At 42.5% G+C, this 72,089-nt stretch overlaps 2 protein-coding genes across 2 annotated transcripts; both read left to right on the top strand.

Annotated features, from left to right (window-relative positions):
* The first annotated feature begins 1,184 nt into the window (after positions 1-1,184).
* On the top strand, positions 1,185-1,860 carry HSPB3 (heat shock protein family B (small) member 3). The gene has a single exon (XM_039220803.1). It carries the CDS (start codon positions 1,287-1,289, stop codon positions 1,737-1,739), a length of 453 nt encoding a protein of 150 aa, XP_039076734.1. The 5' UTR covers positions 1,185-1,286; the 3' UTR covers positions 1,740-1,860.
* A 35,103-nt stretch (positions 1,861-36,963) lies between these two features.
* On the top strand, positions 36,964-67,523 carry SNX18 (sorting nexin 18). The gene is made up of 2 exons (XM_039220801.1): positions 36,964-38,771; positions 63,837-67,523. The coding sequence occupies exons 1-2, from the start codon at positions 37,151-37,153 to the stop codon at positions 64,088-64,090; spliced, it is 1,875 nt and encodes a 624-aa protein (XP_039076732.1). The 5' UTR covers positions 36,964-37,150; the 3' UTR covers positions 64,091-67,523.
* Positions 67,524-72,089: the final 4,566 nt, after the last annotated feature.

The following is a 72,089-nucleotide window of genomic DNA, read 5'->3' as shown; positions in this document are numbered from 1 at the left end:
CCTGAGTCTACCTGATCCAGAAAATACTAACTCTGAGGAGTAGAAGTTTTCTATATGTTAAACCTGCTTGTGCATTTGTACATTAAGCACACTGTTAGAACAAAAAGCACAAACATGTTCATTGTGAAAAGCCATTTCTCCCTCCAGTCCCTGCCTCCCAATCACTATCACCATCACATGAGGCAGCCACTGCTCCAGCCACATATCTTTCAGAGAGGTTCTATTTATATAAGCAAATACCTACTTATAAAAAAACCATAAATAGTAGCATATTATATGCTATTCTGGACTTTTCTTTTTTACTTAGCATGTCTTGGAGATCCTTCTCTAGCAGTGAGTAAAGAGTTGCCTCATTTTGTTTCAATGTAAGTTGAATATAAAGGGTATGATAGTTAAGAAATTAAGTGTCATTTATTTTTGTCAGTTTAATAGCAAAGCTACAACTAGATTCATCCTTAGCTTTCTGGGCTTAACTATCAAATAGTTCAACATTTTAGCATTTTCCTCTCCCCTGTGGCTTTATTTTCATTACTAAGTTCACCATTCTATGCCCCACTCAACCCCCATCTGAGGTTTGACATCATTATCTAACTTAGTCAACTTATCTCATTTTTGATGAGTCAAATGTAATAAACCCAGATGACTTGGCTCAGCTGTCCTTTCAGGACGAATGATGAAAAGATGAAAGGAAAGAAAATGTGTAGGACAGAGGGCTGAGAGCTTGCTGAATGTCTGAAATTTGAATACGTGTGTGTATCTTAATTCCTAGTCAATTATAGCCACATTCATCCCTCCTAGCTTTGCGCTTGGAGACAAGGGGGACTGCAGTCTTAGCTCATATTATGAGTGCCCATCTCTGGACTACTGTAAGAAGTCACAGTCCCTTAGATCACTGCAGTTCACAAGGACAGGCACTCAGAAATTCTGTAAATGGGTTTCTGATTTTAATTCTCTCTTTCTCTTGAGGTAACCAAAGCAGACCCGTTTGCCAAGGATAGCTGAGAATGTAAGGGCGATCCTTGCCTGGGCAGCTTGAGCCGGCCGTGTGCTAAATGCAACTTCGAACCATATCCTATAAATAGCCGTTCATTGTCAGCGCGGGTGAAAAGACAAGAGTGGGTGTGTGGCGGTAGGATGCAGGCCTAATTAAGGAGTTGCGTCTGCGCAGGGTTCCAAGCGAATAGCTGTTGGGACTGATAATCTCGTCAGTAGGCAACTGAGAGGGTTCGCTCCTGACGGCACATAGACGGAAGCGAAGCTGTTCAGTGCTGGCTTTGACTCCGACCATGGCAAAAATCATCTTGAGGCACCTCATAGAAACTCCAGTGCGCTACGAGGAGGAGTTTGAAGCTCGAGGTTTGGAAGACTGCAGGCTGGATCATGCTTTATACGCGCTACCGGGGCCAACCACGGTGGATGTGAGCAAAGCCAGGGCGGCCCAGGTGCCTCGGGTGGACTCAGTGGCGGAGATACCGACCGAAGAAGGCAAGTCCCGCTTCCAGATCCTGCTGGACGTGGTCCAGTTCCTCCCCGAGGATATCATCATTCAGACCTTCGAAGGCTGGCTACTGATCAAGGCTCAGCACGGAGCCAGAATGGATGAGCATGGTTTTATCTCAAGAAGCTTCACCCGCCAGTATAAACTGCCTGATGGCATTGAGACCAAAGATTTGTCCGCCATCCTCTGTCACGATGGAATTCTGGTGGTGGAAGTGAAGGATCCAGTTGGGACTAACTGACATAAATTCCTGTTCATTTGGCTCCAGGAAGATGGCAGTACAGCCAATGGTACCACCTGGAATGTTTGTATTAACCATATTTGAAATGATTTTTATGAAGATTAAAAGTATAGACATAGTTCCTGGTATGTTGAGGTTGTTTTTGTTATTCTCACTCAGAGAGGAAAATTGTTAATGCTCCTACAGTTCAAAAATGATGCTATTCTTATAAACAGTGACAGTTTAGGAGATGGGTTTGATGCTAGTAAAGACTTGGAATTATTTCCTCCTTACTCCAACAATGCCACAGAATATGCATTTGTAATAATTGATGGCAAACTGATATCTTATCCATTTTATAAAAACGTTAATATTGCTAAAAAAAAAAAAAAAGCTGTGATTCCCTTTACTTGACAAGCTCTTCAGTGAATTGTAATTGAAGTGGAACTTTGTAAATACAGAATTTGAAGGTTAAAATACAGTACTTAGAAATTGGATCTGAACTATATTTATGATTCAGTATAGCTATTACTGCCTTAAACATAATACTAGAATTTTCAGATACAAATTTTATTTTTATAAAGCTCTAAATATGTACCCCATTTTTAAAAAGCTGAACTGAATCCTATTTGAATGTATTTTTGACAACAGCATATGTTCTGTAGATATTTATGCGATAGTACAAAGATACTGTTGACTCCTACTCCTATAAGTTCGTGTATTAAGAAACCACTTTTAAAAGTACAGTTACTGAATTGAAGAGTTTTAATCTGTGTTCTCTGAGGCTATTTAAAATTTTAGATTTCAGAAGATGGCAAAATGTACTACATCTGCTCTCTCTGCATAATCCTTGGCTTTAAATAGCCTGGCAGGTCCGGTAGGTTCCCAGGCCTCAGCTTGCACAGGGGGCTAAGTTTCTACAGCGTACTGCCCAGGGCTGCTTGGGCTAAAGGGAAGGGCTGAGACGTTGTTGGAGGGTAAGGATTTGCTTTAGGAGTACTGCCATCAACAGTTGGTCTCTGTGTCATTCCAAAGATTTGCTGTCTCATTCTGTACATGCTAAATATTTCTCGGGAGGAAGTAGCCGCCTTTACCCCGCACTCACCGTGTGCTAACGGGGAGCCTGTGCACAGTGCTAGGAATAGAAGAGGCTGGGTGTGGAAAAAGCCAGGGTGGACCCAGGCCACTGACAGCACCCCTGTGCTCCTCCACAGCGCGTGGTGTGCAGTTTGGGTGAAAACAGGAGAGACACGAAGCAACAGAAAAAGAAATCAAACAGTTCTAAGAGTAGCTTTGGAAACAAATGTGATCGGAGAGATCTGTTTACAATATAATTAAACTGAAAGAATTGTGAAGCTATATGTTAATGTTTATCCACTGAGGTCTGTGCATCTAACTCTAAGAAATTTTGTTAGACAAAGTGAGTGTCATGGATCAGCTTTGCCTCATTAAAAAGATAATCGTAATTATTGGGATTACATCTACTAATATGATTAGAGCTGGCATACCATTTGTCCCATATTAGATTCTTTCCCAATGATTGGTAGGATGGTGTGAAAACCAACTAGTGCTTTGAGCAACCAACCAACCAACCAACCAACCAACAAAAAGCCCCTCATTTGCCCTTAACCTTATTCTAGATCAGGTCCTACTTCTGGGAAAATTCAGGAAATAAAATTCTTACCATGAGGAGCCACCTATAGAAACCTTTCCTTTAAAAATAAACAGTGAAGGGGTGCCTGGGTGGCTCAGTCAATAAAGCATCTGACTTCGGCTCAGGTCATGATCTCATGGTTCGTGGGTTCGAGCCCCGTGTCAGGCTCTGTGCTGACAGCCAGCTCAGAGCCTGGAGCCTGTTTCAGATTCTGTGTCTCCCTCTCTCTCTGACCCTCCCCTGCTCATGCTGTCTCTCTCTCTCAGAAATAAATAAAAACATTTGAAAAAAATAAAAAAATAAACAGTGAAATAACCACCTCACCAATTAGTCTTTACTTGTTTCTAAGATAAATTTTAAAGTATTATACAGCCATTTTTTTCATTTGGAAAATATACAAAATACTATAACAAATAAAAACGATTTCTTATTCTTTTATTACCATGAAGTTGCTACGTGAAGTTTCTAGTTCGGTGTTCACCTATGCGTAAATACCTGTATCACTTTTCACAAGATTATATTTCAATGGAGTCTGATATCCCAACGGTCCTGCTTACTGTCTCTTGTCTGCCTCACTTTGTGCCAACCCAAACCCAGCTTTGCCCTCGTTGGCCCCACTCTGAGCCCAAGCAGGCTGACGCAGATGGGCCACATCATTCTTGTTTCCAACTGGGTTCAGCCAATGGGAGTGCTGACAGTAAACCAGAGATAGATTAGTGGGTGGGAGGGGGGAGAGGGCGGGGCATATCCTTCGGTCAGCCTGCCACAGATGAGCTGTAGGGAGTCCTGTGTCCCTCTGTGACTACGCCTCTGGAGAGGTGGCTGCTCCTTCAGGGCTCCCACTTGTGCTGGGCTCAGGTGTCTTAATAGTTTCTTCCTATTGTCCCTTCGGCATTTAGGGTGGTCACGTCTTTTGCTTTTCTTGTTCTGGGTGCTTCACCATCCCCTACTGATGCTCTTTACTTGTCCGCTTTCCCATAAATGGTCCCTTCATTAAAGTTCTTTCAGGTGATGGAATTCTGATTCCTGCCAGAACTCTGACGACTTCCTTTTTTTTAAGTTTATTTATTTTGAGGGTGGGGGGAATGAACAAGCAGGTACGTGAGAGTGGGAGAGAGGCAGAGAGAGGGAGAGAGAGAAATCCAAGCCTATACTTAACCAACTGAGCCACCCAAGGCTCCCCCTGACTGCTTGACTTTTAAAGTGATTTTTTTTAAAGTACGTCACTTGCTTTTACTACCAAACATTAACTGATTTGTAATGGCTATGCACTATTCCAACAGAGATAAACAGTAGTCTAATTTAACCATTCCTTTTTTACTACTGGCCCCAACAGGAAACAGATAGCAATGTCAAAATGGAAATAATTTAAATATGAGTGATTTACTTATAAAGAGATACACTCCAAAGAAGCTGGCAGGATGAAGAAGAGCTGCAAGGGGGCAGTGTATAAGCTGAAGGTAGCAAGGTGGAGCTGTTATATCCCCCGGGTCCAGAGGGGTCCAGAGAGATGGCAGGAGGAAGCAGATCTCAGAAATCAAGACAGTCAGATGGAGGAGACCACTTGCTGTGACTTTCATATGACGGACACCACCAGCCCCAGGTGACCTCTCTGAGGCACCAGAAGAATAATTACTTTCTTCCTGTAATCTCCAACCAGGGCACCCTATTGGCAAGACTTAAGTGGCAGCCAGAGGGCGTGGGCACCCTGTTAATAGAGTTCACATCCTCCCAGGCCAGAGGGCAGGATGGAAAAAAAGGTGGAGAGTGACTCCTGGGGGCAATGGGAAGTGTCCAGCACTCCTGTGAAGTGAATACTGTTGGTATAACCCTCTTAGAAAAACCTGTCCTCCCAAATACAGTCTGAGACAAGGACTGAAGTTTGGTAAGGGCATGCCCAGAATGGTGAAAGTGAGAAGTTAGTGGGGAAAGAGGCAAGGAAAAAAATGGGAAACAAAGTGAGATGATGTGTTGCCATGCTGGCCCCCACTGCACATTGAGCTATGAAGAGGCTCAGCAGGCTCTTGGCATGGATGCTGGCTTAGTACCTGGAACTTCTGTCGAAGATCTTTGGGAAGAAATAAAATCTTAAAGCAAACCACAGGCAAGAAAGAAGAGGGAGTTTGCTTGCCTCGATCCCTACTATTTCTTGTTTCCCCTTTGTCGAGGGTTAGCTCACAGCATGTAGACTCTCCTGCACTTCTGGCATGTATCACCCAACCCCTTAGTGGCTGCTCAGAAAACCAGACCCCCTGTCCCATGGTGTGACATTTCATCCATGCTGGGAGCAGAAGGATAACTCAGCATGATCAGGGCTCACTCAGGGTGAGAAACACAGGCTCGGGGTTTCAACTTGGCCTCCAGCCACCTTAGGAGACTTGGCAATGGCTCTGGTGGCAGCAGCATGGTCTGGGAGGCAGGTGACACCCTCAGAAAAGAGAAGGCAGATGGAAAGGCACACAAGGCTTGTATTCACCATGACTCCAAATCTAGAATTGCAGGAAAGGGGAACCAGGCAAAACACACAGGCCTACAGCATCTATTGTCTCCGTACCCCAGACTGCCTTCAAAATTTAGGGACTGTAATATCACCTTATATTTTGATCTAATTCTGTATTTGCTTAAGTGTGAACATCAGTCCTCTTAAACTTCAGGATTTTTCTTTTCCTGTAGATTGTGGATCAAAGATTTGTTTTTGTTTTAAGCCACCATCTCTTATCCTGGTAGCCCAGAAGTCATTGAAGACTTTAGTTCCCACTGACCTCCCTGAGTCCAAACTGGGATCCTGAACGTATCCTTGCCTTACGTCTCACCTACTTGTGATGGTCTGAAAATTGCTGTCAGTAGTCTTTTAGCACATACAAAAAGTGATTTTACAAAACACAAATGGTATGATGCCTGGGTGGCTCAGTTGGTTAAGCGTCCAACTTCAGCTCAGGCCATGATCTCGTGGTTCATGGATTCAAGCCCTGCGTCGGGCTCCGTGCTGACAGCTCAGAGCCTGGAAACTGCTTTGGATTCTGTCTCCCTCTCTCTCTGCCCCTTCCCCACTTACACGCGCGCACGCATGCACGTGTGTGTGTTCTCTCTCTCTCAAAAATAGATAAACATAAAAAAACCCCACACAAATCATAAACAACCTCAGGGGAAATAAATCAAAACACCTCGTATCATTTCCTCAGTCTTAACAAAAATCTTTGTCACTAGTCACTGCTGTTTTCTGCAGAGATTCTCAAATAATTATTTGGAAAAAAGAATAAAAATGGTGGTTTGGTACGCTATTTTACAGCTCACATATCGCATGTTGAAAATAACCGTTTTAGCAACTGAGTTGGCCAGATGTCCTCCCTAAAATATGAGACAGTATTTTAAATTTGAAAAACATATTCTGCTAAGTAAGTGCTTTCTTCTACATTTCCTCAGCATTGTTTAGTACACAAGAGCATGCATGTATATATGCAATATTCTTATAAAATCCTGTGTGATAATGTCTTCTAACTTCAAGGACAAATACAAGGAAAATCTATTGCAGTAAGACAAAATGGTCTATATGATCCCATTCTTTATAATTTGTTGAGATTTTCTTCATGACCTGATGCATAGTTACTTTTCAAAATGTACCGTATATATGTGAAAATAATTTATATGTGTATTTTCTATTTGGAGTATATATATGTATATGAGTATGTGTGTGTGTATATGTGTATGTACATATATATATTTGCTATTTTGTTGCTCACCTATTCTTTCTGTTTTTGTTGTTTGTGGCAACTAGAAACACACAGATTAGCATTTAAAAATCTTTCAGTATGAAAGGACAGTTTAAAATTAAAAAAAAAATCTGGTCCACTTTTTCCTTTGTATATTTCCAGGTTATGTTGTCATGTGACATTACACTTGTAATTTCTCTCAGTTGGATTATATCCTATATTACTATGTAGGCCCACTCTATCACCATGTAATGCTTTTACTATTAAATTATTTTGTCTGGTAATATAATTTTTTGTTTTATGCTTTGCATGACATCTTTTTTCTTACATATTCAGTGTGCTTTGTTTTAAGTTTGTTTCTTAGAAGCAGTAGCATGTAGCTTGATTTTAAAATTTGATAATCTGTCTAATAGATTAATTTAGCTCAGTTCTTATTGCATGAAATACTTAGATGTATTTTTTATTGTGTGTATTTATCATGATTTTCCTCTGCTTTTTTTTCCTTCTCTGTCTTTGGATTATCAAGTTTTCTAAGCTTACCTCCTTATTTTTTTCTCTTCAACTTTAAGGTGTTAAAATGTAAACATTGTTAGAAGATGTATAGGTTGATATATATGTTTGAAGGAAAATAATAAAATCATAAAAACATAGATATTTTAAATTATTCAATGTTTCTTGGGGCACCTGGGTGCCTCAGTAGGTTAAGAGTCTGACTCTTGGTTTTGGCTCAGGTCATGATCTGATGGTTTGTGGGTAAGAGCCACATACTGTGCTCTGCAATGACAGGGTAAAGCTTGCTTGGGATTCCCTTTCTCTCTGTCTGCCTCTTCCCTGTTTGTGTGCATGCTCTCTCTCTCTCAAAATAAATAAACACTTAAATAAATAAATAATTTAACGTTTCCATCCTTCTCCTGGGTGTTCGAAAAACATTGTGTCCTTACAACCCACTGTGTCCCCCTCCCCATCTTGCTGCCGTTGTTAATTTGAATTTTACCTTTAACTATCTATTGTTAAAATCCCAGCACTAAACTTTTTTTTATGAATTTGTGGGCTACTCTATTGTTTTCCACAGTTTACCTTCTCTTTTCTTTCACTTCTCAAGACACCTTGTTATTTTGCAAGGGTCTGGATGTGGAAAAATCTCATTCTGTATTCCACTGCTTCATTCTGGAATAATATTAGGAGGGTTTAAAATTGTGGATAAACAGTTACTTCACCTCAGCCCTGTTCTGTGCCCCAGGGGACTGCCCTCTGATTTCAGCTGGGGTTTACCCAACGGAAGGCACCAGCAAGAGAGTAGCATGTAGAATGACAGAGATGTGGGGGCGATCATTTCTCTGCCTTTTCCTGTTTTGGTTCCAGGTTCTGGCAGAGGCTCCCACCCTCCAATGTACAGCTGTGATGAGGCAGCCCTTCTCCCCTGGCTCTAGCCCAAAGTGAGCAAGTAGTTCTGTTTCCCTTCCCGATATTCCTTCAGGCTCAACAGGGTAATAATGACTTCTCACTGTTACTGGTCTCTGGGTGCCTACAATTGTACACCATTTTTCATGTGTGGGTTTTTGTTTTTGTTTTGTTTTTTTCCTGATACCAGCAAGCCATTCTGAGACACCAGCTTGGTGTCCTATAATTCAATTCAATTCAATTCTAACACTATCAACCCAGAGAAGGTTTCGATCCCATACGTCAAGGGTTCAGTCCCACAGGACTGCCTTCTTCCCCCCATTGCAGATACCAGTCACAAACTCAGGTCGTCACCTGTACTTCTGACCGACTGACCACAGATTGGAGGGTCCAAGGACCCATTCCCTGGGTTTGGTTTATTTGCTAGAGTGGCTCACATAACTCAGAGAAACATTTTGTTTAGTAGATTACCAGTTTATTATAAAAGGATGCAATGCAGGAAGAGCCAGATGGAAGAGATGCGTAGGGCTGGATACAGGTAAGAAGTGTGGAGCTTCCACGGCCTCTCCAGGTGAGCCACTTTCCCCAAATCTCCAGGTTCACTAACCCAGACACTCTGAACCACATCCTTTTGGGTTTTTATGAGTCTTTATTACATAAGCATGCTTGATTAAATCATTGGTCATGGGTGACTGAATTCAATCTCTAGTCCCTCTCCCCTCCTTAGAAGTTCCTGGGTGGGACTGAAAATTCCAGCCCTCTAAGCACAGAGTTGGCTCTCCTGGCAACAAGCCCCCATCCTTAGGTTACTTAGGGGCTTTCCAAAGTCACCATTACCATAACAAAAGACACTCTGAAGGACTCAGCATTTAGAGAACTCCAAGGGTTTTAGGGACTCTGTGCTCGAAACTGGGATGAAGACCAAATATGTATTTCTTACCAGAAATCATAACATCTTAGTGTCTCAGCATTTTTGCTGTTTCCTCAGCCCTGCCCACATCTCTGTAAATCATCACTTTATTACACATTTTTTAAAAATCCAAGCTGAGTATGCCTTTGGTTTCCCTCTAGGACTCTGAATGATGTCTCTACCTATAATATCCTTCGTATGGAATGAGAAAGGTCTTATTTATTTATTAAAATTTTTTTAAAAATTTTATTTATTTTTGAGAGACAGAGAGAAGCAGAGCGCAAGTGGAGGAGGGGCAGAGAGAGAATGAGACACAGAATCTGAAACATGCTCCAGGCTCTGAGCTGTTAGCACAGAGGCCGACGCGGGGCTTGAACCCACGAACCATGAGATCATGACCTGAGCTGAAGTCAGAAGCTTAACCAACTGAGCCTCTCAGGCACCAAAAAAAGACCTGTTTAAACAAACAAACATGAAGACAACAACAACAAAAACCCAGGAAAACTGAAGGAGACTTTATGAATTAAAAATTATTTGCAATGTTTTGAATTTTATCCAGTCAGTGTTTGAGATCAAAAAGTATGACTTCAGTGTTGCTGAGTCTGGGAAACAACAACAACAACAACAAAACCTTATTAGCTCTTGGTTGTTTCTCTTACTGTTGGTGTTATTAAGGTTCTTGATGTAATTTTAGAAGTGATAGAACAAGAATTAAGTAATCTGTTCTAAGGATACAATAAAACCTTGCACAAAAATGTGTCAGGCATTCTTTAATTTGAAGTCTTGAAAATATAAGTAATTTGTTAAGCAAACTAAAATCTATCCATATTATAAAATCCTATTCTACCAATAAAAATCACCTAGAAAAATACTGGAGTGGAAAAATGCTCACTAAAATTAAGGATGGAAAACAGGTTACAAAAGGTGCACAAAATTCTCACCTTTAATTTCAGTGGGCATATTTTTATGTCAATACAGTTTAGTTAGGACGTGATTTTCATGGCGGTGTTGTACTCCATCGTATGGATATGCCATAACTTACTATATGCAGAGAAGAAAGAATCAAAGGGCACTCTAAAAATGTCAGAAATGACTACATAATTGGGATTTTAGAGTCTTTATATTTCACTATGGAAATATAGAAAACAAACTCTTTAATAATTAGGAAAGAAACAGGGGTGCCTGGGTGGCTCAGTCGGTTGAGCATCCAACTTCGACTCAGGTCATGATCTCACAGTTCGTGGGTTCGAACCCTGCATCGGGCTATGTGCTGACTGCCAGCTCAGAGCTTAGAGCCTGTTTCAGATTCTGTGTCTCCCTCTCTCTCTGACCCTCCCCTGCTCATGCTGTCTCTCTCTCAGAAATAAATAAAACATTAAAAAATAATAATAATAGTTAGGAAAGAAATAGTAGATATAGTTAAAATTTTTCTATAAATGTAACATTTAGCAAATGATCAGCACAGTGTCTTGAAATAAAGTCCTGGTTGTACCTACAAGGGACGTGACAAATACTGGCAGAAAGCAAGTGTTTTACTCATTTGATGAACATATCCTAACTCTATTCTACTGAGTTATTCCAAAGAAACCAGAACTTTCAGGGCCAACAATCTCAAGAGCTTATGATTTTATCAAATGCAATAAGCCTAAATGATTTTCTAAAAATCAAAATTTGAGTGCTCTGCAAATTATTTTCCAATTTGAACCAGAGAGGCAGCCCAGAACTTCAACTAGGCTCAGAGTTTATCAGTGACGACAATCAAATGCGCTGTCTTGGCTGAACAGCAGGCCAGGAAATAATACCACCTTTCTTGCCCACCCTGGTGGACTCGGCTGGATGAGACAGCCACCATCACTTCCCCACTTTCCTCCGTGAAATGCTACACTGGCGTTGCTGCGCTCCTCCAAGCAGCTGTCGAGCACATACCATTCTCCTGGAAAACCGCCCTTCGACAGGGCGGAATTTCCCTGTGCCCTTGTTTTGTCCCCCCACTCCCAGTTCTCCAAGCAACATTCAATGTCTTAGAGAACTCACTGTGGCTTTAATTCTCTGTTTCTGCTGAATGGGATACAATTACTTTCTTGTGAAACTGATTTTTAATTTGCCAGGAAATTCTAAATAAGCTCTTTTGGTGCTAAGTCCATAAGTAACCTTTATCTCTGGAACAAGGAAGAAATAAGTGAACCTCTAAGGATTGTAGCTTCCTGGCAAAAAAAACCCCAAAAAACAAAAAACAAAAAAACAGAGTAATTAGCCAAGTAGACTATGAAGGCAAATAAATGTAGCAAAACCCAAGGGTTTGAGTACCAATTCTGCAGCTTTCTAGGCTGGTAATTTGGGTCAGTTTGCAAAACACCCTTCTGGTTCAGTTTCCTCATCTGTGAAATGGGGATGATTCTAGTACCCAACCATCACGTACGGTCGTTTTGAAGATTAAGTGAGATGAAGATGTAGGGTGACCCACAGGCCTGTTTTGCCCAGGCCTGAAGAGTTTCTTGGGATGCAAGATTTTGAGTGCTAAGTTTGGGGCATTCTGAGCAGACTGGGATGGTTGGTCACCCTATAAAATGTCAGGTACTTTCACAATTCCTGGTGTCAGTAAATGAGAGCCATCATTTCATGTATTACAAGTACCTTTGAGAACAGTCCCATGGACATGTTGTCTACATAGGTTAACTGGACACATCCTGACTTTATCCTTTATAAAGAAACTAAAACGTACCATTAAAAAAATAAAAAGCTTCATCAGTGGCTCAGCGTACTGTCCATTTCTAAGGTCTACTTGGTTGTTCCTAAACTTCTACAAGTCTATTTTTGTTTTCTGCTTACTAAAGCCAAGTCTTAAAAAACTTCACACTGCTCTGTGAATTAGTATGCAAGAACATATTTTTCCAAAGGCACAATGATGGTAAGATAAAAAGCTTTGTCATGATAAGAAATGAATTGTAGCATAATCTTTTTAGTACTATGAATAAAAAGCCATTTAAGGCACATAAGCTTTTGGAGACAATATTCCCATCTGGAACATTTCTAGTTAAGATGGCAGACTGAGCATATTTCTTTGTCTCTCTTACCTGTAAATCCCATTCAGTGGCAAATTTCTTTTGTCCTTATTCACTGGCATTGCAGAGGCCAGGAGGGGGTTTCTCAAGTGTCCTGACTCTAACCAAATTCTGGCTGACCACAAGCAGTTGGGGTCACATTGATAAACCAAGGAAAAGGGATGCAGGGCTTAGTCACTGTCTGGTCTAAATGTGTCCGGTTTTAAGAAATCACTTAGATTTCCAGGTCTCTCCAATGGAGATTCTGAGTCAGGTAGAGGGTGAGGAGCCCTTGAATCTGTAATTGGTTGCTGTGCCTGGAGGTGATGATGGGGCAAATTTGGAAATGGTTCTCTGCCTATGGTTGGGTACTTCTCAGCATTTGATACCCTGGTGCCCTGGAACCAAGGATGCTAAACATTGCCCAGTGCTCGCGCCAACACAACACACAAAAATAAAACACTGAAAACAGGACAACGTGGCATAGAGTTTTAAATAGAACTCTATAGATCACTCAGACACTTCATTGATCACTTGACAAAATTATAGATATCCTAAGGAGCCAGACTGAATATAAGCTGACCTGGTCATTCTCCAGCAGATAACACCCTCTTTGAGGAGATAAGAACTACTTTCATGCAGGTAATTATTTTTAACTGATTTATTCCTGCTATTATTTTCTTCAAAGGTTACACAATGCTATGTCTTAAATATAACACCAGGGAAAGAGGTACACCGTTCCTTCCAGAATGGACATGTTAAAAGAAAAGAAATAAGTATGTATGGAAAGATATGTTTTAACAAGTCTAATTCTTCATTTCCTTCCTCCTCACCGTTCATCAACATGGCATGCACAGTGCTTGTCCTTAGTGTCTATCTCTATTCTCTCTGTGCCAGTTCCCAGACATTTTTAACAAGTTCCTATACCTGTGAGGTTTCATTTGCCCTGGGTTCTATCTTCTCTTATTTTGTTTTTCTTCTTGTATTTTCCTCTTCCGTAAATGCCTTAATTTCCCCCCTGTTTACTTTCTGTCCATCTACTTCCCTATCTTTCGTTTTCTCTGAAGCATTTACTCCCTCCTGGATTTTCACTTAGAGTCACTGAATTGCTCTTACGGGCCAGACGGCTGGTACAAGATGACCAACTGTCTCAGTTCTCTGTACAACTCCCTCTCCCCCAGGCCCAGGTGGACCAGGATGGCTGATCTCCCTACTTAACCAGTAACCTGGGGAAATAATATATTGGTACGAAGTTTAGGGGAGAAGTAACTCTACTAGGTAGTATCCAACTGTGTGGCTACAGTTTTTAAATTATCAAGTGTTGGAAGAAAATGCAAATGTGAATAAAATGTATAGGGGTTGTGACCAATTATTGGTGAGGTTCAGATGACCCGAAGGACCAGAGACGAGTATGTGAGTCAAAGAGACTTTGGAGATCCATGTGAGAGACTGAGTTGGGGCCTGTAGAGGTATGGGCTGTGAGGTGTGTATGTAGCCCAGAGTACTCTGTGCCCTACTCCTGGAGACAACAGGATGCTCTGCACTGAGGAGTTTGAGTTTTGAGTAAAAACCATTGTAGTGATAATGTAGTCTATTCCAGAGTAACTGACAACTCAGGAGGAGAGGCTCAGAGGGCAACATCATGGCTCTCCCTGCTTCCGGGAAGCATTGTCAAGGCTGAATCCCACTGGTCTGGATATCGGAGTCTGGGAATTCCCACTGAGGAGCTAGGTGGAAGTTTTATCAGGGGCTTAGTGGAACCGCAAGGCTTCCTGTGGCTCCTAATTACACAAGTGAGGGGCTACAACGCCTGACCAAAACAAGCTTCACCACATCTTTCTACCATTTAAAGGACTGTTCCTTATTTAATCTTCAGATTGTATTAGATTGTGCCAGTATTCTTGGTAGAAGGCCATACTAAAATGTAGCTAGTCTCTGCTAAGATTTTAACTGATGACTTGAGGTATTATTTTATTTTATTTTTAGGAGCCATATGAAGAATAAGTTGGTCACCCCTTCACTTCCCCTGTGAGAGAGGATTCCTGCTTCCAGGCACACACAATGCCTGTTTGACAAATTAACTTAGACCATTCTGAATACATGATTAATTCTTTTATAATTCATTCATTCTTGTGGAAAGCATAGAACTGTGGGATTATTAACGGATGAAGGAAGTGGAATTCAGGACTCTAAATAGTCTAACACAGTTATGTGGAAAGTCAGACTAAACCATCCTTCCTGGCTTTCATTTGGCAAACTGCTGATTGAACATTTGCTACATACCAAGTGCTATATTTGGTGTTGCAGATAAAACAATGAAAACACTATAATTATTGACCTCAAGGCACTTACATGATGGTTTTTTTTAAAGGTACATACCATATGAACAAAGAGCTTTAATAAGGGTTACAGATGTTAGTGTAGAAGCATTTTCAGATAGGTCAGTTCTACGTGGGCTGAGGGGTATGGCTGTGGTCACTTTATCTAGTGATCTAGATAAAGTGATCTAGTCTACTAGCTCTGGAGGACAAGGATGAGGGTTGTTTTATTGATCCCTATATCTCTACCACCTTGCACAGAGTAGGTGGTTTTAAATGAACAACAGGTGGTGTTGCCATTGAGCATGGTGGGTGTGAGTCAGTGTAAGTAGTGTAGCCCAAGGGCTTGAGGTCCTCCATGATTGGGGTCCGCCTGCCTCCCCTGCTGTGTCTCCCATGCACTGCTCCCCTTCTGTCATGCTGAGGAGTTTGAGTGTTAGCCTGAAGGCAGTGGGGCCCACTGGAGTGGGAGTTTTAAACAGGGCTGTGACATGATTAGCCTGGTGTTTTAGAAAGAGAACTCTGGCTGCAGTGTGAAGGATGGATGAGAAAAGGATGACTTAAGCTAGGAAGGTCATCTAGATCAGTGGTAGCAGTTCAGGTGGGATAATACACATGATAATTGCCTGGTACTTTTTCAGGGCCAACCCCAAACCATTTGAATCAGAATCTCTGGAGATGGGTTCCAGATACCAGAGGTTTCTAAATTGTCCTGGTGATTCCAATGAGAAACCAAGGTTCAGAATCAATAGTAGAAGTTTAGATAATTGCAGAATGAAAAAAGGGGGCATAGATACACTGCTGTTATATGCAGAGGAATCACATAATTAGTTACCGGAGCTGAAGCAATGAAGATAGAGAAGGAATTGAATTACCCACAGGTTGTGGTTGGAGTCATGGAAATTGGGAGATAGGGTGACCAAACTTTCCCATTTACCAAGGAGTATCCTGGTTTTATGCTGAATCAGGTCCCTCATCCCTGGGGAACTGGTCCCCCTACAGGGAGGCATCAACATCCAAGATAGACATTGAAGGGTCAGAGTACGGTCGGGGGAAAGATGATTAATGATAAACACGGGTGACAGCTGCTGAGTGTTGGTAACTAACGCTGACCTAAGGCTCACAGCTGAGGATCAAGTGGACTAAAGACCCCACATTCTAAATTGCTAGGAACACAGCTGTTGAGGCCTTCTACCCTCAACAGGGCCTAAGAGCAACCAGAAAGCAGAACCAGCACCACCTCATACCCTACTGTAAGATGAAGTTGAAAGGGAGAAGGCTCTTGTTGCCTTTTGAAGAAGCACACCACTCATGTAGAACTATTTATTCCCCAAACAAGGGCAAGGGTGGGTCTGGGTTGCTTCTCCTCCTTGAAGTTAAGGGAGGGAGCTATCAAGAGGACTGTTCATAGGTTCGTGGGTATCCAGTCCCTGTCTGGACAGTTATGAGGTGCTAGGCTCACTGTCCAGCTCCTTTGTTACCAGAGTAGAGGATAAGTATATTCAAAGAGATGGCATGAAGTGGGATTTCAGGGACAAGACTGTCCCCACTCAAAGCCCAAGAGATTTGGAAGATGGATCATACATAATCCTGAAGACCTAGCAGTTGGCTGGGGTGAGTAGATCATATTTAGAGTTCTGGTTTTATTTGGGAAAGCACAGCATTGGGTGAAGAGGGGTACATATCAGAGGAATAGGACACCAGGCTTCTAGCTCAGGAGCTGGACATAAAATTGAGAATAAATCTCTTTCATAAGGGGCCTCTAGCATCTTGAGTTGCTGCTTGGGAGCAAATCACTTGTCAGATGACATTGTCAGTCTCCGTCGGTCCATACTGAGCACAAGGACAATGAACTGCATCCCACAGGGCACTTCTCCCTTCCTTATTCCTCCTCCCTGGCCTTTACCAGCAAGGTATGTGATGAAATAACACTGGTAGGTGTGTGTGAGCCAGACCACACCCCACACCCCCACTCTGCTGTAGGGATTAGGACAGGAGGTGGGACAGAAGAGAGCCATTAACTGGATATGAAAGTAAGGGTTTGAAACAAATCACTGAATCTTGTAGAAAGTCATTGTTTTAACAGCTATCAGTAACTTCTAATAACTAAGAGTGATTGAAAAGTTATAGCATTGGGCTAAAATCATTAAGGAAGTCCACATTCTATGGAAGAGGGGATTTTGGCATAGCAGTTATTGCCATTTCATGAACAACCTTATGGAACAGTCCAGGTAGTGAGAAACTGAAGCCTTCTGCCAAAAGTGAAGTGGATCCTCTAGGCACCTCAGATGACCATGGCCCTAGTGGACAGCTTGCCTACAACCTCATGGGAAACCCTGACACAGATCCTGGAGCTTCGAGTCACCTGATCTGCTAAGACTTGGATCTTGCTTCTGTCAAACACAACTCCTGTTGCCTTGAATAAGGAAGGATAAATTTCAGGCTGAAGAGAGATTACTGAGGCTTTGGCAAGCCAGGAAACAAAATAGACTATAGTTGGGTCTGTCTCCTCTGCATGCCTGGGTCTACTTCTTTCACCAATACTGTGATAGAACTGTTCTGCACGACAGGCTGTGCTTCTATAGACAGATTTAAAAATCCTTAGATGCTGTCACTCTCTTTCAGAGGCTTTTAGTTAATAGAATTAACTAACCTATTTATCACTGGAATAGGGAGTAATTTAAAAAACAAATCTACATTAACAGGCTCATTTGGGGAGAGCAGCTGCTCCAAGATTCCAGAGGAGAAGGGGAATTAAAAATCTGATGCGAGTCTAAGACATTCCTATGTTGAAAGTTGCCCAATGTCTAACTCAATTGAAATGAGTGTTTGGAATATATGTGAAATATATAAAGTTTCCAAGTTTCCTTGTACTTTTTTTTCCAGATTTTTTTTTTAGCTCTATAACTTTACGTTTCACAAACTTAATACAGAAATGGCTTGGTAGGCTAAGGTTACAGAACAAACACAGGTCTTGGTCCTGTATCTCACAGATAGATAGTATGTGCTCTTTATTCATATCCTTGAAGATTAAGGTTTAAGTAGTTTTCATCTTGGGGATGTGTTTCATACAGGATGATCTGGATGCCTTTTTCTATATATAATGGGTACAGTTGGGACTGAAACTTTCCATTTCCTCATATGAAAATAATATAAGCAGCTTATTAAACATACCCTAGGCCAGGAAATGCATGGGCATTATAATGGATAATTCTAAGCTCATTATGATCTTAATGAACAGGTTAAGATTCAGGACAATACTGGAACTGATATTTATTAACCCTGATAGCATAAAGTGCATGCTTGATCCATTTCTATGGGATCATTATTTAGTATATGGGATAATTTTAATGCAAATCACTGCTAAATACAGCCATGTTTGTGGAAAAAGAAATTACAGCACAATTTCATGCTAGAAATAATACTATCAAGATCCATCAGTGTTACATGTAAAAATGTCCCCTGTCCCTAGGCATATACACTTATGTCATGATCACCCAAGAAAAGTAGTTGATGACAGTCACCCACAGGCCTAAGGTAGAAATACAGTCTCTTGATGAAATAAACCATCTTGTTATACCTAGCCCTTAAATTATTATACTAAATTTAAGCAAACAGGTGGGGGCTAATTAGATTAAGTGGAATTTAAAACAAAGCAGTCCAGCTAGCTGTTTTGTTGGACTCTGTTTAGCTGTAAATGACATTCAGAATTGTTGCTGGTATTTATCTTGCACTCCTTATAACCTCCCTCATCAAACTGATGTGCCAAATGCTCTGTTAGGTGGAATAAACTCCTTTGGGCCTCTTCTCTGTCAGGAAATCCGTTAGTGGCATTATGGAAATTTTCTTTTTTTATTCAATCCTAATCTGAGTTCACAGCTTGAATTAAGTCCTTGTTGGATTAAGTGCAATTGTGTGACCATGGGGAAGGTATATGACTTTCCTGAGCTTCAGTTACCTCACCTGTGAAATAAGGGTAATGCTGTGTAATTCACAGGTAATACACCTAAAGCACCTGGCACAGAATGGTGCCTGTAGTAGGCACCAAAGGAACAGTGGTCACCATCAAATAAAACAAAGCAGCAGGTTTGATTTGAAATTTATTTCTACTTTAGATGGCTTCACGACAATAAACCTGCAACAGAATGTTAATTCCTTTCATGCCTCCTTAAAGACACAGGAAACAAAGCAGAACACTTAGGGATACAAGACTAGATACTGTCCTCTAGTGGTACACAGGCAAACCACATGAAGGACATTTATTTATTTTTTTTACTTAGGATTCAGACTGAAATTGATCACAGAAATACAATGTAAATCTATAAGGTGAAACATAATTAATATCTGGAAAGGATTTTAACTTTCACAGCATCCTGTACAATAGAAAAGAAAAACCTCCTTGTCTATTATAATACAAATTGTAGTTTAATCGATAACAAAGTCATCGAGCCAGAAACTATTTTCTTTCTCAGTCAAGTGCGAGCCTCTTTGATTCATTTTTGCACTCCTGATTAAGTATTACATAAAGAAATAATTTCAGTAGTTCAGTGGGAAGAATTCACAGAGTTTTTCCACATTCATGTAGTAGTATATAATTTGATTATTTCACAGGATTTCTGATAGTTTAGAAAAAAGTAAACGTGCTATAGAACCTTGTCCAGTGATTCTAAGTATTAGATATCAGTCGCAGAACTTCCCTTAACTTGCTTATCAGAGCTGTTCCCAACCAGCTCTGATGTCTCATCATCTCCATTTCTACCAACACTATTGCCCTTGAAATTCAATCAGGGTAGTATCAGGTAGATAGTGATAAAAGCATAAATTCTGAAGCCCAACTTGTCTAAATTCCAGATTTACCATTTACTGACCCTATGAACTCCATGCTTCAGTTTCTTCATCTATGAAACATCAGTGTTAATACCAGCTACTTCATAGGGTTGTTATAAGGACTGATTAAGCTCATATGTGGAAAGTGATTAGAACACAGCCTGAACTTATTATTAGTGAATAGCTGTTATGTACACATCCTTCTCAGTACTACAGAGATTGCACGAGAAGCTTAAGATATGGGTCCTGCCTCCAAAGAGTTTACAGTCTGCATCAGAAGATCTTGCAGGATTGGTGGTAGGGGGTGTTTTATCCCACTTCTTGGTTTGTAGGACGACTGTTCTTAAATATCCCCCTGGAACTCACAGTCTTGATGTCCGTGGGAGAGATGGAGTGATTTCTCTTTAGTGGAGTGACTTTGAGGGCAACTACATGAGGAAGAGATACATTTCTCCATGCAGTTAAAGGCCAATTGAACCATTACTCAATAGTACATCCTACAATTCAGTTCAGCCAAAAATAAAGGTGATAATGTGGGCTCCACCTGCAAACTTCTTAGTATATAGTTCTTCATTTATGGAGCACTCAGTTTGAAAAGCAGAGAGTTATTTATTGGGGGGACCCCTGGAGACCCCAATAGAACACACTGAATCACAAAAACAACTGAGTGCTAATTTGTATGGTGTGGATTTACCATACAAATGTTCTCAGAAGGAGAGTCTGGAGTAGGCTGGAGCAGCAGGAGAGAGTCTCACAGAAGTAGGACTCAGGCTGGCTCTTAAAGAATGGGATTGAATTTAGATGAGGGAGGGAAGAAAAGGAATCCTATGAGCAGAGTAGTTGTTTTCTAAGACTTAACAGCAGTTTGTACTTCTGTGTAATTGGAAAATGACATAAAATATTGGTTAAAATTAGAAAGTCATATTTCTACTTGATAACTATGTGGTGACACAGCCAAGCTATGGCAACGAAATAGGTGACATAGTTCCTCACCACCTAGTTTTCTGATCACATGTGACCTGTCAGGAAGGTTCTAAGTGTTAGGACACTTACTCCTTACAACAACCCTATGATAGAGATAATATTACTTCTTCCAGCTGAGGATACCAAAGCATAGGGAGTGGCAATTTATCCAATATCTGTAAGAGCTAGAACAGGGGTTTGAACCCAGGCAGTATGATCCTGGACTTCATGATGTCACATCATTCTGCTTTGTGATTTCTCAGTCCAAGAGAGGGGGCTGTGGTGATCCTTCCTTGTGAAGGGGCTCAGAGAGGAGACCAGCCTGATCGAGTGAAGGCTGGGATTCTGGAGGCTGTAACTTGAGCTGAGAGGTAGATGGGACTGGTAAATGGGGAGTTTGAAAAGCCAGGCACAGAAGTTTGTAGGTGGAGATAAAAAGAAAAGATTAATCTCACATGACCCTGCTCAAGGGCAATTCTATATTGCTCATTGTATGAAGTGCAAAGATTTCAAGGGTTTCCATTTGGGGAAATGGACACTGTGTGAACATGAGAAGAGGGGAAAATGAAAACAGAACTTGATCCTTTGTGCCTTGACTGGGCCACAGATGGGCAGGGCATGGAGGCACATGTTCTCATCCAGCCTAGGAAAGATGCAAGGCTGGAGGTATGAATATGGGATTTTATACATATACCTAAGAGCTGAAACCATGAGATGGGAAGCTTCCTGACCGAAAGATGACAAGGATGTAGAAGAGGAACACTGACAGAAGAGGAAATGTGGGAAACCCAGTGCTGTGGATGGTAATGCAATTAAAGAAGTTCTGATCCCCTGAACTATTAAAGAAGTTCTGGTCAGCTAGTTCAAAAAGGTAGCTGAAGATGAGAAGTGGTACAAAGCCAGGAAATTTAACAGTGAGCTTAAAAACAATGAATAAAGGAAATGAAACTTGGCTTCTTCCCATACAACACTGTTCCATCAGGTAAAGAGGGCTGTCTGGTTAATACCAGCCCATGTTATCATAGGTGTCTACTCTTTCCTGTATAAAGTGCATGGTTATGTTATTGAGAAGATATCTGCATCGGTCCAGTCCTCCCCAGGAAAGCAGGAACAATGATGGCTACTTGAAATAGGGGATTTAATGCATGAATATTTAATGCAGGTGATGGAAAAGAGGAGGATAAACAGGGGCCAGTGAGGCAACCCAGGAAGGCACCACTTCTATTCCAAGTCTAGAGGGTCAAGAGGAAGAGGCAGTGTTGCTAGAAGTCAGAGGCCAGTTTTACCCACAGACATTGGTAACAGTGGGCTTGTTGGTGGAGAGCTGGATGATGAAGAGCAGCAGCTGAACAGAGATCGGGAGATACTCTGGTTCTTCTTTTCTTCCCACTCAGCAGTCTTCCACCGCCACCTTCAGTGGTCAAGCCCTGCTGGTCATTAGCTGACTGGGGAGCCAAGGAAATGCAGCCAGCAGAGGTCAGGCCCCAGGATACAGAGCAAAGCAGGCAGCCTGGCAAGAGGGCACATGAGGACAAACATGTCCCAGGCCTGCAAGGTGCTCTTGTAATGTTTGGTCTGACGTGGGGATGATCTCATACAGAGAAGCTAAAGCCCACCTGAGGTGAAGTCACTGTTCCTCTGGACAGTCACCAGAGTCCCGTCACCTGTCTTCCCCTACCAGAATCCAGTTAGACTCATTCTTCAGCCTTAGTTACAGAACAGTCATGGTGTCCAATGGTGGTTCTCATGGCAGGCACATAGTTTCTTCTGCATGTTTAGAGGCCTCTAGAGCCAGAGTGAAGGGTGACAGAGAAAATCCCACTAGCACCTCCCATCCCCTGCCTTTAGAAGCTGTGAGGGGGCTGCCCTGCTCTGAGATGGACAGCAGAATGGTACCCAACCTGGGGGTGCTGGAGGCTTAAGAGCTGTGGTAGGAACAGAGACCTGTATCTCATAAGCTGAAGGGTTTATGTTTCATATGCTTTCTCTTGTGTTCTCTTTCAGTATTGTGGTAAATTAAAAAGACATTTGGACCCCCTTCATGTGGCGCTGGTGTTAAGGAGATGGGTGATAAATGGGGTTGGGTGGTAGATTTCCATCCAAGCTTGTGCCATAGCTCTGGAGTGGCAGTAGGTACCTGGGGCCAGTGTTGGTGGGATGACAGACATGACAGAAGCCCAAGAATAAAATGAAAGCAAGAAGAGAAGCTCCAGGCAGAGGGAAGCAGCTGGCTATGTGCCCTGAGTATATACCCCTAATGCTAAAGCCTAGTGGTTTGTGGGTTTCATAGCTAGTACTTATTGAGCACTGTCCAATGCCATGTACCATTATAAGCACTTTGCCTGTATTAATTAGTTTAATCCTAATAACAACCCTCTGAGGTAGGTGCACATGATAGATGTGGAAATGGAGGCTTAAAGGTTCAGCAACTTACCCTGGGGAAACTATAGAGCCAGAATTTGAATTCAGGCAGGGTGTCTCCAGAGCTTGCGTAATTAACCATTACAGGGGAATCCGAGGCCATTAGAAAGCAGAAGAGAAGATGTCTGAGGGAAGAGAGACAGAGAAGCTTCTGGAAAGGGTAAAATGAAAGCCAAAAGTTTTAGGAGAAGATAGGAATGACTGGAGAGGAGAGAGCCAGTGACTGATTAGGGGAGAGTTTATGTGCCATTCCAGATTGCATCAGTCAAGCATGGAAATCTGTGCGAGGAGATGGAAACCACCATCACACAGGCTGTGTCTAAGGATTCCAATACCTAGATTCCTGGTACATTTGTTGTCTACTGTTTCTGTCGGTTCTTACTCATGGTCTTGTCTCCTCATATTTCTGGCTACCATTGAATGTTGGGATTGTACCTGAAAATAGTGTATAGAAATATTTTGAAGCTGAGACTTCTGTAAATCATCCTCAGAAATGTTTGCTTCTGAGGGGTGCTCAGAATCTGGGATCAGCATAACTTAAGTCCAAGCCTTGAGATTTTGTGAACCACCAAATGATGATAAGCCAAGCCTTGTATGAGCTGGATTTATTTCTCATCTATACTTTCTACTATGGCTGTGGGAAGCTTTTTTGGTCTCAGGCCAAAGCAAAGGATTATTTACCCTGGAGAAAGTGTTATAGAAATAATAAGAGAACAATTAACAGATTGCTATGCATTCCTGAGTTGATTCTGCGTTTCCTCTCTCAGATCTCTGCTTTCTCTGCTCCTATCAGTAACAGTGATTCTGGGCTACTGATTGATGCTGGTGGCATGGCCAAAGGTCAGGGTGGGGAGCACAGTCAGTAAACTGGAGAGACAGAAGTACAAAAATGGCTGAGTGCAGGGGTGCCTGGGTGGCTGGTTAAGCGTCTGACTCCGCCTCAGGTCATGATCTCCTGGTTTGGTTTGTGGGTTTGTGAGTTGGAGCCCCTCCCCCCATCAGGCTCTGTGCTGACAGCTCAAAGCCTGGAGCCCGCTTCAGATTCTGTATTTCCCTCACTCTCTACCCACTCATGCTCTGTCTCTCAAAACTGAATGAATGTTAAAAAAAGATTAAAAAAACAAAAAGAAATGGTTGAGTGGAAATTCAGTGTTAAGCTTTTAGAAAGGCCCTGAACAGTCTAGCCTCACTTATTCAGCTTACAAGCAACAAAATTCATAATGACAGTGCTACAAGCTATGATGTCCTCTCATATCACGAAGAAACGACGAGGATGAAGAAAGGAGGTTTAAGGGGGGCCCTGCTCAGGCACAAAAGGGCCTGTACCACTGGGTTCCCTGACCTTGTTTTTCTTGATATATCTATCTCTTGGCTGCTAATGGGGCTTCCAGGAGCTGATAAGGGCAAACTGAATACCATGACTTAAAAGGGTCATGAGCAGAGATATTCAGGATCTAGGATATGACTTCATCTTATTTCTCAGCTAATAAATTAGCCTGTTACTGTTTCATGAATGCTGGCAGAAGACATCTACTCATACTTCAGAGAAAAAGACTTTAACACTCATGGCACAGCAAGCAGCATCACCACCAGCACATTTGCATTGGTTCCTCTTGCTCAAAGTCCTGCAGGAACAACCCAGAGGGGCCCAGATGGCCACTTGCATATGCAGCAAATTGCATTACAGCAGAGGACACTGAGCTTGGGTAACCCATTGTTTTCTAGCCAGCAGTAAACAGCCTTCCCTTTGTCCCTGAGGGAGTCATTACTTCATTCCTCAAGGTTGCTCGTTGCAAACACATCCTGACAAATGCCTAGATAAAGTGTGGCCAGGGCCTTGGTTTCTTGACATACCAAGCAAGTATGTGCAGAGGTATCCAGGGCTCACAGTAGATTACCTTTCCCACAGAGCTGGTGGAGGGGGATACTTAAAATGCACATAATCCGATAAAAACTATTATTTTCTGTTGTGTTGTCTAAATTTGGGTCACCTGGACTGGGCGAAAGCCCCCAACGGTTGGGATTCTGCTATGTGGTCCCAGTCTGTCTACCTAGCACACTTACTCTACAATTCTCTCCTGAAGCTATTCTCCTCATTTTAATCAGTTGTGCTTATTTTCAGTTATGTTCTTTTGAATGCTCTGCTTATTTACAGTGGAATGATTGCTGGTTTTTGCATTAAGAAATCTGTGTTTAGGTGCAAACTTTACCACTTGTCAAGAGACCAACATACCCATCAGGCCACTCAGGTAGTAAAGTTGGGGCACCATAGTACCTCCTGTTTGTTTAGTGAGGTACACTTCAAGATTACCATTTTGAAAGTCAGATTTCTCCTTATCCCTCCACCTGCACTCTTTATCTCATTTATAGACACCATCTATCCATCCAGAATCTCCATCTTCATGCCTCTGTGTCATTAAGGCTTGCCAGTTTTATCTGCTAAGTATTATTCTTTTCACCCTTTTCCCTCCCTGAAGACACTGTTTACCTTGATCATGTTTCACCTGGAATCATTCAATAGTTCCCTAAGGCTTGTCACCTTCAATGGATCTGTCTTACATCGCCTGATCTCTTTCTGTCCTTCACTGCAAACGCCTCCTATCCTCCTACAGTCTGGTTTCCTTACAGAATGTGTTCCCCTTCACTCCCTCTACACCTCACCTTGTATTATTTTATACCACAATATTCCTGATTTACTGTATTTCTCAGCACCCACCATTGTGTTTCATATATTAGTGCTTTTGATGTTGTCCCTGACTCAAATACTAATCCTCTCTTTGACTAAGCCCTTTTCCTTTAAAAACTCAGGTCTTGTAATAGACATTTACATGATATAAGAAAAGCAAATCAGAAGTATGATATTGGAAAGGATACTGTCATCCAAGAAAACTCAAAAGAAACAACAGAAAAATTACTACCAGCACTAAGAGAATTCCAAAGGTAGCATGGTCAAGATTGTACCCAGGAATGTCTATCAAATGGGGAATGGAACATTTCAATAAATTATGGTACATCCATATAATGTGATATAACTGTGCTGTAAGAAAGAATGAGGACACTATACTCTGACATGGAAGTATTTCTAAGATACATCATTAAATTTAAATAACAAGGTGCAGAGCAATGTGTATAGTGTGCCTCCTTGTGTAATGAAGGGGGAGGGATAAGCATGTTTGTGTAAGGGAACTCTTGAATAACAGCAAAGGACTACAAAAGTTTTTGCTTTTGGACAGGGATAGTGAAGAGGGTTGGAAGTAGAGCATATGGGAGAGTCAGTATGGGAGCAAGACTTAGTGTATACTTTATGTTGTTGAGTTTTAAGTCCTGTGAATTTAATACCTATGCAAAAGACATACACCAAAAACAAAATAAAAAACAAAACCTCAGCCATCACCTCTACTTCTATGTCTCCTCCAGATGAGAGGAAGTCCAGTATGGTGGCCAGGAACAGAGACTTGGCACCAGGCTAACCTGGGTTTCATCCCATAACTGTACTTACCAGCTTTTTGACCTTAGGAAAACCATGTATTCTCTGATTCTCCATTCTTCTCCTTTATAATTTGGTAATGACAATTCTCAAAACAACCCTTCTGGGTGAATATTAAGTGTGATAATGTTTGTAATATAATTAACACAGTGACTAACATAAAATCAGCACCTGGTATTTAAAACATTTTTTTTTACATTTATTTATTTTTGAGAGGAGAGTGAGACAGAGCGTGAGTGGGGAGGTGCAGAGAGAGAAGGAGACACAGAATCTGAAGCAGCCTCCAGGCTCTGAGCAAGCTGTCGGCACAGAGCCTGACGTGGGGCTCGAACCCATGAACTATGAGATCACAACCTGAGCCTAAGTCCGACACTTAACTGACTGAGCCACCCAGGCACCCCGCACCTGGTATTTTATATGTACACACACACACACACACACACACACACACAACTATATACATATATATTTGTCTTTACAAATATGTATATATATATGTCTATACTAACGTATACACTTGCATATATATCTACATACGTGTGCATTTGACTAACATACTATACTGAAATATTCAAATGATCTGTTTGTATCCATTTCTCTTTGCATCAACTCTCCCTGTCCCCACCCTCATACGCTTCTATGATTTATTAATATTTTTATCTCTGGTACTGGCATATGCAAGTGCTCAAGAAGTATTTGTTAAATTGTTGCTAAACTAAGCATGGCCAGTTCTTTAGACTCTCTGAACAGAGGGAAAAAAACCAACAGAAATATCCTGAAAATTTTCAGTCAAATCATACTAATTAGGTTAGTATTATTGTAAGTTTCTTCTCTCCCTACACCTTGCCCCTCCACGAAGATCAGGAAAGTATTTATAGACCATAAGGAGCCAGAGATGGAGATTCCTTTCCTTTCTTATCAGAGGTTCTCGTTAGAAACAGTTGAGGGTTGAATGAAGGACAAATGCTGTGCCCAAATTGCCCTTTTCAGTGCTCTCCCTAGCAAGCAGTGCCTCCAAGTCCTTGCACTTCTAAAACTTCAGATCCAGACTACACTTCAATTTGCTGATCACCTTGGCTTAATATTTACAGAAGCCCAGATTCCAATAAACAGCACACATAGGCAATGCTAACAGCTTTCTTTGGATTCCTCTAAAAGGAAAAATTGCACTTCAGTTAGGCAGGTCTGGACACCCCCTTTCCTCCTAGTAGTAGTTTGGCTTACCATGTAAGCTGGGTCCCCTGAGAGTCCGCTGGGGTAGAGGAAAGCATGACTATCTCACTGAGGTAACATCTCTTGCTCCTGAGAGTTCAGATTTGACAGTCCTCCCAGCAGTGCAAACATCCTTACCTTCTAGACACAGAAAGGACACGGTATTAGGTCTTCTGCCAGCTCCCAAACCGTCCTGCCTCTGCACCAAGGAATGAAGCTTAAGCCTCTTATGTGCTTCCCAGGATAACAATGCTGTTTAAAAAAATATTTCAGGTCGATCATTTTTCTGCATGCCTGATTTAGCCATCAAACTAATCTCCAGATATTTAATATAGAAACACGAATTTATAGAATTTGTATAAATTCATATAGGAAAATAAATTTATAAAGACCCTTTACATATTCTAGTTCATATGTTAAAAGGACTCTTTCCTATGGAATTCATTCACAAGATTGCCTTAAAAGAAAATTGTCCAAGTTCACTTAAAATGTTTTATTGACCTGAACCTTATTTTTTAAATTTATCTGCTATAAAAGCAGTATCTCCGATGCAAGTGTAGTACCCTAGATTAGATGAATCTAATATATGCATTTTCCCCCTTTCAAATTCTTCTTTAGGTATATTTCTGAGTCAGGTTAGAAAACTGATAATGGCATTTAGTGGCTCTGTAGATCTTTAAGGAAATTTTGTCAGTATTGTCTCTACCGTTGAAAAGACATCTGATCCATTCATTTACACCCCCCCCTCCTCTGATTTTTATAAATATGTTCTCTCAGCTGGGCCAATATGCACAGAAAGGGATGGAGAAAATGTTTAGTTCCAAGGAGCCTGTCTTCTCCTATGATGACAGGGGACATTTGAATGACATTTGTCCTTTTATGGGAGCAGAGTTTTTCTCCAAAGGAGGAGCTGGTCCAAAGCTGCTCTGGGGAAAATCAATTATACTACTTGACTGGAAATGGGCATTCCTCCTCCAGATGTGTGTTGTGCTGTGGCCCAGCCTCCCTGAAGGCCTTAAAGCATTTCCAGGAGAAACATGGTTCATGCAACACAGCATCACCCCGCAGGCTCAGGTGTTTTCTCCAGCAAGGATTCAGGCAGGTAAGAAGTAACTTGGATTTTCAAAATGAGTGTTGGAAACTGGAAGCCAATAGAGCAAATGTTGCCTTTAGACACATGTCATTTGACTCACACAATATTTTAAAAATCAGTATATTTTTATATACAAATGCAGATTAGTTGCTTCTTAGAAAAATGAAGCCATATGGCAATATAGGGGCCTGTGTTCTGGCATGTCACCAAGAGGCAGGGGCTGAGTCTTTGTCCTCTTTAGATGAGGTGCACTCTCCTCAGGTCACTATAGGGCCCTGCCTCCCTACCCCTCGGGACCCCTCCACCAGGCCTGTTTACATGACTTGCCTGTCCCATGCAGGCATTTGAATTGATTACTTCTTACTTAACATGTTATTTATATTTCATATTGAAGCATCGATCTCTGATGTTTATTTTTTTAATGCTTATTTATTTATTTTTGAGAGAATGTGTACAAGCAGGGTGTGGGGGGAGATAGGGCAGAGAGAGAGAGAGAGAGAGAGAGAATCCCAAGCAGACTCCATGCTGTCAGCTCAGAGCCCCACACAGGGCTCGAATTCACGAACCATGAGATCATGACCGGATCCGAAATTAAGAGCTGAATGCCTGGGGCACCTGGGTGGTTCAGTTGGTTGGGTGTCTGATTCAGCTCTAGTCATGGTCTCAAGTTTAGTGGGTTCAAGCCCCATGTAGGGCTCTATGCTGACAGGTCCCAGAGCCTGGAGCCTGCTTCAGATTGTGTGTCTCCCTCTCTTTCTGCCCCTCCCCCATTCACCTTGCCTCCCTCTCTCTTTCTCTCTTTCCAAAATAAATATTTTTTTAAAAAAGGAGCTTTTTTCACCCACTGAGTCACCTGGGTGCCCCTCTCTCATGTTTAAATAATAGGTCTGCTCCCTACCCAGCCAATGTAGATTAGACTGCTAGATTACCCTTACAAAAATCTAATTTGTAGTTAGCAATACTTTCCTAAATTGCTATGTTGATTAAGTTGTTAGTGTGATAAATGTTCTATTATGTACATATTATTTCTCTTCCAAGTTATTTCCTTGTCTTAGACATTAGTATGTTTTGATAGGTATCTTTGAGGAGTTGTCATTATATTGTGAAAATCAATATTTAGTAAAATTTCACTTAGGTTTTTTTGTTTTTTTTTTATTCTTTTAGGTTTGCTTATTGATTTACTTCTTTGATTTCTATTTTATTTTTTAATGTGTTATGTTTTTAATGTTTTTATTTATTTTTGAAAGAGCGTGCACCGGGGAGGGGCAGAGAGCGAGGGAAACACAGAATCAGAAACAGGCTCCAGGCTCAGGGAGCTGTCAGAACAGAGCCCAAGGCGGGGCTCCAGAACCAGGAGATCCTGACCCAAGCCTAAATTGGAGGCACAACTGACTGAGCCATCCAGCAGCCCCTACTTCTTTGAATTTTAGATTCTGCTGTAATCTCTGACCTCCAGCAAGATGAATGTGTGGAGTTCTGACATGTTAATGAGATAAAGTCTCATTAGAATTAGAATTAATCAGAGAAAGACACAGCAGCTCCGGAGACAGCCGGCATCATCAGCAATAAGGGAAGTGAGGGTTCTCCCTGAGTACTAGCTTCTTCTTCTGGAGTAACAGGATGTTCCCCCCCCTCGCCCCATCCCTCACCCTCCTAATCTCCTACATTTTAACTTTAAAAATGACTTTTTTTTTTTGAGCTAAAGGAAAAAAAAACCCAGAATATTCTTTCCACTTCCACATCTAGGAACTAAAAATTACCATGTTTATCCTGAAACATATCCTTTAATTCTTCTCCCAAAGTTGGCTAATGTGCACATTTATGTCATATTTCCTATAGTTACTACACGTCTGATTACTTCCAACATGAAATAATTGAGTATCTCCTGTATTCCTGCCATTAGGACAGCCACAGAGAAGCAGGTATGAACCCAGGATAATGCCAGTCTGTAAAAACCATCACCTCAAACTCGGGAGTGTTCACCCTGAAACTCATATAAACGGGGCAGATGGCTAGATTGGTAATGAATATGTAACGCACTGGTATAGATGCACCAAACAGGTATGAACAGAATGCTGTGGGAACTCAAAGGAAGGAAGGAGTTATTCTGCCAAGAGAAGCATCTTGGGGGAAGAGGAACAGGATTTTGAAGGATGACTAGAAGCTGTACCTAGCACATGAAGAAAGGTGGATAGTCCCGACAGAGGAAAGAGCCTATGTGAAAGTCCCAAATCTCAATACACATGCAGCCTATTGAGGAAACGCTGGGAAAGCTAGTATGGCTGAAGTGAACAGTAATACCAGAGCATTTTGGAGGGTGTTTACAATTCATTACAGTAAGAAATGCAGCCTTAAACTTCGGTGGTAGTGGAATGGATGAAGAGGGGCTAAATTCAGGGTACAGGTGGAAGGTGAAGGAGCAGTAGCAGTTGGGGGTGACTGAAGTTTCCTCTGTGGGAGCATCTCTGCATGCTAACAGTATCATCAGAGGAAAGAACCCAAGAGGCAGCATATCTGGGGTCAGCCAATAGGGCTGAGGCACTGGAGTCTGTTGAATGACCTCTTTGGTGAAATCCAAATGCATGTTCTTCATTTTTTTCTGATAGGACATTTTCCCTCTTTTCTTTGAAACTCTTTTTTCTTATTTTCTAAGACATCACCCTCCTACATTTCTTCTTACCTATGCGATTCTTCCTTCTCAGGCTTGCAGAGGAAAAGGAATGACTGAGGGAGGCTATCTGTTGTCTGTCCACTGTTCCTATTCTTGTCTATGCTCTTTCACTCTGGTAATTTCCTATTTCACAGCTCCTCAGTTACCACCTATGGACTAACTTCCTTTTTTTTAATGTTTTTATTTATTTTTGAGAGACAGAGGCAGAGCACGAGTGTGGGAGGGGCAGAGAGAGAGGGAGACACAGAATCTGAAGCAGGCTCCAGGCTCCAAGCTGTCAGCACAAAGCCTGATGTGGGGCTCAAACTCACAAACCACAAAATCATGACCTGAGCCAAAGTCAGATGCTCAATTGACTGAGCCATCCAGGCACCTCAACCTATAGACTAACTTCTAACTCCATGTTTGCCTTCATCTTTCCCTGGTTTACAGGCTTTTGTGCAACTGCCTACTGGATGTTTCCACCAGGGCACATGGACTTCAAACTCAACGTCCCAAGCTGCTCTCACCTTCCGTGGCTCTCATGGACGCCTCATCTCAGCCAATGGCCCTCCATTTACTTGGTTTCTGACTCCTCTCAACTCTAAGTTCCATGTGACCATTTCAGTCTTGGTTACCACTAACACAGTGAGTGGCTCACACATAGCAGACACTCAAATATTGGTATAGTACATGGAGGAGACAGAATGGGCTCTTATGTGCCTGGCTTCTGTCAAACCTCCTGGGAAAAAATGTCATCCTCTACCCTTATCCCTCTTACTTTAGCTTCAGTTAATCAAATTCACTTCCATTTGCTTCAGAAAGCCTTCCCTGGCTACTACCCCACCTCCCAGGTCTGCTAAGTTCCATAATTTCCTGTATACACCTTAACCACAGCACATAGCATATGGTTTCCATGGGTGCCAACTTCACCTACCAGCTCTAGGAGGGATAAAGCAGGATCTTCTTTATACCTATTTGCTTGATGGAAGGAAGCTAGCAAAGAAGGAAGAACAGACTGGCAGATATTCAGTGGGAAATGTTCAGAACATATTTGGAAATGAGTATGAAGCTTAGAAGAGGGCTATGGCAGAGAGAGATCTGAATTATCCATGGTGATGCCACTGGGGTGATTGATTGTTCTCACCCTGGAAGATGTGTGAGGAACAATCTCTTCGAGGTCTATAGGAGCTGAGATGGAAGATAGTCCTCAGTATAAGACACCAAAGAGTATTGGTGGCTGTGGTGAATCGGCAGTAAAAGCTCTTTATAAAGAAGACAAGCTATAATTGCTATGCAGAAGTACTGGCCAGTATAGCCAAATCTTCTGACATTTTTCTCCAAAAGGAGCCAGAAATCCCTATTTTTTAATGAATGAGAAGTCTCCCACATTTTAAATGCTAGCCAAACTAAACATTGGACCAGATTCAGGCAGTGGCTTGGCAATTTGTGGCTTCTGGTCTAAAACATTAAGAAATGTGAACTTACAAACTATGAGATTGCATATATATTGATGATGGGAAGAAAGGCCACAATTCAAAAGGGGGACAGAAAAGATCTACAAGAACATACTCCTCAGCCACTAGCTGAGTTAATCTAGAAAGCACATATTTGAGGAAAGAGGACAATTTATAAAGAGGGCTGTCAGGTAATGAATATTTGATCAGGTCCTTGGTTTGATTTTGGAGTAGGAATGAGCTGTGTGTGAAAGAGGTCCAGTGTTGAAAAATGAGGTATTTTTTTAATAGTAGAAGATAATTTTTTAGAAACTTGGGGTACATCCTCAGCTATATATATCACTACAGAAATGAACATCATAAAATCCAAATGTGAAAATATGTCCAAGTTACCTCAAGAATGAATCACACCATTTAAGAAATTAATTTTAATTGTTAGATGATATTTTAAATTATAGTAAAATTAATTTTACACTCTGAGCATTGTGTGAACTTATGAACATAATATGGACTTATTTCACTAAATAAATCCATATATATATTTTTACTCACATATTTCAGACTAGGAAACTAAGGTTTAGAAAGGTTCATTTGTTCATTTATTCATTCATTTGACAAATATTTATTGGATTTAAAACATTTTTTAATGTTTACTTGGAGAGAGAGAGAGGAGACGATACCGAATGCTGACAAGGAATTCTCATTGAATGCTGACAAGCAATTCTCATCCATTGCTGGTGGTAGTGCAAAATGGTACAGTCACTTTGAGAGTTGGCAGTTTCTTTCAAAAAAAAATTTTTTTAACATTTATTTATTTTTGAGACAAAGAGAGACAGAGCAGGAGCTGGGGAGGAGCAGAGAGAGAGGTAGACACAGTATCTGAAACAGGCTCCAGGCTCTGAGCTGTCAGCACAGAGCCCCATGAGGGCCTTGAACCCACTGACTGAGAGATCATGACCTGAGCTGAAGTCGGAGCCCAACTGACTGAGCCACCCTGGCACCCCAAAAGTTGGCAGTTTCTTACAAAACTAAGCATATTCTCACCATGCAATCCAATAATGGTACTCCATGGCATTTACCCAAAGGAGTTTAAAACTTACATCCACACAGAAACCTGCATGGGGGTATTTATAGCAGCTTATTCATAATTGCCCCATTCTAGGAGCAACCAAGATGTTGTTTAGTTAGATAAATAGTAAATATACTCTGATATCTACAGACAATGGAATATTATTAGGGCTAAGAATAAATGAGCTACCAAGCTATGAAAATATGTGGAGGAAGCTTAAATGCATATTACCAAGTGAAAGAAGCCAATCTAAACAGGCTGCATACTGTATGATTCCAAGTGTATAACACCCTGCAAAAGGCAAAACTGTGGAAACCTTAAAAGGATCAGTGTTTGCCAGAGGTTAGGAGGGGAGAAGAGATGAATAAGCAGAGCACAGAGGATTTTTAGGACAGTGAAACTACTCTGGATGATACTACAATGATAGATGTAGATACATGCCAGTATACATTTGTCCAAGCCCATAGACGATACAACACCAGGAGTGAATCCTAATGTCAACTATGGACTTTGAGTGATAAAGATGTGACAGTGTGGGTTCATCGATGGTAACCAATATACCACTCTGACTGGAGACACTGATAGTGAGGAGGGGGTATAGGGAAAATCTCTTGTACCTCCTGCTCAATTTTGCTATGAACCTAAAACTGCTCTAAAAAAATAAATCTGAGGCACAAATGTGCTGGGCTTGTTCCAGAAATAGCAAAGAAACTGCTGTGGCTTCACTCTAGTTGCAGAGAGGAATGGAAAGAGAAGCAAGGGCCAGGCCACCACCCAAGGCCTCACAGGCCATGGAAGAAGTGTGAAAATATGGTTGTTTGAGCTATTTAGTGTCCCCTAATGATGTGTTTTTACAAAAGCACACAGAAATAGAAATAGTTGATGGTTATAAGAATGTGCAAATTATGAATAATATGCTCCATTTTCTAGAGAAATCTTTTTTAAAAATGTGCTACTACATCTACTTCCCTGAGTGCACAGTTGTAATTTTCTAATACTTGAGCATATTTTCTAAATATCCAAGACCCTAAGGAGTTTTCCCTGCCACTCAGGAGCCATAGAGCCAGGCACAGTGGGTAGCCCGTTCCTGTCCTTCACCAAGCCTGCTGCCTGGCCTCCCACAGACTTCTAGAAACTGAACACTTGTGTGTGCCCTGGAACTAAGAACAACCTCTGACACCCAGTAGTTCCTTACCTACCGTTTCTAAGGAGCAGCCCAACCAGTCTTCAAAAGCCATCACCTCAAATTCCTATAATTTTCACACTGGAAATAGATTTTTAGTCTCTCTGTCTCAAAACCTGAAGCATTGCAAGTTTCATGTTACTTTAGTTAACTCTTTAGCCTAAAAAAGTAACCACCAGATGAATAGTAAGGGTGAAATTAAATGTATTTATCCTAAATATTCTAGGTTAGCTTCTCATAGTTAATAAGGAAAAATCAATTGTATTCTAGATGTCCCGTAAATGTTGACTTCATGTTTCTGACCACGGAAATTGTTGACAATGAAATTCAATGACCTCTGTCGCTTACTGTAAAAAGGATCCTAACTCAGAGCTTTCAACTAAAAATGTTGTAATTCACAATTTGCTTACAGAGTTAAATTAAGGTTTCTGCATTAGGGGTAAACACTGTGGGAGTAATTCTGGTGTACTGGGTTGGTGGTTTTGCGCAAGATGCTTGGAATACCACAGCCCTTCTTCACAGTAATTGTAAACTCTTCTGGCCTGTTTCCCAGATTTGCTTGAAAAGGGTCAGAGGACAGGCTGAAATTAATGACATATGAATGCTGAATCCCAATTAGAGGTGTCTTCAAAGGAATAATTAGGCTAGACTTAATAAGAGGGGGTTATGAGAAGAAAAAGCTTGGGGCAAATTATACACTGAAGGGAAAAGAAGATGTGAAACAAGGCAATTTCAGAGATTGGAGCTGATTAATATTAATATCTACTTATCTTAAAGATAATATAAATACAGTGAGGCAGAGATGAATGGAGAGAGTCACTGATCTCAGATTAGGAGAGGGGTGTGAACATGGGGGTCCTTTCTGGTGCTCTGCCCTGGGATTGTGATTTTAGGACCTCATTCTCTTTATGAAGGAGAACAGGGTTTTTGCTTTCCCAAATAGTAGTAACATCAGCAACAGCAGCAGCAAAAACCCGGCTGTGCCCCCCGTGGTAGCACTTGCCACATATTAATCTCTCTGTGTCATTTTCCTCATCTGTAAAGTAGGGATTACATGATTACCGAATCCCCACAACAACCTTAGGAGGGAGAGAGGTACAATGAGTGACTTGCTCAAGGTCATTAGCTAGGTGATGCCAGAAAGCAAATTGGAATCCAGTATCCTGACTCGGAAGTGTAAGCTCTCATTCCCTGCACTACGCGCGGCTCAGGGAGAAGAAGGACATCTGCAAAATGCCAGCGCTCCCTGCAGACTTATTTTACTGTAAACTCTCCCACACGGATGCCTCTCTTCTCACACCACCCTTAGCCTCTTAATTTGTCAAATACAACACCTTCCTTACTTTGCTCTTGTCGTCCTTCTCCCCTTCTTGCCAGAAGGTTCTAGCGGGTGGAAGATGAAAGGGAGCAGACAGCCCCGGGCACAGGTTTCTTATCTTTCTTCTTCGTACCGTCGATAATATTCATTGAAAATCCTTTACTAGATGTGTGGTTCGGTTATTCTAGAAGCATTCACTGAGCGCTCAGAGTGGGAACGTTTGTCAGGAACGCAAATATTAATTTACTTTCTAGGATACGTTTTTTGTTTTTTTTTTTACCTAGGAGCCTAAATATCTCAGACAAATTCACTTCTTTCTGAGTGGAAACCTTCGCCCTGCGCCTCAGGGCGCGGGGTTGGCCTGAAGGGGGCAGTGGCGGCCGCGGAGTGGGTTCCGCCGGCAGGAGCGGCGGCTCGGCCATCGCTTGCTCTCGCCTGGCGCGCGGCTCTCGGCCGTGGATTAGCGCAGCTGGGGACGTGGGAGGCCGCGGGCTCCGCCCCCGGCCGGCGGCGGCGGCGGCGGCGGCCCAGCGCGGCAGTCGGCGCTGCAAGCCGAGCGACGTGGAGGGCGCGACCGGCGGGCCGGGGCGCGGAGCTGCGCGCTATCTTTTGGCCTCCACTTAGCGCGCCGGGGCGCGAGCGACACCGCGGGTCCCTTGGGCCGGCCCTGGGCTCGCGGCGCCGGGAGTCGGGGGCCGCCGGCCGGGGCGCCGGGACCATGGCGCTGCGCGCCCGGGCGCTGTACGACTTTAGGTCGGAGAACCCGGGCGAGATCTCGCTGCGGGAGCACGAGGTGCTGAGCCTGTGCAGCGAACAGGACATCGAGGGCTGGCTCGAGGGGGTCAACAGCCGCGGCGACCGTGGCCTCTTCCCGGCCTCGTACGTGCAGGTGATCCGCGCCCCCGAGCCTGGCCCGGCGGGCGACGGGGGCCCGGGAGCTCCGGCTCGCTACGCCAACGTGCCGCCCGGCGGCTTCGAGCCCCTGTCCGCGGTGCCTCCCGCCTCCTTCAAGCCGCCGCCCGACGCCTTCCAGCCGCTGCTGCAACCGCAGCAGGCGCCGCCGCAGAGCACCTTCCAGCCGCCGGCCGCGGGCTTCCCGTACGGCGGGGGCGCCCTGCAGCCGTCGCCTCAGCAGCTCTACGGCGGCGGCTACCAGGCCAGCCAGGGCAGCGACGATGACTGGGACGACGAGTGGGACGACAGCTCCACGGTGGCCGACGAGCCTGGCGCGCTGGGCAGCGGCGCGTACCCGGACCTCGACGGCTCGTCGTCCGCGGGCGGCGCGGCCGGCCGCTACCGCCTGTCCACGCGCTCCGACCTGTCGCTGGGCTCCCGCGGCGGCCCTGCGCCCCCGCAGCACCACGCGTCTGGGGCCAAGAGCTCGGCTACCGTAAGCCGCAACCTCAACCGCTTCTCCACCTTCGTCAAGTCGGGCGGCGAGGCCTTCGTGCTGGGCGAAGCATCTGGCTTCGTGAAGGACGGGGACAAGCTGTGCGTGGTGCTGGGGCCCTACGGCCCCGAGTGGCAAGAGAACCCTTACCCCTTCCAGTGCACTATCGACGACCCCACCAAACAGACCAAGTTCAAGGGCATGAAGAGCTACATCTCCTACAAGCTGGTCCCCACGCACACGCAGGTGCCGGTGCACCGGCGCTACAAGCACTTCGACTGGCTGTACGCGCGTCTGGCGGAGAAGTTCCCTGTCATCTCGGTGCCCCACCTGCCCGAGAAGCAGGCCACGGGCCGCTTCGAGGAGGACTTCATCTCCAAGCGCAGGAAGGGCCTGATCTGGTGGATGAACCACATGGCCAGCCACCCGGTGCTGGCGCAGTGCGACGTCTTCCAGCACTTCCTGACGTGCCCCAGCAGCACGGATGAGAAGGCCTGGAAACAGGGCAAGAGGAAGGCCGAGAAGGATGAGATGGTGGGCGCCAACTTCTTCCTGACCCTGAGCACGCCCCCCGCGGCCGCCCTCGACCTGCAGGAGGTGGAGAGCAAGATTGACGGCTTCAAGTGCTTCACCAAGAAGATGGACGACAGCGCGCTGCATCTCAACCACACAGCCAACGAGTTTGCGCGCAAGCAGGTGACGGGCTTCAAGAAGGAGTATCAGAAGGTGGGCCAGTCCTTCCGCGGACTCAGCCAGGCCTTTGAGCTGGACCAGCAGGCCTTCTCCGCCGGCCTGAACCAGGCCATCGCCTTCACCGGAGATGCCTACGATGCCATCGGCGAGCTCTTTGCAGAGCAGCCTAGGCAGGACCTGGACCCCGTCATGGACCTGTTAGCGCTGTATCAGGGGCACCTGGCCAACTTCCCAGACATCATCCACGTTCAGAAAGGTAAAGCCCGGCCATTAGCGCAGGTGTTCTGGAATGTGTTGTTGGGGCTGAAAGGGCCTCTGATTTGGGCAGAAATGCCTGTCTCTGTTTCAGACTATTATCCTATGGGTTGGGAATCAAGCAGAGATGTGAACAGCTGGCCTTTTTTCTGAGTGTATGATGGATTGTGGGCAGGTAGCTGCCTCCTCAAATTATTTCCAGACAGGGAGTGGATACTCCTCAGAGAAAGTTCTGAGGGTACTTTTTAGGACTGTGCTATCATTTTCGAGTTGAATGATTGGGTAATGAGCTTCAGGGATCTGTAATCTTGTACCTAGGGTAGAATTAGAAAAGGACCCAAACCATGTTAGGCATCTGTTTGAACACTGCAGAGTCACTTGGCGACGGGTTTCAGGAAGCATGGAAATAATGGGAGAAGAACAGATATCTGCAAATAAAGTAAGCCCCATTTCTACTTTGCACACCTCTCAATCCCTAGTTTGGTAGACGAATTAGAATCAGTTCTCTGAGGATTCTAGCTGAGGCAGTGTAAGAATGTCTTCTCTCGGCTTTTTGTTTGCAGTTTTTGTAGAATGAGGTAAAAAAAAAAAAAAAGCTCACTCTAATTTCAGGAAGTTTTTAAAAATTTTTTTTTAACATTCATTTTTGAGAGACAGAGTATGAGTGGGGGAGGGGCAGGGAGAAGGGAGAGAGGGAGACACAGAATCGGAAGCAGGCTCCAGGTTCATAGCTGTCAGCACAGAGCCTGACGCAGGGCTTGAACTCATAAACCATGAGATCATGACTTGAGCTGAAGTCAGACGCTTAACCGACTGAGCCACCCAGACGCCCCTAATTTCAGGAAGTTTTAAGAAAATCAGTCTCTTTAAGCTTGGTCATTTTGAGTTTGGAGTCTATTAACTGACAACGTAAAAGAGCATAATTAAGGAAAACGATGTAGGGAAACTACTAAGGATGCACAGCATCCAAGTATTGGGTCTGAGAGCAGTGTTTCTGGTATCCCAGTGAGTTAGCTGCCCAACTGCCAGAGCTTGTTTCATTATTAGTCGTTAGTGTCCCTGATTTTTGTTCAAGCACTAACATTTGTGGATTATTTTAGAAACTAAATTAGGGCCATCAAGCCTGGAGTGAGAGAATGGGGAGGTGTTGGAGTTAGAGAGGTGGTCTTGCCTGTAAATATCTTCTGTTTAGTGTGGCGGTTGTGGCTGGGAGGGAGTTACCTAATCTGGCTTCCTGTGACGATGGAAACCTCCCTGGGTCACGAGGTCTGGCCTTCAGTAAGGAGGTGTTCCCTTTCTTTCCAGGTGTGCTGGTCCAATTAGGAGCAACCCTGATCTTTGACGTATTCTTCCTTGCATTGAACTCAAATTTGCCTCTCCTGTTTGTCTTGCTGTTACCTGGACCCACGGAAAGTTGGTCTATTCCTCATCAACATATTAGCCCTTTACACTTTTGGGGACGGAAGTCTTGCTTCCTTCCCTTCCCTGTCTGCTCTCCTCCACCCTTTCCAAGTGTGTGACTAGTCTCCTTATTCACCAAGGAAAGGGTCCTTCCAAATCCTTGAATGTCCTTGGCCCTGTTAAAATGCAGTATTCTGAAACATCTGCAGTACTGGTTTTGGTAGACAGTTGTTACTTTCCTTGGCAATTTATATTTTGTAGATGCAGTCTTAGATTGAGGTAGCTATTTGAGCAACCATATTGAATCCGTATCTATATTCCTTATGCCTTTTTTTGGTGTGTAAATTGCTGTGAATCCTTGACTTTCAGGCTGGTGCTCGTGAGACGGACTCTTTGAGCCTTTCATGCAAGCTCTTATATTTAATTACCATTGTGTTATATCAACCTGGACCCATGCTGCCTTTTTACATATTTTGTGAGTTTATGTAAATTGTTGATAAATTGTCAAAAGGGTGGAGACGAGTACAGTCATCTGCAGGTAGACACAGTGACTGGCTGCTACAAAGTGGCATAAGTTCAGTCACTGGCTTTACTGTTGTTCAGACCACACACAGCCTCGTCAAGTACCCCGCTGTTGAAGCTTTTAGAAAAGGTATAGTATTTGTTCTGAGGTCTATTTTGACTTTACAGCAGGATTTTATCAAACTATAATTTACTTACTTTTTTAAAATCCCAGAGTTGAAATTGATATCTGTTTCTTTGGATTTGAGAAACTTCTTTCACTAAAGCCAGTACCATTTTATGTTGTTCAAACAGAGTCAAGGGCGCTAAACATAATCCTTAGGAAGTTCAGGAAGAAAATCAATGGTAATAAGTATAGTTTGTTTCTGCCGTAGCCTTGGCGTGTAATGTACAGGGATTGTGTGTCCCTAGATGGCAGGTCTTTAGAATGGACTGCCATTTAAAGCTATAGCACAATGCAGGAGGCTGAAAAGTGTTTGCTTACAAGCAGTTTTTATCAAGGGTGCTAGTGTTGGTGATTTTTAGGAATACAGATGAGACAAATTTCATAAGTCATGCAAAAGGTTTTTGAATATGCTCTGGATGTTCAGAACTTGTGGCTGTAAAAAGCAGCTCAGCCCTCCCCTTCAACCCTTTAACTACACAGTTGCTGTTGGAATGAGTCTTTTTTTTAGTCTGAGCACTTGGGGATTTTGTTTTTGTTTACAGGCAGTTGTTTTTTTGTTTTTTGGTTTTTTTTGTCAAGGTCTCAGAATGTAATCACATCAAAGATCTTTACTGTGACTTTTGAGAGGAGGACCAAAAAAAGAAAAAAAATGATAAAAATCTTTAAGCAATTTAAAGAGTCTTTTGTTTAAGTATGTGGTTCAAAGTTTATATTTCAGCTTAGGGAGAAACTTAAAAATTCAAAATCATTATTTCAACACTTAAGTCCCCATTGTTTACAGGAAGAGAAAAGCAGTTTCAGTACTTCTACATTTTACATGTTCTAATCGTACTAGGTCCACATTCAGATGAGACAGAAATGAATAGAAAGTGCTTTTAAATTACTAACACAGTTAAGGGGAGTTAATTAAGTCCCCCCCACCCCCCCATAATTCCTAGGGGAAAGGTCAGGAACATCAGTCTCTTGACCTTTTTTTTTATCCAGGAGACTGGTGGTCAGCTTTTCCAGTGTTCTAAATCTGTGTTATTCAATGCTGGGTCTGTGAGCCACATATGGCTATTTAAATTTAATTAAAATAAAATAAAATCATATAATTCAGTTCCTTAATCACACTAGCTCTATTTCATCTGCTTTGTAGCTAGTGGCTACCACATCAGACATCAGATACAGAACAGGCCGTTTTCATCACTACTGAAGGTTCTGTTAGTGCTGTGCTAAACAGTGGGCTCTAGTGGAACTATGAGCCTTTTCGAATTTCTCCAGCAAGTTGATGATCTTTGCACGTACTCTTCAGATAGTTTTCTTTTTACTTGGCATCCCGTCCTTTCCACATTAATAAAAACTGGGAGGGGAAGCAAGCCCTGCTAGACTCCTCTCTATAGAACTTCCCAGGCACTCAACCAGTGAGTAATTTCTGCAGTGTGAGGATGTTCATCTGCTTTGCATCCTGCCTTCACCTCCCATTCAGAAAATGTAACTGGTCTCAGAATGGATGTCTGGGATTAGCGAGGAACCAGCTCCAGAAAAAGGGTGGGAAACTCAAAAACTCTTAAGTGTGGTGGACTGGCATTTTTCTGACTATACTTAGTACTGAAACCATTGCTTAAACTTAATAACGGTTTTTGTGTAAGTACTTTCTGCAATACCAAAGAAAGCCATATGCTTTCTTTAGCTAAAAGAGAATTTTAGAATTCTAATTTTTTTCATCAACTAATGGAGTCTTAGATAAACAGACAATTTTGATTAATGGAGTCGAGCTTAGGAAGGAGGCATTTTGCTGTAGCCTGAAGTACGGTAGATGGGAATTCAGAATATGTTTGAATGCTACTCATATTTTGTTCTGTCTTAACAGGAGTCCCTTAAATTCTTTGTTCATAGCCAGCTCATTGATTCCTGGCTAGTCACATGTCTGTCACTGCCGAGCTTTGTAACCCTGTGGTCCGATTTTCTTTTTTTGAAATGGTAGCACTTTATCTCCTCCTCTTTGTCATCCCTGCCGTAGTATGCTCTTATAATGCTGATGTTGGTGAGCTGGGGTAGTACAGAGAATCTCTTCACTGCCCGTTTCTTAGCTTATTCAGTTCTGTTTTCAAAGATATGATTAATCTCTAATATTTACTAAAGCTTAATCTGGATGACAGTGGGTTGTTGTGGTTTAAAAGCTTTAAGCTTATCTCCTGGGGAATATTGTGAAAGGGAAAGTGTGATGAGAAATGTTGGTCTCATCTTTATTTATGAATACGGACTAGATACTGGGAGGGAAGCACTTGAAGAAAAATTTCTTGATTCCCAGGAAAGATACATCACGTAAAAGTGATTTGTTGGTTAAACGTAGTGTGAGTCTAGGAATCAGGGTGGCAGAGCGAGGTTACAAATAGGCAGGCGGTCCTGTTTTCTGTGCTCTTAAATTACATATGCAGGGTCCACATTGCCCGCCGTACACGTTCCAGATGGAGCCTTCTTTTCAACAAAAAAATCGCCCCAGGACCTCAGGAATGGTACACCCATAGTGGGCCTATCAGTCTCATGGGGTAGAGTTTCACCATTGTGCTTCCTTTCTCCACGTGTAGGGTCCGTCTTGGGTCCCTCAGACATTAATTAAAGATAGCTAGAGTCCTGGCAGGGCACCCAAGGTAAGGCTGGGCCACAGTTAGCCCTTCCCTGTCTACTTCCCATTCTCCTGTGGCTAAAAATAGAACAGAGAGGGTGGTGCCAGGAATACAGAGAAAAGTTCTAATAAGTGGGCTGTTTACAAACTCATCCTTATTTTGAAACTTCTGGGCTAGAAATTGACGTCATTCATTTTGTTTTGTTTTGTTTTGTTGTAGCCTGTCTTAATCGAACCCATTTGTCCTCTCTCATACTTCCACCTCCAGCTAATTTTTTTTTTTTTAAATGTTTTATTTATTTCTAGGAGAGAGAGAGACAGCGTGAGCAGGGGAGGGTCAGAGAGAGAGGGAGTCACATACTGAAACAGGCTCCAGGCTCTGAGCTGGCAGTCAGCACAGAGCCCGACGCGGGACCCGAACCCACGAACCGCGAGATCATGACCTAAGCGAAAGTCGGACGCTTAACCGACTAAGCCACCCAGGCGCCCCAACCTCTAGCTAATTTTTAAGGAGACTTCAGTTCTAGCCATAACTTTTGTCTCTGGCTGTATTTTCTTAATAAAAATGAGGTAACCTTTGGGGCTTTTGAAATAGATGACGGAGTTCTTTGATTAAAACGTCATGTGACTGGCCACAGACGTTCGTGGTCATGAAACTACGTGGGGATAGTGCTCATGTCACCCTGTCATTGGTTTCTCAGACTTCTTTTTTGAGCCATGAATCCTTCTTGAAAGTACACTGGGGAGTCCCAGTATGTTAAGCTGTTCACGGCAGAATCAAAAGGAGGCAGGAACCTGTACTCCCACTCGTGTTCTTTAGATAACATTTGGAGTTCTTTGGACTTCCCTCTTAATTGGGAAATGTCATCCAGACAGGTTCCTGTTTGGTCATCTTAGGATTTCCAAACACGAAGGCAGAACCCAACTAGGAAGAAGTTCTGGGAGAAGGTGTCAATTCCCTTATAAACATGACCCTTCATTTAAATATGTTATTTTTCTTCAGGCTGAATAAAAATCTCATGCCGTATTGTCTGAAAGAATTTTAAAATCAAAGTTTGATACCAAGTTAGATTTAATTTGCCATCTAGTTCTGAAACTTTGTGATACCACAAACTGAATGATTATCACAAATAAGCTTGCACAGTCATGCTTAGCTCTTATTTAGAGAGACTGTACTCCAAGGACCTGTACCATTCATTTGTCACCCTTCGTCACAGAGCACAGATTAGAGTCACATCTGCAGGTGGGACAGATGGGACTTTGATCCTCATTATGTTCTTTGGTGGCAGGGAGGTAGTGTGTCGGGTTATTGCCAGCCCTCCAAGACTCCACAGAAGAGATGGGGCTGCCCTGGGTCTGTCAGGGGAGCTTAGCCCCACAAAGGGAGCCCATGTCAGGGCAAGAGCCCCATGTTCAGAGTCTCCTCACTGTGGGCCAGTATGGAATCTGGGGGATTGGTGTGTGGATGTGAGAGGAGATGTGGACAATGATTTTAACCTCTGCATCTCAGTTTTCTCATTGGTAAACTGGGAATGCTTTCTTCTCTAAGGTCATAAGGATGAAATGTTATGGTTCTCAGTAGTTACTCACTAAATGCTTAATTTGAAAAGTAGAAAGGACTTTTAAACTGGGAAGCACTCTTCTTTGAAAGATAGTTCTAGTAATCTTCTCTTCTGGTAGCCTCCTGCCCCCAGAATTGCAGGCAAAAATATAAAACCCCATGGAGTCATTGTTATAGCAGTTAAGTATTGTATTTTAACATGGCTCTCCTGCACTGCAACCAGAAGGAATGGTACCAGAAATAAAGGCAGTGTTATTTGGAGTCACTGGCTTGTGGTTCACATTAAAGAGTGTGTGTAAATTGGTTCCCTATCCAGTAGCTACTGGTATCCCTATCAGTAGCTACTCCCTTCTTCTAAATCACTTGTGTCATTGCACAAATCACTTTGACATTTCTGAGTTTCTGTTCCCTCATCTGTAAATGTGAGGTTCGTGATCTCCTAGGTATCATTTGTTAATTGACTTAGAAAAAAAAAAAGTAACATCTGTACACTGAAAATAAAATACTTAGAAAATATATGATGAACATTTAGGCATTGTTTCAGGCTAGTTTCAATAACATTCTATCTGCTTATGTGATTTTATAACCTGCGAGCATGAAAACTTGTGCACTTCTAGTTCAGATCAACAAACATAGATTGAGGGCTTAGCCCACCAGGAGCTGGGAATGTGAAATTGAGAATACCTGCTCTCCTACCTGCTGGTGAGAGCTCCCAGGTGTTTGGAAGCTGGGGTGTGGTGGACAGTTGGAGAACATCTCTCTGAAAACAAGGGATGTAATTAGTAGGGCCACTAGAGAAATTGTGGTGGATGCTCCCTCCTATAAAGTGTACTTCACTTTGAGTTCAAAATACTATCTCCTCTCCAAAAGCAGGAACAAACTTGTATTGGTGGTCTTGTATTTGTAGCTTGATTAAACTTTAGCATGAATGAGTGTTAGTTCACTTGTCATTTCTACTCCTTTCCTTAGACTTTTTTATCTGTCACTGTGATTGGACTTTCCTCTCCTGTTAAGGAAACTTTATGTATTATTTGCCAGGTAGTGAGACAGCAGTTCGCGAAAGGAGCCAAGATCTTAGATTTATTCAGAGCATTCTCTCAGAGATAAACCTGACTTCATTCAACAAATGTGTAAGTGCCCATCATAGATCAGGCACTATTAAAGATGCCAGGATTGCGTCACTGGCCAAAAAAAGGTCTCCACCCTCGTGGGGCTTACATTCTAGTTCTGGCAGGGTAGAGACACAATGAAAAACCAGCAGAGTAAGTACATTTTAATGTATGTGGTAGGGAAAACATAAAAGTGGAGCAGAGCATGTGTGCACGGGGAGGTAGAATGAAGTATAAATGAAAAAGGAAAAGTGAATGGATGAAAAAGGATGATCAATGTAGGCCTCATTGAGAAGGGGGAGATTTAAATGGAAGCCTGGAGGTGGTGAGGGAGTTAGCCAAACACATGTCTGGGGGAGAGAGCGTTTCAGGCAAAGCATACAGCTAGAGCAGAGGTGCTGGGGTGGGTATGTGCTGTCAGGTAGCAGGCCAGGTGATGGAGCTAAGAGGATCTGGGAAGGAGATGAGGTCTCACAAGGCCCAATTAGTAGGGCTTTGTAGGTCATTGTCAGGGCTTGGAGGAAAAGCCCTAGTGAGATGGGAGCCATTGAAGGACTTTGAGCAAAGGAATGACATCCACCTGGACCTGTTAATAGACCTGTTCTAGTTGCTGGTTGACAGTAGAGTGGAGAGAAGGTAGGGTGTCAAAGGTAGGAGCAGAGAGCCAGCAGGAAACCACTTCAGTAATCCAGGTGAGAGACGATGGATGTGTGGGCCCGGGTGGGGATGATGGAGATGGTGAGGAGAGATCCCACTCTGGATACATTTTAAAGTTAGAATCAACAGGTTTTCCTAAAGGATCAGAAGGGGCATGTGAAAGGGAAAGGAGTCATCAAGGGTCATCTGCAGTTTTTGGTTTGACCAACAGTAAGAATGGAGTTTCCATCCACTGAAACCAGGAAGACTAGGAGTGGAACAGGAGTGAGGATGGGAATCAGGACTAGAATTTAACCCTTGTAGGTTCATGGGCTCCTACATTCTGCTGACATCTTCTCCAACACATGCATGGACAGTCAAGCCTTAAATCTAGTTTCCTCCTTGGAGTTTCCTACTTGGAGCCCAGTCCTTTCCCAGTAGCCATGGCTGGTAGAATGCTAACTGGTGTGCCAAAGACTATACATTGCTTAGTTATGGGGTAGTGTGTTGGGGCCATGTTTTTATGTTCATGTAGTATGTAGCTCCACTATTTTGTACATGCATAATAAGTGCTTATTAAATGCTTGTTGAATTAAAAAAAAGTAGGCACCCAGGGTGCCTGGGTGACTGTCAGTTGGGCATCCAATTCTTGATTTTGGCCCAGGTCATGAACTCACAGTCCTGAGAACGAGCCCTTTGTCAGTGCAGAGCCTGCTTGGGACTCTCTCTCCCTCTCTCTCTGCCCCTCCCACACACTCGTTCTCTCTCTCTCGCTCTCTTTCTCTCAAAAGTAAATAAATGAGCAAGACAAAGAGTCTTCAACTTTTGTATCTATGAAGTAGCTTTCCTAAACTGGTGAGAAGAGAAGTTTTAAAATGCTTTATTTTATATGCCAGAAAAATTAATATTATATACCTCATGATTTCACTTTGTATTGATTCTTGATATTTAAACTTATGTGTATACACTTGTTTCCTCTTTGGTAAGCTTTCATTTTAACACTCCTGTCAGGGTCCCTTTTTTGCTTAGTTCCAAGCACAGGATCTAGAGAGTACATTCATCTTGTTGAATGACTTGGATACACAAATCACTGAGCATAGATGCTGTGCAGTAGGTATCTGCTCTCATGGAAGGTGCAGTTCCATAATGGAAGTAGGATGTGTGTGCAGAGAATTGGGAGAGAGGAGGTCGACTTAATTTAGTGCCTATCGTAAGAGTGCACAGGAGTCCTGAGGATGAGTCATTGTCAACTGTGTTGGGAGCTTGGGTGTAGGCATTTGATTTCTTCTTCTGAAAGGAGGACATATATATGTAGACATACATATATGTATATGTGTATGTACATATGTACATATATTAATATAATTTACTGTCAAATTGGCTAGCATACAGCATGTCACCGTACAGTACTGTCACTATACAGTATGATGCATGTGCAGTTGTGGGCACATGCCATGGTGTGAAATAGGGAAGAGGAGGGAGTAATCAACTATGGGGAGAGGATAGAGGTCATGGGTGGCTCCTGCCAGTCTCACTATGAGAAGTTTTTTGAAAATAAATTGTGAGTTTGCCTAGCAGGCAGAGTCTGGAAGGCTTTCTGGGCAGAGGGAATCATGCACAAAACTCAGGGGCTAGATCCTGGCTGCCTATCAGATTCAGCCCTGGAGCGGTTACAACTGCCCCACCCTGGACCTAATGAATCAGAATGTTAGGGACCTGTGGCCTACACAGTGGTGTTCTTTAAAGAGCTCCCCACAGGATTGTGATGGGCCACTGGGTTTACACCTGGTTCTGGAGGGGATAGAGGGGAGAGTCAAGGAAAGATCAAACAGGGTATTGACATCCTCAGGCCTGCACTTTAGATGGACAGGTCCTAGTGACAGGTGTAAAGGGTGGTGTGTGGGTGAGGTGAGATGGGCAGCTTAGTGATTTAGGCAGAACATGATGAAATCCTCAACTGAGGCTGTGTGCGTGGTGTTGGGGAGGAAGAGATAGAGGCTGAGTGCCTACGGGAGTGAGGGTAAGGAACAGGGAGGAGTATAAAATGACCTGCAGACAAGAGACTGGAGCTACCAACAGAGATACTTGGAGATAGAGCAAGGCTCCGCACTACAGCCTGTGGGCCAAAGCCACCCATGTACCTGTTACAGCACTGCAGCTAAGGGTGGTGTTCACATTTCTAAATGATTCCATTTTTAATGGGTATAAAAGCCTCCATTTTGCCTTGATGTGCAAAACTTCCTGACCCCTAAGGAAAGTGTTTAACTGGGAGGTCAGGCAGGTGCCGGAGCTGGGGTATGAGTAGTAATAGCAATTGCTACCTTCTTTTGAGTCCTTACTGTGTGAGTAGCGGTATTCGGGCAGTTACACTGTGTCCGATTCCCTGTAGGAGCGGGTCTGACTGCATGCACTCTGCAACCAGGGGGAGTTGAGGTCCCACGGGCTTCACTGTGTAACTGGTTGCAGTTTCCTCATGTATAACATGGAGTCATCATTTTGCATGCCAAATACGTGTACGCATGAGTTACTAGCTATTGTATTAGATTCCTAGGGCTGCTGTGACATGGCTTAAAAAGACAACCTTCCAAACGACCATGTTGGCAGGGCCATGTGCCCTGTAAAGGCTCTGGGGGAAGTTCTTCCATGCCATCGTTGCTGTCATTTGGCCTCCGCCTCCATCTTTACCTGATGTTCTCCCCCTGTGCCTGTCTCTTGGTCTCCTCTTCTTTTAAGAATCCAACTAGTCCTATTGGATTTAGGGCCTGTCCTAATCCAGTATGACCTCACGTAAACTAATTATATGTGCGAAGGTGATTTCCAGATAAGGTCACAGTCACAGGCTGTATGTAGGTGGATGGGAATTTTGGTGGTGTGGGGAGGGAGTTGGGGGGGTGGATACTCTTCAACCAAGTACAGCTATTAACTTCCCCAAAGGGGTATTATCCCCATGCGAAACCTTTGAAAACTAACACTCTGGAAAGCTAAGTGAATTTCGGGATCACACATCTAATAGCGGAGCCAGAATTTGAGTTCATTTCTTGCCTTGATTTAAAACTAGTGTTCATTATGCTGCAGTAAGTAGCATGCCTGCTAGAACGTTTTGTATTCTGTAGGCAGGCAATGGCCACTAAAGGTTTGAAACGGAAAAATGGCATCTGAATCATGATAAAAAATTTAAAAAAACAAAACAAAACATATTTTGAGGGCTTACCATGTGCCAGGCGTGATGCTTCATGCTTACATTCATTATGTCCATTTAAACCTCATAGGAGATCTTGAGGTAAATAGCCCCATTATCCCCATTTTGCAGACAGGGGATGAGCCACAGAATTTAACTGTGAGCTCTTGGAGGTGTCCCTCACCGCTGTGCAGCCTGGCAGCCTGGCCCCGGGCCAGGCCTTCCAGAAGCTCCTCCTGTTGGCTGAGTGTGGAGATGAGGCGGCTGTTGGAGTAGCCGAGGCAGACCAGGCATGCAGGAGGCTTTGGAAAGTAGCAGGTGAGCTCGAGATACCTGCCAAGTAGAGCGCCCAGACTTGGTGACAAGTGGCTCTCCTGAGTGTACAGTTACCTTCCAGGTTTCAAGTTTGGTGACAGAGAGGAGTGATGCCAGGAGGAGAAATAGGCAGGTTAAGAAGACGAGCAGGATTACAAGGAAAGAGAAGGAAAGAGAAGGAACGGGGCTGAAGGGAGTCTTGGAAGTCCTATTTTCTGGGCCTTTTTTGTATTTAGTGATATTGACATTTGTGAAAATCACAAAAGCTACCTGGTGCCTGCAGGGAGATATCTTTAACTAAATACTAATGGGTGTCAGCGTGGGTCCTCTGTAAGTTTTCATGTTTTATGACTTGTGTTTCAGGTCATTTTAAAAATGATGTATTTCCGAGTGCTTTGTTTTGTCTTCAGATGATTATTTATGGTCTAGTTCAAGGGAGCCCAGATGCAGCCCAAGTAAAGACTCGTCACCCCCTGGAAACCTGAGCCCCGCCAGCATGAGGAAGCAGGAAAACTCCAGGGTCAGAGATGTTTTTAAGTTTGAAACTGCTGATTTAGGAATTGTCCCCAAAGCTCAGTGATCGTAAAGGGATGTGAAGTGCTAGTTGTCAACAGAAGAAAGAGACTGAGCTGAGATAAAAACAAAAGCATTTGTTTGGGTCCCAGAATTACAGTCCCATGAACACAGATTTGGGCAGCAGCCCAAATGGTGCCTCCAGGGAACAAAATCAGGGGTTTTTAAATCAAGAGCAAATGCTTATATATGTGGCTTACAAAGAAAGAACTTCGATTGGTGTTGGTGGCATAAAACTAAATCTGGGCTGAATATAATTGGTGGCTAAGGCTGTCCCCCCGCAGAGCCTCACTCGAGCACGCTGCAGGTGTTTGGGCTGAGTCCTTGCAGTGCCGCCCCTTTGGCCCAGTTCACAGGTTCTTGGCTCCAGCCAGTGAGGACGTGCAGAAGGCCCATGTCCGTAATGGCTTCCTGGCTGCACCTCGAAACCCCTTGACATAAGTGATCCCGTTTCACACAGTCATTGTGGCCACGGTGGGTGGCAGTAAGGGCAAGGACTGTGATGAATGCTGTGCTGCTTGCTCACCAATGGGTTCCACCATAGCCACGTGGCAGTTTGTAACACTGGTTTACAATTACAATTCTCAAGTCAAAAAGGAGACATTGGGAAAAAATACTTGAAAGCAAGAAATCTATTTGTTGAAATTACTCTTCTACGTACAGGGTTAACTGTGGCCCTCTCAGAAGCACTCATCGGTTGAGGACCTGGCTTCAGGTGTGTGGCTCACGCCTCCTTGGGGGTCTCTAAAGAGCTGGTGTCACCTCACTGTCCTTCTGTACTGGGTGGCTTGTCTGTTTAGCAGCTTCTATTAGATATTTTAGCTGAGGTCTCTCTTGATCTTCCTAGAAAAGAGGAAACTATTGAAGCTAGTTTCCTAAGTTTTCTCTTTGGTTCAGATATGTTTTATTGTATGTCAGAGGTCATCTAAACCCAAAGTGCCGGCAGCTTGCAAGTATACCTAGTGCGGCTGTATTTGTGCATCCATTGCTTGTATAGCAGGTAACAAAAGATTTAGGAAATTAGGGATTATGAGCTGCAGCCCATAGGCATCGATCATATCCTCTGAATTTAAACCATCATGTGGATTTTATTTTACAAAATGTGTTGTTTTAAAAAGTTTTATTGTATGCTCGTAATTATCAAGCCTGTCCTTTCTACCTATGAGGATTCTATGGGTATAAAATCTTTAAGAAATGATACATGCTTTTCTTTTCCTGTTCTCACATTTTAAAGTCCTTATCTATATTTGCATGGCCACAGGCAAATCAGCCTTTTCACTGCTGTATCCAGACCCTTCTGAAGTAAAAACATACTATGTTTACAGAATTCTCTTGAATCTACAGCCCTAGTAACTTTGTCACATATTTAATATTCCGTATAAGCTGAAACACAAGAAGCTTTGTGTAAAATTTTCTCTCATAGAACGGCCCGTCCTGCCAAATAAGCCACAAGAGGTATAATTGTGCAGTTTCACTCTGCAGTTTGGGAGCAGAGTGAGCTGCAGGAATATGTGCATGGTGACAGTCATCAGATGTTGTAAGGTGCACTCCGGGGAGTGCTCTCCTCGCCCCTCATTCCTGCCTTCGCACGTTTGGTGACTGGGGCCTGGAGTGAGCTGATAGGGCCACTTCGTTGGACGGAAGGAACAAGGCTTTTCCCTACAACAAACTACTACGTACCGCATCTCAGGACCAGACCGAACTCAGAGGCCCGGATTCGTTAAATGATTGAGTTGTACATCATCTGGCAGCCAGGTTTCTTTTCTTTTTGCAGTTTATTATCCTTGTATCTGACCCTCTTCGAAGCCTCCTTTTTAAAATCACTCGAAAGTTCTCTTTGCCATTTATTATATTTATGAATTGAAAGTGAATTTTGCATTAATTTTACCTTTGAATTTTGATAGTTCTCAGCTGTAGGGACTGTTAGTCCCTTCAAAAAACATTGCTTTCACTGACTTGAGTTCAGTGTTACTATTGCCCCCGCCCAGACGTTATTATTATCAACTAAACTCTAAACCAGGAGCCCACTGGGGATGACTTGACTCAGGAATCGAGTTTTGAGAACCCAGAGGTGGTTCGTGGGTTGCTTATCCCCGAGATGCTGCTTCCGAGGGGCCTGTCGCTGTGCTGCCTTGTGCATTGTGTTGGGGCCCCTCTGAGGGTCTTTGAGGTCATGGGTGGGGCAGTCCCAGTTGGGAACTAACTACCTGACTTGAGAAGCTGGGCAGACCGGGTTCACATGCAGCTGGACACTTTCAGTCAAGTTACTTACTTTTCCTAAATTTCACTTTCTGCCTCTGAAAATGAGAGTGATAATTGCTTTTCCTTCAGGGTTCAAGAGAAGGAAAAGACATATGCAAAGTGCAGAGCACAGAGGTGTGATTCACGGACGACTGTTTTGCGTGGATGGACAGCCATTCTGCATTTCTCTGTTAAGTGGATGTTGGCCTTTGTTTTTTGAGATGTTTTAATAAAAAAAAATCAAAAAGTAAATATTGGAACAGAAAGGGGAAAGAGTCATCAACCAGTGGGTGGGTGGAGACCCAAAGGGAGGAAGGAAAGGGGCAGGGCAGAAGCTAATGGGGAATTAGCAGGGGTGAGAGGGTGTGGGGACCAGTGATGAGAGAATAAGAGCAAATTGGCCACGTTGACCATATTAGCATTTTCTTTCAAAGTTATATGTGTTGAAGGAAATGAAGAAAAACAGGCCTAGTCCAGTCTTGGGCAACTTCTACTTCCCTGTGTTGCCTTTCAGCCCACACCTTGGCTTTGATTTTCTGGGGCAAGGCCCTGGGAAGACAGAAAACCTAGTCAATGTTTTTTGCCACATTCATGATTTCAAAATTAAATAAAGTGCTGGCTCCTTTTTTCCTTTTATTCTTCTTCTTTTTTTTTTTTTTTTGAAAGGAGAAAATGTAGTCTTTGGATCTCTGTTGCTTAGTGACTAGGCCTTTTGTATAATTGGCCTTAGGAGGGACAGAACATACTGAGCGTAAGAGATTTGGTTGAGGAAAGGAAGGCAAAGTTCAGGTGCTGACACTGGCCCCGGCTGGAGGTGGGGGGCAGCTGGGGCAGCCAGCAAGCCCTGCAGGGCCCAGGAGGTGGAAGAAAGGGACACAGAGAGGGAAGTTAAAGGAGGCCATACAACTTCCACTGCGTTGAGGGCTCTCCCTGGCTAAAATGCCTGAAGTGGGACAGTGTTTGAGAGGCTTCCTTCCGCCCCCCCCCCCCCCGCCAATACCCCCATCCTACTTTGCTGGGTCAGAAGTTGCCAGGAAATTATACAGCGTAGTGTACTGTGACGGACTGCATTTGCTGGTGGCTTCGTTCAGCCTGCAGTGGGCCCTTGATTCGTGCTCATTGACTGGATGATAGCAGACCTTCGCTGCTCTTTTACAAACACCAAAATAACACAGAGATGCTTCTTCAACAGTTTTTACTGATGGAAATAATCTTAATGCTATGGAAATAATATGATGCCTTTGAAAATAGTGCTGACTTCCTGGATCATAATCTATAAAATGAATTTGTTTGAGTTGGAGTCTCCTTTAGAGTTATAATATTAATGAGCCCTGTCACACGATTAAGTTCTTTAGTTGTAGTTATTTTGTATTCTTTAGAAACATGCATAATGTAATCCCTTGGAAATTGAGTACATATATATGGATTATGCACCAGCTCGTGGTTATTTCATGCTTCTCTCTTTCCAGCCTGAGCTTGCTTTAAAACTGTGCAAGATGGCTCACGTTGGTAAGAATCAAAGGAAATGGTCAGAGTCAGAGGGGTAGGATTGAATTTAGGACATGGGCTCTGCAGAGCTTTGTGTGGTGATGGGGAACAGGGCAGAGTACTTCTCTTTGAGTCTGGGCAATAAGTATAAGCATGAACCTGTCAGGAATTTTGCCTGTGCAGAGGCAGCTGACGATGTCAGAAAAGTCCAGGAGATTTTGTTAAAAACAGGTCCCAAAGCGAAGTGAAAAAATACTGGTTTCCTTTTCCTTTTAGCACTCCCATTGTGGAAAGGGAGGGACCCTCTCCAACAGAGTGGAGCAGAGGCCCTGCAGGGCATGGGGCGCCTGGGTGGCTTAGTCGGTTAAGCGTCCGACTTTCTCTTAGGTCGTGATCTCGTGGTTCGTGGGTTCGAGCTCCATGTCGGGCTCTGTGCTGACTGCCAGCTCAGAGCCTGGAGCCTGTTTCAGTCTGTGACTCCCTCTCTCTCTGACCCTCCCCTGCTCACGCTCTCTCTCTCTCTCTCTCTCCTAGAAATGAATAAAAAAAATTAAAAAAAAAATAGGAAGGGGGCAGGCCTGGCTGGCAGGTAGGAGTTGGGGGTTCTTTGTCATGAGTTAACTGTGGTACTTCGGACAAGCCACTTAGCCACTTGTAAGACTGAGAGAATTGTACCAAAGACCCTTCTAAGATCCTCTGAGCTTTCAAACAACAATGACAAAAATAAAGCAAAAACCCCCCACAGACTCTGGGGACCAACTCTGCCCCTGTCACCTCAGAATCAGCCCTACTGACTTCTCCAGCAGGTGTCTTGTCAGGGGTGGAGTGAGGAGAAGGAAGTCCTCAGGGTTCCTGCTCCCCCTTTTGCAATAAAGTCTTAGGGTTATTGGTTCTTCAGTGAACTTTCCATTTTGTGGAGAAATTCTGATAATTCACCCAGCTAATTTAATAATTGAGTGCTCCACTGAAAGTTCATTCTTAACTTGTAAGCCTTTTCGGGAGGAGGTGCACCTCTGTTCCTTTCTGCCTCCTTCCACAGCATTCCCTGAGGGAGAGAAACAGCTGAGTTTGTTAGACTCGGCCTGTGCCCTGGAGCCTGCTGGATTACCCCTGCCTGTTTGGGAGCATCAGAATGGGGAATGGTTGAAATATGTTGCCTCACTTTCAACAATACTTTTTCCTATACTTCAAATATATCTGAAGAACGTACAGTTTTCATGTGTTACCTTCTCACAAGTTTATTTCCTTCTAGAAATGTTACCATTCTACTGGCTACTTATTTTATGAAGAAGAGTGTACTCACACTGCTCTGTATTGGTCAGTCCCTTCTTATTTAATCTCAGAATTTAATACTTGCCTATGTTTTCTTCTCATAATAAAATCTTACTCAGTTCATATAGTATTCCAGACGCAACTACCCAAGCCTGTTAGCCCAGGAAACAGTTTCACAGTAATGTACTTCTGTTCCCCATTTTAAAATGTTTTTCCCTTCGATCACTCCTATTTAAAATTTTTCTTTTGCTTTAAAACTGTCGTCCTGACCATGAGTATCACCTGGTCTCTTGTTTAATCCAGCAGCGACCACTTTGTACCTTAGACTTTATTGTGTAATTTCTCTACTGTATTCTTTCATTTCCCTTTTCTGTTCTGAAAGCAGTGTGGCAGCATGAAGTTTATGAGGGAGGGGGCTGGCAGATTCCTCCTAAGTCAGCCACTTGATTTTGAAAACCTTTGCCTGTTTTTATATTCTATGATAAAAAATGTGTGTTCGCTTTGTTCTTTAGATTCTGGGCAACGTTTTTGGTTCTTATTTACACTCTTCTTGGGTTTGGTGAAAACCAGTACGGCTGAGAGAATGCTTCCATGATGTAGTAATGCCTCGTTACAGCTCGCAGCTGGTTACAGCGAACTTCGGCTGCTACTGCTTCAGCAGCTACAAACCAATTTTTAAAGTGATCCTAAACTTAGCAAGTGTGTACTGATCTAATTCTGTCCCAATATTTTCTTTTTTCTCCAAACTTTCACTCCTTACAGGCTACACCTGATTCAGAATTTGGCTATCTCTGCCTTTCTTGTGATATTTAAAATTCTAAATATGAAAATATGTGAAATGTAGAAACATGCACAGGTAATTCCTGGTTTGAGAATCGCCAAATCAACTGTGGGAACATAGCCACTTATGACAAACCCCAAAATATAGTTCTAATAACACTGTTTCATTTACATCCAGCCAGTATTTGTAGTATCATTTCTGTTGGAAAAATATGTTCCTGTGTTCATCTTGACAGGATCCAGGGTTTGGAAGCACAGCGGGTAGAGGTAGGTAGAGGGAAGCTTCTGGGGACTTGAGAAAGCAGTTCTGTTTGTCAGTCCCCAAGAGTTTAAACACCCTTGCGATTTGTTCACATGGGCGACTTGAGCTATTTAAAAGATGTCACTTTTCTTTCTGTTTACTCCCAGTCAGTAAACTGGTCAGTGAACTTCTATAATTAGCTTACTGAATAATTTGACTTTATCTTTTTTGTAAGAAAGAAATCACACTGAACCCATCCTATATGTTAGATGTCCATGGAAAAACTAGCTGGAGGGGTGTGAGATTAATATTTAAAACCAAAATGACTTTTTTCTTAAAAGAAATAATATTTTTTTTAACTTTGCAAAATATTTTACAAAAGGTAACTTTATTATTATTTATTTTTTTAATTGGTTTAGGATGTTGTTGTCATCCTGAACTCAGCCAGCTGCTGTACGCTCAGAGGAGGAATGAGGCTACTGTCACTTTGACTCAGGATATATTCAGAAACTCTTAGTGGGTTTTTAAAAAGTATATTGCTGTCACCTTGTTTTATTGTTAATCTTCTTTCTTCTGAAGGTGCATCTGGGGGTAAATCAGCTACATTTCAGTTAAAAGAGGTTGCTTTAAAATTTTTCTAGGAATGCCCAGCTGGGTCAGTCAGCTAAGCATCTGACTTGGACTCAGGTCATCATCTCACAGCTCGTTAGTTCAAGCCCCGTGTCGGGCTCTTTGCTGACAGCTTAGAACTTGGAGCTGCTTTGGATTCTGTGTCTTCCCCCCTCTCTCTCTTCCCCTTCCTAGCTTGTGCTCTGTCTCTCAAAAATAAATAAACATTAAAAGAACCTTTTTCTCAATAAAATTTGCTGTAAATTTGTGGTAGTTTTGTGGAGACTAATCTTCCTTGCTTATACATGGCACTCACTATATATAGTGAGTGTACAAACCAGACTGTGTACATTTAAAGTGCACTGTGTAATATATGCTGTTTTGTATAGGCCCTTCATCGTTTTAGGCATGTAACTCACCTTAAAAAATAATTTGAGCTCCCTAGAACAGGAACTATGTCTCTTTAAAAAAAAAAAATTCTTATATCTCCTGTCACCCTGCTACTGTAATCCTGATACATTATGTTAATGGATGCATTAAGTTGGTTAAACCAGAATTCCAAGTGGAGTTGGCCTTTGGGTGCTTACTCCTCTCCTCAGTGGTTTGTTCCATCCTTCCTTGTTTGCAAAATAAAGTTTATTTTTTCTGGGGTGTCCAACTACATCAGAGCAAAGAAGCAAAGCCTATATATCCCTAAAGGGATTGTATGTTACTATTTTTAGTTGTAGTTCTTAATCTATATAATCTTTCAATACAATCTAGGCAGATAGAGAGTGAGAACAAGAGAAAGAGACCTTCTTTCTCTGCCCCCCCCCCATGTATGTTTGGGTTTAGATGTTTCAAAATCATGAAACATGTGCTGCTTTTTCAATGTTTTGTGGCACCTAAGTGTTGTTACCAAGACCAGAAAATCAGACATCTTACAAATATTAAATTGCTTTACAGGCACAATTAGTGAATTGAATGAGGTTAATAAGATTCCAGAAGGAAATTTTCAAAACCTGTATAGTAGTTCTACATATTCACAGGGCCTTCTGAATTGCATATCAAAATAGAAGCCAGGGACTTCCTAAGGGAGGCGGCTTATGGGGCAGGAACCTCAGCCACAGGTGTGGGGCTGGGGAGCAGGTGGAGAGGAGGAGGAGAAACAGCAGATTCTCAACTGCCCAGCTTTTCTCCCCCAGCACCCCACTCACCTAGGTCCACCTGGCTTTCTTAACCATTCAGACTCCAACTTCATTTCAAATATTTCTAGATAGTCTTTGCTTTGAAGTCAGTCACCATTCACATCCCGTCCTCACATCTTAACTTGGTTACCTGATGAATTTGATGCTCAAAGAGGTTGAGTAGCTTCTTCAGTTTCCTTATAAAAGTAAGAGTAATGTTTGTTGTAAAATTGTAGTAGGGTTAGTGATAGTATGTGAGAAGTGCCTAGGGGGAGAGGGGCAGAGGGAGAGAAAGAGAATCCCAAGCAGGCTTCATGCTCAGAGCAGAGCCCTACACAGAGCTTGATATGACTCTGGGATCATGAGCTGAGCCAAAAATTAATAGTTGCTCAACTGAATGAGCCACCCAGATGCCCCATATATTTTTTTATACAAGTATAATTAATATACAGTGTTACATTAGTGTCAGGTGTACAATGTGGTGATTCAACAATTCCATACATTGTTCAGTGCTCATCAAGATAAGTGTACTTTTCATCCCCTTCACCTGTTTCACCCATCCTCACCACCCACTTCCCCTGCAGTAACCAACCACCATTTTGTTCTTTGTATTTAAGAGTCTGTTCTCTTTGTCTCTTTTTTCTCTTTGTTTTGTTTCTTAAATTCCATGTATGAATGAAAGCATGTGGTATTTGTGTATCTGTGACTTATTTCACTTAGCATTATAACTTTTTGCTCCATCGATATTGTTGCAAATGGCAAGATTTTATTATTTGTTTATGGCTGAGTAATATTCCTCCCCTCCCGCTCCGTGTGTGTGTGTGTGACACATCTTTTTAATCCAATCAATTCTTCTATCGAGAACACTTGGATTGCTTCCATATCTTGGCCATTGTAAATAATACTGCAATAAACATAAGGGTGCATGTGCCTTTTCAAATTACAGTATTCATTTTCTTTGGGTAAATACCCAGTAGTGGAATTACTGGATCATGTGGTAATTCTATTTTTAATTTTTTGAGGAATCTCCATACTATTTTCAACAGTGGCTACACCAATTTGCATTCCTACCAACAGTGTATGAGAGTTCCCATTTCTCAACATCCTTACCAATACTTGTTATTTCTTGTGTTTTTGGTTTTAGCCATTCTGACAGATAAAGTGATACTTCATTGTGATTTTAATTTGCATTTCCCCTGATGATTAGTGATGTTGAGCATCTCTTCATGTGTCTTTTGAACATCTGCATGTTTTCTTTGGGAAAATGTTTAGGTCCTCTGCCCACTTTTAATTGGATTATTTAATTTTTTTGGTGTTGTGTTGTAGAAGTTCTTTATATATTTTGGATATTAACCCTTTATCAGATATATCATTCACAAATATTTTATCTCAGTAGGATTTTTTTTTCTTTTGTTGATGGTTTCCTTTGCTGTGTGAAAACTTTTTATTTTGGTATAGTCAGAATAGTTTAATTTTGCTTTTGTTTCCCTTGCCAGAGAAGATATATCTAGAAACATGTTTTGACAGATGTCAAAGAAATTACTGCCTGTATTTTTTTATAGGAATTTTATGGTTTCATGTCTCACATTTAGGTCTTTAATCCATTTTGAGTTTATTTTTGTTTTTATGGTAAAAGAAAGTGGTCCAGTTTCATTGTTTTGGTGTCTAGTTTTCCCAACACTGTTATCTTTTTCCCATTGTAAATCTTGGCTTCTTTGTGATAGATTATTTGACCATAAAAATGTGAGTTTATTTCTGGACTCTATTCTGTTCTTTTGACCTATGTGAATATTTTTATTGCCAGTACCATATTCTTTTGATTACTGCAGCTTTAGTATGCCTTGAAATCTTGGATTGTGATACTTCCAGCTCTGTTCTTCTTTTTCAAGATCATTTTGGCTATTTGGGATTTTTAGTGGTTCTATAAAATTTTAGGGTAATGCCTAGCATATATTATTTACTCTCTTAGGAAGCTGCCATTTGTTGTTTTTATATACCTGTGCCCTATCCACTTCCCACCCCCAGCCTTGTCCTCAGCACAATGCCTGGGATGTAGTAGGTCCTCTGAGCTCTTTCCCTCGTGACAGTTTCACATGTTATCTTGGAGAAAGACATATTTAACTCCCACACAGAATTACATACTTTGTGGTCCTGTTTCACTTCATGTCCTGTGTGTGCCTGTCCTCCGTGTGCTTTGCCAGGTGGCTTCTTTGAGAAGGAAGGGGGCGGTCAGGGACTTGATGCTAAAATGTTTGAATCTCTGTGTTTTAGCAATGTGCTCTATATACATCAGGTCCTTTATAAACGTTTGTTAAACAAATTAAATCCTTGTCCCAGAGCTGAGCCTTTTGGGACTTGAAGGTAGGAGCATTTGTGTTATTTACCCATTTGATACTTGGGAGAAAAACGAGTCTCAAATTCCCGTTGGCGTTTTTAGGATGTACACTTAAAACAGTTAAAGGTGTTAAATGCCAAAAGATCCTTAGGCCTCAGCGAGATTTGATAGTTACTGTTGTGTCCAGGAGTTTTGAAAATGTATGCCCATCTGATAAATTGTAAAAACTTGAGACTTGTTCCCTTTTAAGTTGGTTTTTAGAGATGCAGATGTGCAATTCCGTCTCCTAAAGGGCAATTTCTAAGAACATGGTGATGTCATTTAGAGTTGGACATTCGCCAGCTGAGCCAGGCTTCAGAGCCCCTGTATACAGGACTCTACTCTCCAGGCTTTGATGATTAAAACGAGTGATCCTTGGAGCATAGTACCAGTGCAGGCAGCGTGCACACAGGCATCACAGATGCACGGGATAGGGTGCTGTGTGTCCTCGGTGTGTGCCCAGCGGGCTTGGGCGCCTGTGGGTGGAATCATCATAAACTAGTCAGATCACCTGAGACTTTTCACTTCCTGTTTCCTCCCTCCCTCCCTTTCTCTCTCTCTCTCTCTCTGCCAATTTAAACATTCATTTCATAATTTCATATTCTCAGTCATCTTGTTTAAAAATGTTTCTCCTAATTCTGTCTCATTAGTACTTTCCTGGTGTTTTCAACTTCAGTTTTTGTATGTTACTTGTGAGACTTGGACACAGATAAGATACATTTGCTATGAAAAATGATTTCTTTCTCTTTAGTATAAATGACAAGCAGGTAGGTTTTACGGTTTTGCTAGCCTTGCCCAGGGCAACTACAGATGTATAAAAAGTCCTGCACTTTCAGAGGGATGGCTTCCTGGTGGGATTGGTCAGGGGTCTTCTTTTTTTTTTTATATTTTTATTTATTTCTAGGACAGAGAGAGAGAGACAGTGCGAGTAGGGGAGGGTCAGAGAGAGAGGGAGACACAGGCTCCCGGCTCTGAGCTGTCAGCACAGAGTCCGACGCGGGGCTCGAACCCACGAACCGCGAGATCATGACCTAAGTGAAAGTCGGACGCTTAACCGACTAAGCCACCCAGGCGCCCCTGGTCAGGGGTCTTCTTGAAGCCATGTTAATGCCCATGAATTCTCTCTACAGAAACAATTACTCAGGTTTCCCCTCTCCTCCTAAATAGGCTCTTTTTGTCCCTCTTGGTGTTACCATGGTGAAGAGTGCCCAGCCAGGTGTGCTAGAGGTTTCTCTCTCGTCCTTCAACATGGTTTAGTAGAATAAGTACTAGATGGAGCCAAAATCTGAATTCTTGAGCTGGCCATAAGCAAGTAATTTGAACTTTACCATTATTCATTTCCAAGAATCCATGAAGATCCTTTGTTTCCTACCCCTAAATATCCTTGGTTTTTGGTGTCGTCACATGACTGTGCTTTTGTGGGAGGTCTACCCTCATGTGGCACCTGCCAGAGTGATCGTCCCCTTCCTATTCCCTTGTACATACTGTGGTGACATTTTTTTTAATTTTTAATTTTTTTAAATGTTTGTTTATTTTTAAGAGAGAGAGACAGAGCATAAGTCAGGGAGGGGCAGAGAGAGAGAGGGACACACAGAATCCGAAGCAGGCTCCAGACTCCAAGCTGTCAGCAGAGCCCAGTGCAGGGCTTGAATTCACAAACTGTGAGATCATGACCTGAGCCGAAGTCGGAACTGACTGAGCCACCAGGTGCCCCTCTGGTGACATTTCTTGACCAGAGGCAATGGCACCTCTGTCTTTATTCCCAGGTCATCATTAGGGTAGACTCAAAACTCATTGGTCCTTCCTTGAGGGTGTTATGCTGAGCGAAATAAGTCAGGCAGAAAAGGACAAATATATGTTTGCACGTATAGGAGGATTAGGAGGAACTTGACGGAGGAACAAGGGGGAGGAGAAGGGGGGAAATGGTGGGGGAAAGGGAGAGAGGCAAACCATGAGAGACTCTTGAATGCTGACAAAAACTGAGGACTGATGGATGGGGGGGGGGTGGGGGGGATGGGCACGGAGGAGGACACTTGTGGGGATGAGCACTGAGTGTTATGTGGAAACTAATTTGACAATAAACTATTTGTAAAAAAAAAAAAAGAAAAAAAAAACTCATTGGTCCTTACAGCCCTGAAGAAAAGGTGGTGAAGTCTTACTTCACAGGGCCACGCGCTCCAGGTGTGGGTCTCCTGGTAGAGAATCACCCCCTCATCGCCAGTAAGACACAGGCTTGGCCGCGGCCCAGTGAGGGTGGTCTCCCATTGTGCGTTGTCAGCCCTTCCACATCCCCTTCATGACATGAATGATTTCTAAAATACAACCCAAGTTGGCACTAACAAGTTTCAGAGTGTGGTTTTAGAGTCTTTACAGTACGTCTTCAGTGAGACTTTCTGAGGAAGTAGATTTGCATCTTCTGTGGGATATTGTGTTTATAGATAACTTTCTTAGTATATGTGCGTGTAATGGTGTCACACCCTTTCTCTTAAATGAAAATCACAGTTCCTTGGTTTGTATTTTTAGAGACCATTACTTGCAGTTTATTATCTGTTCTCTCCCTGGAAGAGATGCAACCTATTATAGGTTCTTGGTCAATGGCAAGTGCTAGTTTTGATAAGTGAAATTGCAGCAATGGCGGTGTTTTCAGAAACCCTATCAGATTCCTTTGTTTTTAATAAGTAATAACAGTCATCCCTTTAAGTTCCAAAAGGCTTGAAATAATTTAGGCAAGTATTTATAATGCAAGAGTCTGTTTACTTGTAGCTATGTTGTTAGGATACGTGTATTTATATATTTAATTATTATTATGATTTTTTTTAACTACAGGAGCTCTTACCAAAGTAAAGGAGAGTAGGCGACACGTGGAAGAAGGGAAGATGGAGGTCCAAAAGGCGGATGGCATTCAAGATCGCTGTAACACTATTTCTTTCGCCACTTTGGCTGAAATTCACCACTTCCATCAAATTCGAGTAAGAGACTTTAAATCACAGATGCAGCATTTCTTACAACAGCAAATAATATTTTTCCAAAAAGTGACACAGAAGTTGGAAGAAGCTCTTCACAAATATGATAGTGTTTAATGACTGGACACTGGGTTGTGGACTTTTTTCAGTTCATGGATATTTCTACAGCAGAATAAAAACTGCTATCAAAGAGCTATTGCCAACTATCAGTGGTGGTACAAGGATGGTTTTGTGTTCAACTGAAGCTCTGCTGAATATATAATTATGTAGGAAAGAAACAGTTAATATGGTTATATAATAGAAACAGTACCACACATTGTAACTAAATTATACTATGTATGCCTACACTACCATTGTAACTTTTGGAATAATGATTATACTATTTGCCTTATTGCTTTTTGAAGTATGGGTATTTTAGTGCATACTTTGTAGACCTCAAAACCCATGAAGGGTCTCAAAGAAGCTGGCTGGGTAAAAGCCTGCTGCCGATGCCTTTTTACTCTCATAGATTGGGATTACCTAAATTGAACCTATTCTCTGTTTACAAACTCCAACTAGAGCAGCTATGCGACTTTGTGCCTTTAAACTCTTGGTTTTTCATTTCTCCCCCCTCCCCCCCCTTTTTTTAAGTAATCACAACTTTTCTGATTGAAAGAGTGAAAGGCCAGTGCATACAATAACAAACCTGTTGGTAACCTCATATTGGCACTGGGGGCGGGGTGGGCGGCTCAGCTGTCATCAGTTTGCCTGGCAAGTTTTGCCTCCCGACACACGCTGGTGAGCACAGCCGAGGGAGACCTGATGCTCATCTCGGGATATGAAGAGTCCGTTAGGGGAGAAAACGGTGCCGCTCTGCTCCTTAGATGCTGTAGTAGCATAGCCTCTTCACGCGCGGGTCCTAGAAACTTGGCGTGGAGATCGAAACCAACATGTCTTATAACACAGAGAAGGAGGAGTCTAATCAGTTGGGGACACAAGCACAGAATCAGTGATGACACATACCTGGTTTTAATTCTTAGGAGGGTTTTCTTTTTTTTTTTTTATCTTGAAGATTTTAATATTCAGTGTGCGTGTGTGTGTGCGTTTTTTTTTTTTTTTTTAATGGATCTACACTGTTAACTGATTGAGACTCCACTGTGATTCACTCGTTTACTTAATCAAAAACTTTCAGGGATGTCTGTAAAATTCAGTGTTCTACGTGATTGAAAGTAGCGTTGGTTGATCCAAGGAGGGACCAGAAATAATTTCTACTATTCCAAATGCTGAAGGAAAAAAAATTGTTTTTTGTTTTTAAATATTGATAAACCCCCAGGACATTTAACCTTAAAAATTATTTTAAATATACTCTTCTATTATTATAAGGGAAATATGAATGGCTTATAAATACCAAAAAGATTCAAAAGCAGCTTAATTTAAAAAGCACAAAGAGATTCTGGCTTCAAATGCCAAAATCTCCATGTTTTTATAGTTGCTGAGCTATAATAATGTGATTCTTGAGTTTACAGATTGAAATAGTGTCACTGAAAGGTTAAAGTATCTACTGTTTTTCTGAAGTCAAACTTATGCTGCCTCAGAAATCCCTGGATATTGAAATGGTAACACAGAAGTAAAGAGGTCAGTTTGAAATATTGGTGAGTCACATTGATTAAAAAAGAAAGGGTCAATTTGCAGACACTCAAAAAGGAAACGGTTATTGAAATAATTACTCAACAGTACATTTATCCTAAAAAAAATCTCATATGGGTTGGATTTTTAAGATCAGAGTGTCATAATTTTGATCAAATTTTTATACCTTACGTAACTTAGAGCCAGATTTAACATCATGTGGCTTTGTCTTTACTACAGATATGCAGAATTGTGGAAATTGTAACCAAATATATTGTTCTCTAAAAAGTAACTTTATCTTGTTGACTGCAAAATATAGTTCTATAAACAAAACCCATATATCTATGTTAATTTTATTGCAGAAGTTTGGAGATTATAATTATAGCATTTAATTTAAGTTTGAGTCTGTATTGGACAGATAAGCTCTATGCTTTTCAAATGATTTGAAAATCAGTTTTATTTGCCTCTTTATTTTGATGGTGGTTTGATTTTTTTTTTCTTTTTTAAGTAAAATCACTAAAGTTGTGCAGTGGTAGCATGGAAATTCTCTGAGGTGTCTTGTTATGATTGTGCTTTAGCCAGGGTGGACATAGCTTAAATTATAAAAACTGAAAATTAAAGTACAAGGAGGTATAAGTTCATGCTGCCTACTTAGAAGAGAACTTTTGTTCTTCATAACTACATAACATTGTAATGCCACTGATTCATAAGGGGTTTAAATGAATTCTGTGGGGTAGGACACCGGAATTATTAGTGTTCATTTTCATCTAAGATCTTTATTTCTCTAACGTTCTTGGTCCTATTGAAACATTTCAGTATACCAAAATACTGTAATGTTAATACCCAAGAGAAAAGCCATCATAATGTGTATGCTGGTCATTATGATCAGTGTGGTACAATTTTTTTAAAAATAAACTATCATGCCCTTCATGCCATTATTTGTCTTTATTTCTGTAATTTATAATTTTGATATGTGATGTATTTATATCATGAGGGCATCCACCTGAGCCTGGTTTTGCTATTTTAATTACAGATAGACTTGATGTGCTGTGATTGTCAGATTGTCATGCAGTGAGATGGGTTTTGCAGCCATGAGTTAGATGTAACCCCATTACTCACCCAGGCTTTTGTAGCTAAAGGTGCAGATTAAACCCAGAATAAGGGAACACGTTTGAAAGTGAAACAGAGTCCGTGCACTTTGGCTTGCATAGAGTAGTACAGGAAAACCTGGGTTTGCGAGCAGAATTCATTCCAGAAACATGCTTGTAATCCAAGGCACATGTATATCAAAGCTACTTTCAAGAGCATTGGCTCAGTGGTAATCATGTGACGTTCAGCATCACGGACTAGTCGTATTGCAAGACATCACTCATTTATCAAGTTAAAATTTATTAGAAATGTTTGCTCGTCTTGTGGAACACTCGCAGAATGAGTTGCTCGCAATCCGAGGTTTTACCGTAAGTGGGAATAAAGTCATTTCTTGGGCTTCACTGACACAGATGTCTTAACGTGTATTTGTAACAACACAGCAGGTTCATCAGTACCAGTTTTTTATTGTCTTAAGTTTTGCTGCTGTTCTCATAATTAAGGACTTGAAAAATGTTTGAAAAATGTCTTAGTCTGTCAAGTTAAGCACATAAAATTTATGGTCAGCCTTTACATGTCATTCTTTACCAACCTTGTTGCTATAGGCATTTTTTTTCCCACTTCTTCATTTCCTCAGAAACAAATAACCGTATCTGGTACTTTTAAATCAATATGCATTATCCAGTTTTCTCATTTGCAAGCCTTCTCTTTGGCGAACAGAAGAAGCAAACATAGGGTGTTAGTTACTTATAGACTAAAAGTGTTGAACGCTGGTTTTTTTTTCCTTCAAGATGTTATGATTAGTGCAGATCAGTCATGTTTGTCTTTTAAATAAATAAACTTTGTTTTATTTCTCAGCTTCAGTAGAGTATTATAATTATTTTTTCTCCAGTAGTTAAGGAAGCATTTAACAAAATGTGAAAGACATACAGAAAAATAGAAGAGTGTGTTCATGGTCTTAAGCTTTCCATCTGCAGCCCCGTAGAAATTGTTTGTGAAACTAGCTAGCTTGACTAGTTTAAAACCATAAGTCATCCCTGTCGTCCCACTGATTCTGTTTCTGTTCGTATCTTCTGTAACTGTTAAGCACATAGCAGTAAATGGGGAGTGAGACGTTTTGAAATAATTTGTGTCAACTGTGAGTCTGACACAAATGTAATAGGCGCTTGAGTAAAGTGCTTCACACACTGTCCCTCTTGGGGTCTGTTATGTTGGTTTCCAGAAACAGGCCAGCTCAGACCATCCTAATGCAAGTTAGAAAGGGTCACAGATGCGTACAGGGACCTGGTGAATCTTACATGAGGCCACAGTCCCATCTGGAGCTAAGATAATCTGTCAACTTCTTTTCTTTATGAGTCTGTTTTATTCTTTTTTCTTTTTTTTGCCATCCTGTGGCATGGCTTTCTCATTATCTTCCAGTATGTCTGAAATGGCCCAGACATCTATTAGTTCCCAGGGTTCCTTAGGCGAGTGGGAGACACCTGACCCAAGCTGGACAAATCAGCTGTGGGGTTGGTGGGGGGCTGGGTTCTCTTCCAGGGTATGTGAGGGAAGAAAGGAAGTGGTTGGGATTTCTTAATATGGGCTTCATCTGGTAGTCCTCATAATAAACTCAGAGATTCCATCTCCTGTTTATAGATTAATGAAAAGGATCAGAGATAACTCGTATCTTTTGCCTAAGATTACATAAAGTGAGTGATGGAGCTGAGACTCAAATGGGGATCTGGCGTAAGCCAGTGCTAATTTAAACTGGATTACACTGAATGCCATTTCCCTGCTTTTCAGAAACCCCAACACTCCCAGGTCCCTACCCACTGCTGGACGGATGGGTATTCTGCTCTTTGTGCCCTGGGCTTGAAGGTGCAAAGGGAAACTCTGAAAGTCAGCTTTTTGCAGTCATTCTGTTGGGAAAGATGGGACTGTGGTCCTGTCACCATGTCCCTGGCTATTATGTGCATCCCTGCTCTGTCCCTGGGGGAAGCAGGCAAGGTATTAATGTTTCCCTAGTGATATGAAGGGAAAGAAGACAAGGAACCAGAACCGAATGGTTTCCCCTTCTAATCCCACCTCTATGCAAACATAAACAAGCAGGTTTCAGTTGCCATAAAAATGGTCTTCGCAGAACCGTAGGAACTAATGTCAGGTCCGATGTTTAATTCCAATTGGTCAGAGTCACAGTTATCTGTGGCAAGTTCAGTTTGGTCACAAGTAGCAGCAACAGAATGCTGCGTGTAATGAGGTCTGGGAAGTGGTGGAGTAGACTTGTGGGCAGAGTACAGAAGGATGCTATGCTAGGGATGTAGGAGCAGGAATCTGGAGAAACCAGCCGAGCGTCTACCTGTGTCCAGGCGTCTGAGCTTGGGGGCAGTTAATCTGGGATTGGGTCATGTCTACAGCCTTTCTAGGGATCACAGGTCCCTCGCACTTGGCTCTGTTCCCAGAATGTCCGAATCCTATCATTCCTGTGGCAGAGATGGAGCTTCCTAAACTGCTATAGCAGCCTACCTGGGTTGAAGAACAGTTTAACTTCCTTGGGTGAACTTGTACCAGAAGTCTGCCTAGGACAAGGCCAATTGTCCCCATGAAGCTACCTTCAAAAGGGCTTACAAAAACATGGTGTTCTGTTGCTGTGAGCCCCATAAGCCTACCTGGGAATGTTCTCTCGCTTTGAAGGGGCCAGATGCATCAGACCTTATCTGAATAGAGGTTTAAATTTTCAGCCGCTCCAGGAAATGTCCCTCAGGGCTTCATAACTGCTGAGCCGGTGGACTTGTCTGGAAGCACAGTAGGGAAGCTGACCGAGCATTACAGTAAGAAAAGCGATGCCTTGGAGCCAGGGGTCACAGCCTACCTGCTCCACTCCAAAAGACCTCAGACAGCTCACCAACTCGGCTCTGAGCTGCAGTTTCCTCAAGGGTAGGATAGGCCTCCTTAGACTTTATCAAATTATCGAGAGTATTGGATTAAGCAGTATGTGAAGTCCTGAACCACTTCTCAGTACTCCCTTTTTAAATAATAGACATGGGGAGTGACAAAAATTCAACAGGTAGGTACTTAATGAATGATAGCCATGCTCCCAAACACTGTGTGACCTTGAGCTAGTCACTTAAATCTCTCTGACAGAGATTTCTATCTGCAGTGGGATATAGTATCCCCTTCACAGAAATCTTGTGAGCATTGAATGACAAATCAAAATCCCTGAGCCCAATGCATGGCAAGTGTAAGAATAATAAAGATCCTCTGTGATTATGTGAGAAGGGGTAAGATGAAGGGTTTCAGACATTAGAACTTCGTATCAGCTCAACTGTGGAGAATTAAGGAATCCACACTTGGGTCTCAGTCAGGTAGGAGATTCTGCCTTCGACATGGCTCTTCCACCTTCTACCTGCTTTGGCTCATTCTGCGCCCCCCCACGCCACCCCCGTCCGTACCCCTCTCCAGGTAACTACACCCAGCATCCTGGCATATTCTACCTAGAAGCTTAGTTCACCACTTTCCAGACTCATCAAATTCCTCCTGTTGGGGTGGTGAGGAGCCCACCTTCCAGAGGGAACTGCATTTCAATATGGCTCTCTAGTTGGTCTTAAAGTGCTAACTACCAGTAGATTTAGAAAGCTTTCCTGTAGCTCTTCCCAGAAATGGCTGCAGGGGGCAACTCAGAATTCTGTTTTTGTTCACCAGATTAACCGCGATTGTACTGCCATGTGCTGCTTTCTCACCTTAAACTATATGAACTTGAGGCATAGGACTTTGAGGACAGCATGCTCCGTGTTCAGTGTCTCAGCCCTGACCTCATGCTTCTGACAGATATTGCTAAATGACAGTAAATGCCTTCAGTCTGGGAAGTTGAATTTAATGCTTCTGGGGTGGCTGTTAAAGTATCCATGCCCTGAATCAAATAAAATTCTGGCCTAAACTGAGTTTGATTAGACAACTTGGTTCTGCTTTTGTTCAGCCTGGCAGTTTTAGAAAACACAAGGTTTTTGGTTTTGATTCAGAATGGTTCCCTTGGGGAGAGAAATCTTGGGGGAAAAAATGGAGAACAGGTTAGGATCTAGTAAATTAGATTCAGCTTAATACTGATGGTGTTTGCGTGTCCTGCGTTGGTATCCTGAGCCTAGTTTTGACCATTGTTTATCACCTGGCCCCTTTGTGAACTGCTCTGTGAACCAGCTGGAATAAGCAGGTGCCAGCCACATCTCCCCCAGGCTGCACCTGAGGGACATGTCAGGTTCACGGTCTTGTGTTCTCTATCTGAACCAAAGTATTTACAAGGAAAGTGAAACGTGTAATCCTAGAGAAAGGGCTTTCTTGAAAAATGTGGCTTTTTAATGGCTCCCATTCTGAGATCCATGAAAAGAAAATTTGACCTTTTTGGTACTCATGCTGACAGGTGATTTCATGATAGATTGCATAGTTATCTGAAGGATTAAAAACTAGGTGTCAGTCGTTTTTTTTTTTTAAAAAGTCAAGAAGGCTCTTTATATGCCAATATGGAATTTTCTCTAGAAAACAAAGGGGGCAGAACAATATTTTATATGCTATTCTTTGAGTAAAAGAGAAAATAGGGGCGCCTGGGTGGCTCAGTCAGTTAAGCATCTGACTCTTGATTTGGGCTCAGATCATGATTTCTCGGTTGGTGAGTTCGAGCCCTGCTCAGCACTGACAGTGTGGAGCCTGCTTGGGATTCCCTCTCTTTCTCTCTCTCTGCCCTTCCCCTGCATGCTCTCTCTCTCTCTCAAATAAATAACTAGACTTAAAAAATAAAATAAATATATTTGTTTATGTATCCATAGATTATTTCTGTAAGTAGATAGAAACCATTGGTAACAAGGTAACGTTTGCTTTGGGGACTGGGAACTAGATGGTTGGGGGGACATGGGTAGGAGGAAGATTCTTACTGTATACCTTCGTATCTTTTAAATTTGAATGTATGTATTTTCCATTTGAAAAATAAAAATTGAATGAATTTTTAAAAGATAAATTTTAAAATTGACAGAGGCAGTAGTAAAAACAAAACCAAACAGAAAAACCCCAAAGTTGTAAAAAGCTGTGTGCCAACACCTCTGAGACCTGGAAGTAAATTGACAAGCTTAGAACAGTCTTGTGCGGACAGTGGACTCACAGTTAGGACCACGTCAGCATTCGTTGTGTTACTCCCTGTTGAATAGGGACGCGTGCTATTCAGGAGAACATGTCAAGTAGACTGTAAAGGGAGAGATGACCAAACCGTAGTCTGCTGTTGTCTGTGGTGTGGGCTGTTCTTTTCTAGATCAGAGCCCCTCATCTTACCCCCTGTCCCGTGAAGCCTTACACCATGCTCCAATCCCGGTGCCTGATCCCCTGCCCACATTTGTGGTGGGATGTAGCAGTTAAGTACCCACAGATCCTGGGCTGAGATCTACGTCTCCTTCCTACCACTTAG

The sequence above is a fragment of the Hyaena hyaena genome, unplaced genomic scaffold, assembly GCF_003009895.1.
Source record: "Hyaena hyaena isolate Hyena2069 unplaced genomic scaffold, ASM300989v1 scaffold_908, whole genome shotgun sequence".
NCBI classification, from domain to species: Eukaryota; Metazoa; Chordata; class Mammalia; order Carnivora; family Hyaenidae; genus Hyaena; species Hyaena hyaena.
The sequence above is the reverse complement of the archived record's forward strand: the minus strand, read 5'-3'. Positions and strand labels throughout refer to the sequence as shown.

Excerpts from the sequence above, each read along its gene's own strand:
- HSPB3 (XM_039220803.1), top strand. The coding sequence starts at position 1,287 with ATGGCAAAAATCATCTTGAGGCACCTCATAGAAACTCCAGTGCGCTAC.
- SNX18 (XM_039220801.1), top strand. The coding sequence starts at position 37,151 with ATGGCGCTGCGCGCCCGGGCGCTGTACGACTTTAGGTCGGAGAACCCG. Across the intron at positions 38,772-63,836 it reads CATCATCCACGTTCAGAAAG|GAGCTCTTACCAAAGTAAAG; the intron begins GTAAAGCCCGGC and ends TTTTAACTACAG.